Source organism: Pholcus phalangioides, unplaced genomic scaffold, assembly GCF_987345545.1.
Source record: "Pholcus phalangioides strain wild (caught in Gottingen) unplaced genomic scaffold, Ppha-v1.0 ptg000015l_1, whole genome shotgun sequence".
Taxonomy (NCBI): domain Eukaryota; kingdom Metazoa; phylum Arthropoda; class Arachnida; order Araneae; family Pholcidae; genus Pholcus; species Pholcus phalangioides.
In genome coordinates this window covers 15,778,124-15,850,212 of record NW_028301608.1, presented here as the reverse complement: position 1 = coordinate 15,850,212, position 72,089 = coordinate 15,778,124, and the positions used below count along the sequence as shown (strand labels likewise).

Below are 72,089 nucleotides of genomic sequence, written 5' to 3'. Positions count from 1 at the left end.
TTGAAAAATTCAACTTTAATCATCATTTTAATTTTCCTGAATAATCAGTGAACATGTAATTTTTTTCCCCATTTCGCACCCCCAATAATACTATCGCGCACCTCCGGTTGGGAACCACTGTTATAGAGGGATTTATCCTGTCATTTATAGTAAAGGATATCTTTGTATCGAGAGGAGTTTAACATTAGACTGTAGGCAATTACAAATGAAATTTGAAATAATATTCTCTTGTGGAGAGATTTATCGTTGTAGCGAGGTTTCACTGTACAAAATAGCATTCTTTAAAGCTGAGCGTACGCAGTCGGAAAAGGGCATGGAGCGCCCGTTTTCCCAAGAAATTAAAAATTTTCTGAAATTAAAAATATTTCTTTTTTAATAATTTTTTTGTAAAAAATTTCAATTTTTGCTGGTCCGAAAATATTTTCTCTAGTGTATTTTTTTCCGAACCGCAACTTCTTTCTACTATTTATTCATTTTTCAATTGTTGCCTTGGGCACGTTCGTTTTCCCATGCGAGAAACAGGCACTGCGCGAAAGGCGTTCCGGAATTTAAAAATATAGTGAAGGCGATTTTTAGAAAGATATAAAAAATATCGTTGTAGAGAGTTTCAGAGTAACAGGTTTCGAAATCTTCTAAACAAATATCGTTATAGGAAGATTTATCATAGCAAAGAATATCGTTGTATCGAGAGGATTTCTACATTAGATTATAGACATTTCCAAACAAGATTTGAAAAATATTTATTGTAGAGGGATTTATCGTAATACGAGTATCGTTGTAGCGAGGTTCCACTGTTTTTATTGTCTCTCTATATATTTAGCCGTCACACAGAAAGTGAGAAAATTATTTCTCCCATTTTTTGCTATAATCCGCAAATAATTTCTCCTACTTATTTTTACTCCTATTTTTTGCTGGTCCGAAAATATTTTCTCCAGTTTGTTTATTTTTCCCCGGACCGCAAATTATTTCTACTATTTATTCATTTTTTTCGCCGGTGCTCAAATGTTTTCTCTCATTAATTTTTTGCTGGTCCGCAAATTATTAATTTCATTTATTTATTTTTCGACGGTCATTTTTCAATTTAAAAAAAAAAAACCTTTTGCAAATTATTTCTAATCCATGTTTATTCGTTTTTTATGGGCTCTCAATTTTTTTTCCCCCACTTATTTTTGCCGGTCCACAAATTACTTCTGATGATTTACGTCGGTCCGCGAAATCGTTCGACTACTTCCACCAGTTCAAGACTAAAGAGCACTGTAATCTATGTGTTTTTTTATTATTATTATTGAACAAACAGCACAATGGACAAAACAGACAAAAAAAAAATTTAAACAAACACTTTTCGACCCAAAGGGATATAAATAACCTTCCATGGGTCGTATTGATACATTACATAAAGAATTTCTGGCAACATACATAAATATATTTTACTACAATTGCTGCAGGCAAGTCACACCAAATATATTACCTTAAAATGTTAAACTATAGCCTGATATGTCGAAATGCAGATATATTTTTTACACAACAAAGATATAAACAAATTTTACCCCTTATATCATTTGCAATTTCATTAACTATCGAACGAAACGAACCGCTCCATATCTGCTATTTCCAGTATACGATCTTTTATAGCCTTTTTAAACATATAAAATGATTGCTGTTGTCTAATAATATCATCAAATTCTCTACATATTCTTGGAGCAAGAAAACATATTTATTTTTTGAAAATTGTTTTTTTAGGTAATGGTATTTGATATAAATATTGTGATCTCATAGTGCTTCTTTGTATATTCACTCTGGGATACCAATCAGGATTCTTATAGATGAATACTAAAACTTTATACAGATAAAGTTGCCGTATATTAAATTGGATTAATGATACTTTATTTTGTGAAGAACTGTTAGTTTGTATAATGTCACGTCGCAAACAGTCATAAAGATTATCTATAGTATGGACTGAATTTTTATATGTTCCACCCCAAACTTGTAGTCCATATAAAATATGTGAGAACACCCATGCAAAAAACACTTCTTTCAAACTTTGGTGTGAGATGATAGCCTTTAATTTATACGTCATTGCTGTAAATGCTCGTAATTTATTAACAACTTGATCAGTATGATCTTTCCATTTTAGGTTAGATGAAATAATGATTCCAAGATATTTATAATGCTGTACTCTTTCAATGTATGAACAGCAGTTACATGTAGTATTTGAAAGTAAGTCGTTACATTCATGAAATCTGTCTGTGTGCTTAAGTTAGTTAAATTAAAAAGAACCCATTTAGTTTTGCTAGCATTTAGCCTAAGTCGAAGATTTTGAATTCTTTTATTTATTGCATGAATGTCTTTTTCCAATTTTTTTATCAGTTCTTCAGTTGTTTCAGCGGAAGAAACCAGAACTGTATCATCTGCGAATGAAACAAGTTGACCGGAAATATCGATATGAATTTCATTAATGTAAATAGAAAAAACTATGTGGCTTAACATCAAGATTTTAAAGCCTAATGATGAATTTAAGAGACTATTCTGTTCGGTAATCTGCACTGCCGAACACGTCCGTACTTTGAGTACTGTAGGATCATCTTGCGCTTGTCATATCTACAGAATAGTGAATCTAATCAACTTTCAAGAACAGAATATGGGAGTCCCTCTTTGCGCAAAAAACCAGTTTTCGCTTTTGGGGGAAGATGGGAAAGCACCACCACTAAACCTGGCAGATACTGTAGTCAGTTGTATGACACTGAGAAGATAAGACCAGCAGCTACTTGACAAGAATAAGAAACAAATACAGTAGAACCTCCCTAATCCGAACAGACCTTAAAATAAAAAAAAATTAAAAGACGTGCGTGAAAAAGAATCAACAACAGAAAAGAAACAAGAGCTCATACATTCTGCATTGCAACGTTACATTTTACACATGGACAATGAATACAAATACCTCATAATGATGAATTACATGGTTGCCTTGAAAAAACTTTCCGTTTCCATTATAAAAACGATATATACATAGCGGACGATGCAGTTCGTAGTCATTGCGTCTCGGAAAAATGATGTCTGCCGGGGTTGCATTATCGTGCTACTCCGCGGGCAGTTTCAAAACCTACCTCATCTGAATGAGTCTTTGGCCTTAGATGGTGGAGCATCGTGAGCTACCCCAGTGGTTCTCAAACTTTTGCCATCCTTTGCTATGATATTCATCCGAGACGCCCCGGAATAGACTGAGAAAGAACCACTCCAAAGCACCAAACATGCAATTATCCATATTCGCAGCTCACCACGCCTTTGAAAAAGGTTGGCGACGTCTCCAGGAAGCACGACGCACACTTTGAGAACCACTTATCTAACTGATAGCCTCTAGAATACTCCTTATACAGTCGCTCAACCTAACCCATCGCTTGACGATCAGCCATTGCCGGTTGAAACTTCGGAGACGATATATGCATCCAGAAAACTTGATTGCTTGATTCCCATCTTCAATGAAATATCGAAACATTTTTTTTGTACACTTGTTGGATGTTTTGTATTTCCCTTTTGGTCCATTGGCTGAAGCAAAGATGTAACATTGGAAAAGTAAAAAAATCACTTTAATTTTTCCCCGCAATCGTTTTGGTCATTGTTAAACGGAATTATCTAGTCTATAACTCTTATCCCACCAGTCAAAACTCATTTTTCCGCTAACCGAAAAAAGCGTTTTCTCTTCAGATGTAACACATCATTCTTTACTTGTCAAGACACAACACGCATTTGAAGTAACTTTTAACTGGAATTTAACATGCGGACAGTACAGTTTTATGGTGTTGGTGTACACCAATTTGCCCACTAAAACCTTCCCTCCCTCACTCTAATTTGCTTCCTTTACTTAAAAAAGAAGATTCCTGCTTCCTCCCTTTTCCATTTCTCTAATGAAGAACTGAAGGTCAAATCCAGGGAAGTCAAACCTTCGGATTGGGGTTTTGGGTTTACGTGAAATAAGAAAGAAAAATTAAGGACAGTTCGAAAAAAAATCGTTATATCGAAGAATTTTATTTGTTAAATAGTTGTTTCAGCTTCATTTTTCTTCAGAATTTCAGAAAAAAATTTTGTTAAATCAAGGAGTTTGCTGTATTTCATCTTTTCATAATGCAGTACTGAAAGGGTTAAATGTTTCCGCAAATGAAATATGAATTGAAGTTCATAATATAAACAAAATAAGTAATTTTTCTCATCATTTAAAAGAAAAAGGAACATTCTCAGTTATTCTTGGCACTTTACTTTCAAGAGAAAATTCTCATAACCCGCAAACAATCTCAGAATATTCTCACTTTCACATTAAAATTTGCCCCAGATGTTGTCTTTACATGGTGGGAATAGAGATATGAGGCGAGAATATTTTCCTGAAATATTCTCACGAATAATTAATCGATTATCTGTATTATTAACATTACTATCAGTTAATATTATTAATCTGCATGTAATATTTCGTATAAAAACATTTCTTCAATATAAAGTCAGGAAAATATGCCCAGTTATTAATTCATGACAAAATGAAGTATTAAGAAATACATTAAAGTATTTATTAAAAGCGGAATTTGTTTTATTATTTTTGTCACACCACGGTTATTTTCTGCATACGAGGGGTAATTAGACAGGGCAATTTATTGCCAATTCCGAAGGGCAGTTTTTTTTTAATACTCAGAGGTTGGTGCACTAACCCCTCGATGTAGGACTCCCTGCGGTAGCATTTTTTTATGCGGTCATGTCTCCATTTCTGCTGTACCTCTGTGTCAGGAAAGTTTTCTGACAAGAACGTACCGGGTATAAACTCGCGGCACCTCTAAACATCCTTTGGTACTTGAGAGTATCCTATCGACCTGGCCTACCGCGCCCAGTGGAATTTATTTAATAAATATCTGATGCTGAGAAGTCATTCAATTACAGGAGGCAGAAGAATTTCTACAGCATGTTATGAACATTTTACAGCTGTGATATTAGGCATCATATTATACAACAGCAACAATAAAAACAACATAACTATTTCAGAACTTTTATTAAACAAATTTTCCTCATAAAAAAAATATCAAAACTGTACCCTTTTTCTACTGCTGCCTTTTCCATATGCTAACTACTTTTTTTATTTCTTCTTCGCTTAAAATTTTTTCCTTCATCAACACATAAAGCAACTGATCTCTGGCATTCCCTGCAAAGGTGTTACGTAGAAACATAGGAAGACCTCTGATGCCACAATCCATTATATACAGAGGAACTCTTGCCAACCCCAAGGTCTGTGAGAAAGACAACAACATTAAATTTTATTATTTTTAGAATACCAAAATATTTTGTCCTAGTCAGCATAAAAAATTTAATTATATTAATCAAATATTCTCCTAGATCGGCGAGTTTTCTTTTAAAATGTAAATTGAGATTTCAATACATTGTCTTACTTGTTCTGCTCTAGTGCCAAACATCTCCATGGGGGAATTATTGTTTATCTAATAGTTAACTTCAGAAAAGTAACTAAACCATAATAATGATAACTTCATGCCTATATCCTTACAGCAGTCTTTGTTTTTCTTTCTACTTCTGAGATCTAGGTACTGTTGATAAAATCATAGTCGCTCAGACTCGTATCAGCAGAGGGTGGTGGTATTCAACAAAATGGGAGAACTACTGCAAAGTATCCGTTATAACTACAGAGAGGAGGTTATCTGTGCTGACATAATATCTGAGGGACATAAACACGTAGATGTGCTGATGGTGTGTCTGTTAGGCCTAGTAATTTGGCAGAATTGTAATTTTTGAGAACAAAAAATGTGTAACTATATAGTTAACTTAGTAATAACTTAACTATATAGTTATAACCTTAATGTAAAGTCATTTTTGTATTAGTAATGAGTTGGTCCTACTTTTTATTCAGATTTTATAGATCAGGACAGGCATTTTTGAGCCAATTCCACGAACAAATTTCTTTCCGTGTCACTCACAATGAGGTTAGAGATAACCCTTTAGTGTAAGGGTCATTCTTTAGTAGTTTTGATACCATTTTTGTCTTGTCTGAGGATGAAGTCACTCTCCGCTATCCATACAAAGGTTTTTAACAGCTGGCTGATGCGAAGATATATTTTTTGGAAAGAGAAAATTTAACTGTCTTTGCAGGGAATCGAACTCATGTCCTTTCACTTTCCAGGTGAACGCCCTAGACCACTAGACTACAGAGGCAACGAATATCTCAATCTTTCCTTCCTAAATATATCTTCGCATCAGCCAGCTGTTAAAAACCTTTCTATGGATAGTGGAGAGTGACGTCATCCTTGAATAAGTTGCCATATGGTGGCACCATCAGCAATTGTGAGCTTTGGCCTGAATTGTGTGTGACTGCTCATGTACAATCCCGTTCAATGCACACGAGCTCCAAGGAAAGATTGAATATTCATTGCCTCTTTAGTCTAGTGGTCCAGTGCATTCACCCGGAAAGTGAAAGTATGTGGGTTTGATTCCCCATAGAGGCAGTTGAATTTTCTCTCTTTCCTAAATATATCTTTGATTCAGCCAGCTATTAAAACCTTTGCATTTTTGTCTATGACAGAGAAGTACTTTAACTCATATATGACCTGGAAGAATAAAAAAAGTTAGAGTTACCATTTCTACATTGAACAAAATACAGCATATACCACTTATTGGAATCACGAATAATGTTATCATTTGGGTAAGGTTATCACTTTTGCAAAGTATGGAACGAACCTGTATCATAAAACGCAGAACAAATTTCGTTTAGGTCTATGGTTATCAGGATTTTGGTTTTTGTTCAGTTATGTTAAGGTTAAGACCTGTGATACACATGCCACTAAGTAGCACAAAAGCATACCACTTTCGTGCTACTACGTGTATCTCATGGACTTTATATTTTAAATTTATTTGATTAAATTCTTTCAATTAAAGTTATTTTACCTAAAGTTAGTTGATGGTTTTTAAAGTTTTTCCCCTCCTATAAGTTATTATTATCGGACTGCAGACTATGCTGGAGGTAAACCTTCCTCTCCCTAATTAACAAAGATTTCCATACTTCATTCACTCATTCCTCTTCAAGCTATAGTAGCCAATCACTATGATCCATGAATGTGTTCAGTCCACAGTGTTCGAAATGGATTTTCTATAAAGGAGGCAAATGAAGGGAAAAAAAAACCCTTCAGTTTTGAGTCAGTTTCTTTCATTTGACCAAATTCAAAGTTTTCCTAGGCCGAATGATTGAACATTTTGCAGCCATTCTGAATTTTCAGAATTATATATGCAATTCTTTTAGCCCTCGAAAGCCTTTTGTGTGAAAAATTAGACTGCTAAATTTTAAAAGTAAATTTTACATTAACTTTATGAAATTCATAATGAGAACAATCAAAGAAGAAAAAACAAACGCAGGAAGAACTCGCCTCCAGACCATATTCCTTTGCATCGAGCGTCCTCCGCTCTATTTCTATAAATTCATCGAGAGAAACAAGCAACTTGTAAAAATGAAGAACCAATTTTTTTTCTTCATATAAATGGGAACATAAATGATCCTTCTGCGTGATACGGTACTTTGAGCTGTCCAAGTTTATCTCCTCTACTAATTCCCTATTAAGACCATCCAGTATATCATTTTCCTTATTGATAAGTCCTCCAGGAAATCCAAATGATCCATCGAATCTATTTTGTATCTGAAACAGAAAATTTGACAAACCTCAGGTATGTGTGATGTCATTATAAACCACAGCTTATACAGATGAGGTAGGTTAACGTGAAAAGTGAAAAAAAAAGCTACACATTCATTTACATTAATTGTAACTTTTATAATGTGTGTATGAAAATATACAAATCTAGTAGTCTCGTTTATCAGACCTTCAGTATCATCCAACGTCCCACCACAAAAAAGGAAAAGAATCAATCAGCAACAAGAGCTGTAAGTTGGAAGCATGAGCGTTGTCTACTGCAGCTAATTAGTTACCCAGACTATACAGTGTCGCACCCGTCTGCGCTATGGCTATGATGACCAGTATCAAATAACTGACAAAGAAATTGTCAATTGTGATAACAAAATTGAAGATCAAAATCAGACACCAACTGTTGAGCCTCTCAGGATTTCACATAACAATGGAGTTGAGGCTGTAGAAACTGCTAATTATTAGGTTCGTAATGTGTAAAATTAAACATAGTTTGATGTTTAATAGTTTTTATTTTTCTTAATACCTCCCTATCATCCAACATTTCAACTTATTCAACTTTCTGCTGGCCCCTTTATGTCGGATAAGCGACACTATAGTGCAATAGAGAAGAGCAATAACTTTTTCTCAGCCCAATATATTAAGGAAACAGATATTTTCTGGATTTTATGCAAAGGTGAACTTGGAAAGAAAATTTACAGAGTTTCCATCGGGACTCGAATCCAGGCCCTCATGCAAACCAGGCAAACATGATACCATCTACACCACTGGACCAGGGTTCAAGTTACGGTCACATTTTTTGCAAAATGTGAAAGGAAATCTTAAAAAGCAAAAGTAATAGCCACTTTTGCAAAAATGCATACAGGAGGTGCGAAACGAGTACACATCTAACCATCAATCATTAGCGTTGTAGCATTTTACTGAAGTTACCCCCCACCCTCACATTTTCGCTACAGAAGTTTTTAATCTAACTTAAACCCTGCACTGGAAACACGAGCCAACCCTTCCTTATTTCGTGCACAGTGGAGGATTTTTCTGATTTGTAAAGCCCTGCTTCCGCTGTTGCTTTCGTTTTAGCAACCATAGTATAATCTCTTTTTTTTGGACGTGTTGGCAATTTGTTTTTTTATTTTCCTTCAGCAAGAACGTCTAAAAGCATGATTCAGTTTCAATTTTGGCGATTTTTTTGTCATACTTTCAGACATTTTTCTAGCCAAAAAAAAAAAAGGATTATAGTTCGGCTGTTACGGTCTGTGCTTTTTGTCGGGCCGTCGGACGTGTTTGGCGCCGGAAAACCCGCCAACCACCATTTGGCGGTTTTTAATTTAAAAAAAAAAAAAAAATTTTTTGAGCAAAATGCCCCGTGCTTGGCACCTAAAAGGAATTGGGCGTCGGACGTGTTTGGCGCCGAAAAAAATCGCAAAGTGGCGGATTAATCCCCTATGACGATAGACCGGAGTTGTGCTCGGTTTGAATGGCAATTAATGTAAAACAATTATTACATGTACGGTAAAGTAGTAGCATTAAATTGCATTACCATGACTGCGGCTTTAACTGGATATCTGCCCAAAAATTTGCCGGGATTCATCGCGTAAATACAACAGTGAGCGGCAACTTTGTATTTGTCGGTGAGTTTTCCAGCTTCCTCGAATGAAATGAATTTTATCGCTGGATCCGATTCCCACTCCTCCATTCTTCTTCTTCAATACGGCGAGCTTTACATACATACGAAATCTCAAACTTTCAAAGTTTTCTTCTTCTTCTTCTTCTTTAATTATACAGGGCTTTATGCCTTCGGGCCTGTTAGAGAAAAATATTCCACAAGAGCATGGAACATGTCATAAAAAATATACTAACGAAAGAGTTACTATCAAACACAGAACACATAGGAATTCCCACAATTTCTATTCTTCCGTCTTCTTCAGAAGGGTATGGTGAAAAGAAAAGAGAAAAAAAAACACTAACCAGACAAAACAAACGCAGATGGAGAAGTTTTATGAGATGGAGAAGAAGTCTTCAGGCTTAAGAGACGATGCTAAGCCGCTTTAAAATGATATGATGACATGGAGTCCCTGGATGAGTATGTAGTAAACAAAAATGAAACCAAACAACCAAGGCAGAAAAAGACACAAAAAACCAAACGAGAGAAAAAAAGAGGAGGGAAGAGGGGGAAAAAAAAAACTCGCGAGAAACGTTGACTGAGGGTAACAAATCTCTCAAAGCTACGGATAATGCTTTCAGGCCTGCCTGAACAGAATTCAGACCAACAACTAACTGATGGAGAAAGAGAACTGAAAGTTGAGAAACGAGCCGGGGAGAACCTAATACAAGAAAACAAAAAGTGAGAGGAAGTTTCAGGAATCTTGCATCGTAGACAGAGAGGGTTAGCCATTTTCCTAATACGATGGAGGTAATCATTCAAGGGAGCTCTATTGCAAATGAGTTTGTAAAACAAGCATTCCAACCTTCTATTCGAAAAAAAAGGGGAGAAGTTCTGGCAGCAGTTATAGAAGGAGCTAAACTCAGGAATAGATAAGAAAAGAGCATTACGGATATTTTCCTTGAAATGGCGAGAGTAAAGAGAACGAATGTCCTCCACACTGTGAAATTTTCCTAGCCAAGGATGGAGAGAGGCGACGAAAGTCCGAATCCATATGGTTGGAGTGACCCTGCGTGGGAGAGGCTGTGGCAGAAATACAAGATAACCCAATTCTGAAGAGAATAGAATCCTGAAAGGAGGGTAGGGCGAGAATGGTTCTGAGTTTATGCGGGTTGAAGTAGAAAGGCCTAAGATAGATCTCATTGAGGAGTTATAGATGGTGTTGATCTTGGTGAGAGAAGATTTGGCTGCATTAAACCAAGCCACCGCTCCCTAACCAATGGTACCTCCAATGATGCTCATTAGCGCAGGTTTGAGGAACTTGCAAGGAATATTTCTTGAAGAGTGAGAGATGGAGCGACAAATGTTTAAGTAGTTCCTCTTTGACTTAGGCTGACCATATTTCTTCGAGAGAAATACGGGATATTGAGATTCCAAATACGGCAAAATACGGGACATCGCCAATCATTCCCAAAAAATGACGCCAAAACTGAACAAAGTTGCCAAATATTGTTGAAATTACGGAAAAATCACAATGGCGGGAAATGAAGCGTTACTGCAAATTGCAGTGGATTAAAATGAATTTCACGATAAAAACGTTCACCAAGACAAAAAAAATGTGGGAGATTAATATTCTCATATATAGTTGTAATTATCATAATATAATTTATTAGTTAAAAAATAATTTCAATCTTTGACTTCAATAAAGAATAAAAATTCAAGTAGGCTACGTGTAAAATACGGGAGAAACCGGAACACTTTTGCCAAAAAGTCGGGACGGCCAAAAATACAGAAAATACCAGGACTGTCCCGGTATATACATGATCTATGGTCACTACTTTGACTTTTTCCTTGATCTTGTTCTTGTGATATATAACACCTTTCCACCAGTTGAATTGTTTATCACTAGATGGCAGCGCTGTAACGTTCACTCTGATAAGATTAAAACTGAGAAAAACAATGATTGAATTTTTTCCGAGACGATAGTTTTAAATGGAGCTGGCAACGACGCTGAGTGTGGTGGCTGATGCTGGTGATCCCCTCCGTATTGCAAATGTTTATGATTTCGGCGATTTGCGCGATTTATTGAGCGAAGTGTCCATCATTTCGAGAAAGGCAACGAGACCCGATTGTCCAAACTGCAGCGGCAGCAACACACCCTGTTGCGGAGGATGCTGTGACTTTTTCGCGTTTTACAAGGGAGTGTTGCATACCGTGGTGAAATATCCGTCTATTGTTATCAACGGCAACAACACCATGAACACGGATCAGCGAACGAGCGCCTATTCGGTGAGGCCGTCCCTACAAACGAAATCGATACCCATCACTCACGATTACACCATCACCGACAGCGTTTTGGGATTGGGAATCAACGGAAAAGTCGTTGTTTGTTACGAGAAGAAAACCAATGTCAAGTATGCGTTAAAAGTAAGCGATAGATCGGAGGGGATAAAATTCTCTTTTCTCCCTTATTTATCAACCTGTATTGATGCCTGTGAATTTTCTTTTAAACATTGTATCGACGTTAATATGTCTTCGGGCTAATTTAGGGAATCTTATCACAAAGATTGCATTGAGGTGAGAAAAACTCATATCTTATAAACGAGTGTCAATATTAATTTCAGGTTGGGGGTTCATTGGCCTAAAATTCGATATGATAAACGAGAAGAGCTGTCCAATCTCACGTGCTTCACATAAGATTCAAAACAGTGCTATATTGGCGCACCCAGTCATCTTGGCAATGTTTCTAAGCCGTGTATTTGTATTCAATCCTGATAAAATGGGTGCTAAACGATAGGTCAATTCTCAATATAAGAGAGCAATCGGCCCGTAGGATTGAGAGCAGCTTTAGTATAATGCCGTTTTGTTGATTTTTTTTCTTTGGGGAGAAAAGTGTGAAACCATGACGCTGCCAAGAGTGAAACAGTGAGGATTGTCTGACGTCTTTCTTTGCCAAAGAAAAAAAAATTGCTAAAAGAAGATGCAGCAGTTGGAAGGGGAAAAATGATAAAAATAATAACAAGTAAAACAAAGTTATAAGAAAGAGCAATATTAAAAATAAAACATCCTAGACTAGATATGGGATCTAGATTGGAAATGAAGCTATATATAAAATGAATAACATTATTTCAGAATGAATACTTGGGTAATAAACAAACCATCTCATTTAAATAAAATGTAATGGTCTCTCCTGATGTATAAATTAATAAGTATTCTATATACGATATAAAATGAAATCCCACACCCACACTCTCTTAAATAAGACTCTTTTAAATAATAAAATGCTCAGGGCATAAAAGTCTCTGGGTTCTGTCAATAAAACATGATTGCAGGCTTAAAGCTCCAGATATAATATTTGGTATGCAAGAAAATAAATATGGAAATATTGAAGGTACAACCTGAGAGACAATGATATCCAAAAAGAAAAATCAAAGGTAACGTACTCCTCATATTCATGGAAAACAGTACACCTATATACCGTAAAAAGGAACAAAAAAAAAAGCTCCAACAGTTTCAAATCATTCAGATACTGCTGCAATACAAAAGCACATAATCAGTGCCCTCTATGGTTTGACATCATTTAACAGTAAACGGCGGTAAAAAAAGGAAGGTGAATATTCCATTCACCCACAACATTACTTTTTTTTCGTGCCGAGCAATCGCTGCTTCGGCTGCGGTCAATTCAAGATGGCTGACAAAGAACACATACAATGGCACAAAAAATTCACATTGTTACATGAAATCAATCTAATATGCAGAAAAACTATGAAGAAATTATACGCAAAAATTATTAAATGAATTAACGAAATATACAGTTTAATAAAGTGTTGCCAAAACTGGCAAACATTGTATTGGCTATCAAGGTTATAAATTTTGGTGCAAAAAAATTCCATGTTGGTGCTGACCACGCTCTGGGAAAATTAATGTATCATGGCAACCTATCAGAAGAAGGAAATAATAGCCAGCTGGGGCAAAAAGCCAACGGACAGGGTATAAAAAAATCTTATTTTTTAAATTTAAATTGTATCCTAGTGGCAATACCACTTGGGCGCTGTTAATATAGGCTAAATCTTAAATAGTTTGCTTTGTCCTCATACTCCAATCAAGTTGGTACATAGTGTTACTATATATAGATGATAGATGGCACGATTTGTTCGATGGCTCTCAGAAAAATCAATCTGTTGATACCAGTTTTGGTATTGCGCAAAGGAATGTGATTGGTAAAGAGCTGGACAGAAGGTTCCGCCCATCCAGACAGTGGCACCACAAACCTGTACTATGAAATAGAAATTTGTGGAATGTTCTTTTTCTCAAAGTTTTGACCGGATTGTTTTGCAATCTTGATAGCAAATTTTAGGTACTGATGAATGATTTTTCAATTAACATGTTCATCTCCAGTCTAACGCTCTCCCAACTGAGCTATTTCGGCACCGACATGCTCAGCCGGCACTCAAGATTTGTCTAGTGCAGTGAATTTTTTCTCAGTAGTTTTGATGTCTTGGCCAACACATTAGATATTTTTCTAAAAACTATCAAATTGTGCCTGAAAATATTTGTAGCTTAGGCTATTCATCTTATTACATGCAATAGACAAGGATTTTGGATCATCTATATTGTGCTTTACTTGATATTTTATCTTGTTTACAAAAAATTTTAACAAAACTTTTTTTGTGTGTGTTATTACATGTGTCACAATAAAAAAGTCATTGTGAACATTTGAGAATTATTGACTCTGTAATTCACAGGTTTTACGAGATTCTAATAAAGCAAGAAGAGAAGTTGAATTACATTGGCGGGCTAGCAATTGTAAACATATAGTCAACATCGTAGATGTCTATGAAAATGTCTACGGCGGATATAAATGCTTACTTATCGTGATGGAGTGGTAAGCCTAAAATTACTTGTACATATTTATTCATTCATTGGTGCATATGTGTATTATGCTGTCTCAACTATTTCTGATGTCACTAAAAGTGTGATTTAACACCAATAATGGATGGGTGATGTGATTTTGCTTTTATTTTGTCAAGACGGCTTGCTCTGATGCACAGGGGCGACAACACGCCTTGCTGATCTTGCCGCTGTGGTGGTCGAGTGGTCATAGTGACGGACTTGCATCAAGAGGATCCAGGTTCAAACCCCACCGGCGCTGCAGTGGCGGTCTGCTGAAGTTGGTTTTCTGTGGTTCCCAACTTCAAGGCACGAATGCGAGCCGATCTCCCCGTTAAAAAGTCATGCCACAGAGAGAAACAGGCCTACAACGTTACAAATATTCAATCATTACACTTCATTCACAATTTGAAGTATAGATGGCAGCACTGAAATATCAGACACAACACTAGCTACACACTCAGACTGTTAGGTGCACTCATATTGTTCCAGACTCTGCCACGAAGCTGGGCTGGAAGAGATCTCGGCAATAGGATAAGTCCAGTGGCAGAGACCCTGGCGTTCATTCATGCCTTGCTGATCTGCCACCTCACGGAGCAAGTATATTATGACCATGCACCTTTCCGGGGATGTCTGGATCAGGGTTTAAGCTAGATAAAAAATTCCTTTAGCAAAAAAAGCGAAAATGAGGGGAAAAGCTTTAGCAACATGCTACAATGCTAATGATTGATGGTTGGATATCTACTCATTTTCTACATCCTGTACCCATTCTTGCGAAAGTGGCTACTACTTCTTTCGCATTCTCGTCATTGGTTTTCCAGTTTTTTCTCATATTTAAGATTTTCTTTCACATTTTGCGAAAAATACGATGTAGCTTAAACCCTGGTCTGGATGTTAACTGTTGGCTTTGAGTGCAAGTGAACCTATCCTAAACTTGGCTACATGCCATCACTTGTATTGTAAATGTAATTTAACAGTTTTGGTGTGATTTGTGCCGACTCAAAAATGGTCGGCAACATGATTCGTAAGTGCATATTTATGTATAAAGAAATTCTGATCAACTTGTGATGGTGTCATTCTTGATGTTTGTTTCTAGTATGGAAGGCGGGGAGTTATTTCAACGGATACAAGAGCGTGCTGAAGGAGCTTTTACAGAAAGGGGTGAGATATAAACTTGGTTTCATCATTTTTCTTTGGAAGGATTTTGAGTATGACATAGCTGACAACTCTCAGAGAATTTTCCAAGAGGCTTCTGAAATCCAATTCTATCTCTGGAACTCACAAAAAGTTTTAAAATCTCCAGAATGTCTATGTTAATTCTTTAAAAAAATACTTATTTTCTCCCATTTTTTATGCAATAAAAATCCTTGGGAATTTTCCTGTTAAAAATTCATTAGCCTCTGTTTTATTTCGCTCTTAAATTGATGGCACATGTATAATATCAGTTGTTTAATTCTCTGGAGTTTTAGGGTCATGGTGATGGTCAACATTTGTATTGTAGATCACCTTTGCTTGAAAAAAAAAATGTTTATTTGGTGAAGAAAAAAATATTATATTCGTGAAAGATCTATGGCTAATCTTCCTCTCAATGATTGAATTGGCAAAATGGCTTATATGTTCTGATTTTTTTTTTTCATGGCATAATTTGGGTGTGATTGCACATTGTAGTAATGACAAGTAATTTAACCCTTTCATTGATGAGATGCCAAGATCTCTCTGCTTTAAAAAGCATGTTATTTTGGCAATGACAAGCCCAAAGGTTTTATTAAACACCCTTCTCCATTTTAGCCTACATGTTTCTCCATCTAGTTGATCTTACCCTAAGTAGAGATGTGGGGTTGAGAATATTCTCCTGGATGTAGAAATTTGGGAATACTCTAGAATAATTATTTTTCTTTTAAATAATGAAACATGCTCTACTACTATTGTTTATAAACATTGTGTAAATATGAAATGTAATACCGTTTTCATTGCTTGAAGCATTTAAAACAAAAAATTTTTTGGCATAATCACCTCATAATGACAACTTTTACAGGGTTCGTACAGTCCTTGAAAATACTTGAAAGTCCTTGATAAAAAAAAAAAAGAGTTAATTTTCAAGTCTTTAAAAGTCCTTGGAAAAAATAATAATGGTTTTCAAGTGCTTGAAAAAAAATATTTTGTGTGAATTTCTTCCATAAATTTTTGTCCTCCTTCAACTCGATCCCCTCTAAACCATATTCCACTAGGGCGAAAATGTGTAGAGCAACAAGGGTACAATGATTATGTGACAATGTTCAAAGCAGGACACATGGTCACGCATACCTGTGGTATTTCTATGTTTAAAAAGATGTTGCCTAAAATATGGCAGCAAAAATTTGCATCCCTTCAAAATATTTTAAACTATTGAATGTCAGTTGAATATATGTGGGCTGACCATATTTCCTTGATAAAAATAAGGGACAATCGCCAATTGTTACCAAAAATGTTAACAAAGGTAAGGAAAGTTGCCAATTATTGCTAAAATTGCCAAAAAAAAAAAGAAGCAGAAAATGAAGCACCATTGCATTGAAGCAGAAGATTTAAATTGATTCTATATGGGGGGGGGGGACGAACATGACAATATTTAAAGTCATGATTATCATAATATAATTCATAGGATTAGGAAAACAATTTTAATACTTAATTTTAGTAAAGATTAAAAACTTCAATAGGCTTTGTAGAGAATATATGGAACATAATGGGATATTTTTTCATGAAAAAATTCAAATTGGGATGGCCAAAATTACATGAAAATAAGGAAATGTCCCAGGAAATACAGGTCATATAGTCACCCTAGATATATGATATGATGATTTTTTTTCATTGAAGGCAAAGTTCAATACTGTTTCAAGCATAAAATGATTTCTGCTTAACCCTTAACATACTAAGCTTTTTTATCAACGTTGTTTACTAAGCTGGGGTCCTTCAAGGACCCCAATTTTTTTTCTTTTATTAATCAATTTTTTTGCGGTATATTACTTAAATTTGGTTTTTTAGATTTCTGAAAGTATATTTCAGTAATACAAGCACTTTTAGAATTAAATATGTTATTTATTTCGACAGTACGTTGTAGACAGTAAAAAGTTAATATAAAACTAGTTGTATATGTCATCGTAAAGAATCATGTAGTGCTGCAGCCCTTAGCACAGGTCACAGTTGTGCAGGTCTTTCTGTGAGTTTCGCATACGAAACACTTGCATTTACTGCAGACAATATTTACTTTCCTGTCTATGTTTCTGGGGCAATAAACACATCTTCCTCTCTTCCGGATCTGATGCTGCTGTGATGTTGATGATGCGCATTTAGCTGTGGCGTTGCCTGTAACATTTACTCCCACAGCTTCAATGGCTCTGACAACAGGAAGATGGAGACCATTTCGATTGTTTGCTCTCCGATGAATGTTTGGCAGTGTAAGTTCCTCACCAATTTCCAATAGAAATCGATATCTGCGATTTTTCAAGCCTCTGTTCCAGTCTATGTTTTTCGACATCCAAATGATGAAAGCATTTAGGGCTCCAATATCAAGAATGTTCATGAAAAGTCTCAGAGGCCATCTTGAGGTACGTCTGGCACACGTATATTCTCTTATCAACTTGTCTGCATTGTCTACCCCGCCTTTGGTACGGTTATATTCAAGTATCATGTTGGGCTTCTTATGACTTTCATTGGATACTGACTCATCAATAAATTGAGTGGAAAGGACACGAACTGTTTTGTTTTTCTTTGAGACGTAGCTGACCACTGCTACTCCTTCTGAGAAGATAAATATTGATGAAAGAAGGTCTCTATATTTTGCAGTTTCCATCATTACAGGAATATCTGGCTTTTTTACTCTCAGTGTTCCTGTCATAGTAACGTTTTTCTGCAGCAAAAATTCTGCAGTTTGCACAGACGTGAAAAAATTGTCAGTAGTCGCACCTCTTCCAGATCCAAAGAATGGTTTCGTCAAGTCACGCACTACGCGGTGTGCTAAGTTTTTTTCTGGCAGGTTTCCTGGGAGCTTTCCAGTGTAGACTTGCATATTGTATAAATATGACGTCTTCACATCCGCAGCTGCCCAGACTTTGATCCCATATTTTGCTGGTCATCATTTGCCTTTCGTTGGTCACGTGTCGATTTATCGTCAAACCTGATAAACTGAAGGATGTGCACAAATCTGTCCCGTGGCATAGCAGCAGTAAAAACTGCACGACGAATTTTTTCATCTGTTGCCACATTTCAGAAATGCTTTCTTTTCGGCACCGAAGATCACCAGCAATCAGTAACACACCAAAAAACGCTCTTATTTCCACAGGATCTACATCTAACCAAACTCTCATTCTGTTCAGAGAAGCATTCACGTTGAAGTTATGAACAACACGTGACGCTTCAGCATTAGTGAAGGTGCATATAGTATCTACAATTTGGTCATCAAGGAACATGTTGAACACTTCGGACATGTTAGTTGCAAAATTAGTTGCTCTCGTTGGACCAGGACACCTTCTGACAATGTTATGTTTGCGACGACGAGTCACGGGAGGGACTGAACTTGTCCACTTTCTTCCTGATTTTGCAACTAATTCATCTCCATTAGAATCAGCATCCGAATTGCCGCTAGCAATGTCACTTTCTTCAGAATTCACTTCAACGTTGTCTTCAGATTCTGACTCATCTTCTTGTGGAATGAATTCTTCATCAGAGTCACTCAAAATGTCTTCCGGGCCACTGAGGTCACACTCTTCTAGCAAGTGAACAATATCATCATCGGAAAGTTGTCTGCGAGACATTTTTCAAAATTTCCAATCAGCTTGTTTACGTTCAGTCGGCGTGTAGGGTAACAGTGTAACAGTACACAAAATAACCATCCTCGTCGGCTTTGACTTTAGAAAACAAACACGTTGCCACTCAAACCAAATGCAATAATAATAATAATTATTATATACAGATGAAAGGGTCGCTAAAATGTTCATTTTCTATGATTTAAACAAGAATTAAATCTTTTCACATTTGTAACGTAGAATACTAAGCGGGGTCTTCCAGGGACCCCAAGCGCATTTTTAATTTTTAATTTTTTTTTTGTAGAATATTCTATAAATCTAATAAATATTTTTTATCATAAGGTGGTGCGGGACACATACAAAAATTAAGAAAACAATTGTTCTTATAGTTAAAGCAGGATCGCTAGAAATGTCACTCTGGGGTCCTTCGAAGACCCCGCTTAGTGTGTTAAGGGTTAAATGTTATTTGCATACTGAACTACAGTGGCTTTTTTCAAAAGCAAGACCTTTAAAACTTGACATTGTCTACAAGTTGAAATGAGAATTATAATTGTTTTAAAAAATTATATATAGCTTTAAATAATTGGCGTTTCAAAATTAAAAATGAGTAAATGTTGAATATGAATTAAAAAATCCAATTTAATTTTTGTAAAAAATCACTGTTTTTATTTTTTTATCAACCGCGATATGAATGTCCTTGAATTTTAAAATTTTGCCTGGAAAAGTGCTTGAATAGTCCTTGAATTTTTTTACTTTCAAGGAGTATGAGCCATGTTTTTGTTGGAGAATATTCTGTCATAGTGAGAAGTTTCAAAAGTTTTTGTTATTAAAGGTCTGTTTACACGTGTAAGTGATTTAATAGTTAACTAAATTTTAATTTGGCTTGTTCTGGAAAAAGTGTCCTCACGTTAAGTGGATTTAGTAAATACTCATTGTATAATTTTTATATGAGGCCCACTGGTGCATGAGCATAGGCCTACTTAACAGGAAAAATAGAATCAGGTTTATTTAAATCACCAAACCAAATCACTTGACAACTTAATGATGTGTAAATGGCCCTGCATACATTTTAAAGTACTTGACAACTTAAAATTCAGTTAACTACTAAATCACTTGGCTTATATAAACATTTCTTGAAACTTTGAAAACCTTTAAACATTAAAAAATTTCTTTTTAAAATCAGATAAATTCTCAGAAATAAGTTCAATAAAATCAAAGTTGATTGACAAAGGAAGCTATTCTTATATAATCACCGTCATTTTCTAAGAAGATACTGAACTGTTATTTTCTTCAATTGTACATACTTAAATTTTGCATCATTCATATTTTTTTGCAAGTTGTGCAATTCACCCATGTTAGTTTCATTTTCTTGCTTTTGAAGCTTAATCTTGTGGGTCACAAACTTCCCCCGTCTTCTTTATAGGAACAGAAAATATTCTTTGGAAGGACTACTATTATAAATTACTGGAGAATATTCTTATTCAAAATAAGCATTATTCTCAGTAGTTCTTCCAGAGAATATTCTCAAGTTATTTATAGAGATTATTTATTATAATATATATATTATTATCAATACTCTTGAGAATATTCTAAAGATTATTCTTGGGATTTTACATTCTAACCCTGAGATAAACTGGCAATAGGCGGGGACATGTTTTGTTCACATTCCATTAAAGGGGAAAAATTTATTGTCTGTAAATTGATCTTTAATTAAAGGCAAGTCTAAGACAGTGAAATAATATCTACCTGCATCACAGTGCATTAAAGGTATTTCTCTTCTGAGTTTATTGTTCTCTGAGTTGGGGGGAGGGGGACTTGTATGTTCTTAGAATCATTTCAAAGTCAAAATTCACTTGGAATTTTTTTTCATGTTTTTTTCCTTTCCTTTTCCAGAAGCAGCAGAGATTGTTCGGGACATTTGTATAGCCCTAGCTCATCTACATCACATGAACATTGCTCATAGGGACCTTAAGGTAAGTTCAGTAGGTTCTGGTGCTCTCATTGTTTTCAGTCTCGAAATGTAGTTACTGCGTGCCTCCATTTTTTATGAATGTTAATGACAATTTCATCACTTGCCATGATTTGATGTAATAAAATTATTTCTCCGTGCTTATCCAGCAAATTTGTTTTATCATAAAACTTGAAAAATTATTCAATAACACTCACATACAGTGGAACTTGGTTAATTCAAACTTTTACGAACTCCTCTTGAGTTTTCTCTCTATTTTAATATTAAAAATTCTTGTTTAATTGACGTTTTCTTTCAAGTTTTTTGGATAATTCAATGTTGGAGGAAAAAAATAATGATTTTTGTATTGAGCAAATTTAGTTTAGAGAAGTTCTACAAGACGCCAGATTTTGCTTTTATCAATTTTTTTTTTCAATCAGTTAAACAACAAATTTTTAAAAACAAAATAAAAGCTTGAAAATTCTGTTGTTTCCTCTATTTTTTTTTATAATTTTATGCTCATTTTAACATTGTTCGGCTAGAGTGCATTGAGACTGTACCACTCAATATCAATTATGTTTTTCTTATAGATCAAGGCGTATCATTCAAAATCTGATTATTTTTGTCGTAATTAAGAGTGGAAAATATCAGAAAGTTTGGATAGTAATACATTAATGAAAGTATATTTCATTGATAGCATAAGAATAATAAGAAAAATTTGGGAAACAATTTTGTAATGGATGATCATGAACTGTTTCTGTAAATCAGGCTTTGAACATGGTCAAGAAATTCTGCAGTGATGCTGATTGTAGAACAGTGGAATAATGTAGCAGCTAAGATCAATCATATAATTATAGATTTATTAAAGTTTTCGCAAAAGTTTCATAACTAAATTAGTGATAAAATTTTAATAATTGGCCATTTTACAGATCCAGGATAAATTAATTTGAACTTTCTTGCAGTGATTTTTTGGACTTCAAATCGACCAAGTTTGACTATATTTGTCTAATTGTTGATCATGATGTTCATATGTCATAATAGTTTCTTCTCAAGCTTGTCTTTTAAGGGTAAAAAATTTCAAATGTTGGGAACCCCTGTACATCATATACAGTCAAATCCCATTTTAACGAATACCGTCATAGCAAAAATCTCTTTTTAATTAAAACTTTCCTAATTTCCCAAATCAGTTTACATAGGAACAATGCTAGGTTACCTGGAATTCCTTTATAATGAAATTTCGTTATAACCAAGTGATTCTTCCGGTCTCTTGGCATTCATTATAACGGGATTCGACTCTACTGTATATCATATTGATGATTTTTACAGGACCCTCATAGTATATGTCCCCCATTTCTCATTTGATAATCCAGCAACTATATTCAAAACTGCACCATTTAATATGTATATATTTATCCATTTCATTCACCTCTACTTGCTCTACTCATTCTTTGATGTCTCTGTGTCATTGATATTAGTGCAGTGGTTCTCGACCTTTTGAGTCTGTGGCTCCTTTTGTGTGTGTTAATTTATTTTTGTAAGTGGAGGGCCTGGTCATATATACAACTTACAGGAAGTAAATGGGGGAGGGAATGGAAAATCGCTCACCATCCGATTTGACTTGTGTCAGGGCCCAGTACCATTTATCAACCTGGCAGTTGATAAATGCTGTATTAGAAGATACAGTTTATCATTGTCTCATTTTTCAGAAAATTTCATTATCAAAGAAAGATACTTTTTGGAATAAAACCCAGGTCCTCTCCTGCAAACTTAATTTTTGGTTTGATTTCTAGATTTCTGGCAGAAACAAACAACTTTTCTTTACAAAGGTAATCTCTTGGCATTAATATCCAAAAATTCTTTTTCCTTGACAAAATTGGGAACTGAGAAAATAAGAGCTCTCTCTTTAATTTCTGCGATGTTCATTTTTCAACTGATGTTCATTGAATGGAACATATGTGGCCATAGAAGAAAAACTATAAAATGGAACACGGAAAACTTAGTCATGAACTTTCTTGAGGAATATTTATTGCTCATATTAAATTCATGTAGACACTGCAATCTTTTGGTTTTCCTTAATAACCCATTTGCATCTGTGAGCATAATAATCCATACGTACAGTTACTATAACAGTATAAAAATATGATTCCTTATTACGGTGGTGTGGGACAATCAGTAAATTTGAAGTGAGGATGCGAATGGGTTAATTACCTCACAATTTGAAAGGTATTTTGCAAAGAAATTGAATGCGGTGGTGTTTGTTCTTATATTGTTAATGAATTTTCTTCCATGTTTTTCAGCCGGAAAATTTATTATATTCCAAGCCTGACCAGACAGGTGTATTGAAACTCACTGACTTTGGTTTCGCAAAAGAAACTACAAATTTTAGTTCACTCCAAACACCTTGTTATACTCCATATTATGTTGGTGAGTTGGTCTTCTTTATTATTATTTTTATTTGCAAATGAATTCATTTTTCAAGCCATTTGCTGTAGACACTGCTGCTCACTGTAGTGCATTTGAAACAATAAAATATTTTTAAAAATAATGTTAATTTATCCCCCTCTAGCTCCAGAAGTGCTTGGACCTGAGAAATACGACAAATCATGTGACATGTGGTCTTTGGGAGTGATAATGTATATTTTGTGAGTAACTTATTTAAAAAAAATTCTGTTTACAGCAGACTTTTTGTTTCATAGAGAGGAATGCAGTTTATTAAATTCTGCTTACGTTCTGTGAATTTTATCATTTGCAATAAATGCATTTTATTATCGACTTCCAAAGAATACTTTCTTTTTTGCTCGCACTGAACAATCAGATTACTGTAGTAGACTCTTGCTAATCTAGCATATATCAGACCAGGGTGTACCAGATTGCTGGAAGTTAATTGAAAAAGTCCCTTTTTAATATTAACTTTTACACACAGAGATGCAGTGATATGTTTTCTTTCAAATGCCCGAAGAAAACCTGCCTAAAACGCCAGAATATAGCACAGGGGTGGATTATCGAAGTCTACTGTATTTTAATAATGCAGAAGGAGTAAAAAGTTTTAAAAAAAAATGTTATAAATCATGGGTATTTGCTGTAATTTGGCACATTGTGTGTGTGTGCCATCACAATATTCCTATTTTTGTGAAAAATCCCTATATGATAAGAATTAATCCTAACTTATAATATTACAGAAAAATAGCTTAAAAATGGATTTTAATTTTTTAAATCTTGAATTGACCTCCTTGCTACATGGAAAAAAAATCGTATTACAATTGGTTATGTAGAATGTCATGTTTTACACGTCTTGTGGGGGTGTCTTGTATTACATGAAAGTGCACAGTGAAACCTGTCTAAGACACTGTATGAGACGGGGAACCTGCTTTAAATGAAATCAAAATATAGTCTGTTCAATGATTGGTGCTTTTATTTGCACGGAAATGGAAATTTGTCAAAAATGGAATACTACTTCAGTCTCTTAATGTTCCATTTAGTACAGGTTTTACTGTATCTTTTAAATTAATTTGTTGAGAGAAGGGATGTTCTGTTTTTCCATCACTTTGCTGGGCTCTTAAAATTGTACTGTTACTTTTCAAATAACTTTTCCATCGCAGGCCTATGCCATCAACACAGTATATACTTTTTTAATTATCAAATAAAATTTAAATATTTATTTCGTAATGGATGAAATTTTTGCTCCTGAATTAAGTCATATGTACATTTTTTACAGATTATGTGGGTTCCCCCCATTTTATAGCAATCATGGCTTGGCAATATCACCAGGCATGAAAAAAAGAATAAGGGCTGGACAATATGATTTTCCTAATCCAGAATGGGAAAATGTTTCTAATGATGGTAAGTTATAAAGTATGATATGAAACTATAATGTTTTATGTGCTTAGAAATTTATATTATTTACAAAACAATTTGAAACCTTTAAAAATGTAAATAATTTTTTGTTAATTTTGAATTATGAAAGAATGTGCCAACCTTTTTTTGCTGAAATTTTTTTATTTTGATCATAATTTTTTCTTCCAATGCTTTAATAATGGGGAGACAGAAGTATTTTAAGGCATTGTGGTAATTTCAATTGGCCATTTGTTTTTTGGGTTTTTTTTTGTAATTTTTGTGAGAGCCAAAATGATTAGACTTCTATTGGATTAAAAAATGATTGTATTCTTATCAATTTATTTTTTTGTCATATGTCAACTGCATAAAAATATTTCTGTAAAAATTCTCTACTTTATTTGAGTATGAACGTGGGTTCAAATCAATAAATATAAATAAGCAATTGCATTTTTAGATGAACATGGTTGAAGTCAACAGAAGTGATGTGACTGGTATCATGTAAAATATGGCTTGAAGAAAACTGCATATTTAATTTTGTTATGTAGAGATTTGAGTTACAATACATTAATTTGTTCTTAATATAGCAAAGGATCTTATTCGAGGATTGCTACGGATAGATCCAGCTAAACGAATGACTATTGATGAAGTAATGAACAATAAATGGATTGCTGTAAGTTAACATCATGCCTCTATTCTGTTAATCAGATTTTTCATTTTTTCAATTTAGATTTTCATTTAACAATTGCATTTATTCTATATGGTTTTTTGAATTTTACTGTAGTTTCAAGTTACTTTTTAATCAGTGTTATATAGTGCTCAAATGAGTTTTGATGTTGTGTTTAAAACTTTTTAGAAATACACTGAGGTTCCTCAGACTCCCCTGCATTCGGTAAGGGTTCTAAGAGAAGAAGAATATGCCTGGCCAGAAGTTCAGGTTAGTTTTTCTTAACAATATTTCATTGATGTATAACCATATTGTGTTGTGGTTATTTTTATTTTTTAAATGAGTTTGCTGTCTGTGGGTTTTGTAATTTACTGGTACCTTAGCTAATTTTTTTAGCTGCAACCTGAAAAAATTTAAAAAGTATTCAATGGCATAATGCTCTGCCTAAGAACTGCACCTTTACATGTGAAAAAAAAATTAAACCTTCATGTAATTTCTATTTTTGTGTATTCTATAAACATATATTTGTAGAGTGCTGTTTGTTAAATACTCAGAACTCTTTTTGTAACTGTTGAGATGCAATGTCAAACTAATCTGCATTACAATCTTACACAATAATATTCATAGTCAATTTTTGAAAGATTGTGTTTTTTTGAAATGAAGATAGATTTAACACCACAATGAATAGGCTTTCTTTCAAACCAAGCACAACTCAGGTCTATCACCATGGGCAGTTTACTACCTAGTGAGTTGTGCTGGAAGTGTAAGTACCTAATAGTCTGAGTGTGTATAGAGTGTTGTGTTAGATTTTTCAGTGCTGCCATCTATAGAAGTGATAACCACATTGTTCAGGAGTGAAGTGTAATGATTGAATATCTGTACTGCTTGAAGGCCTGTTGCTCTCTGTTGTGAGACTTTTTAACAGGGAGACGGCTCACATTCGCACCAAGTCTGGAATCACAGGAAACCAACTTCAGCCTACCACCACTGTGGCACCACTGGGGGTTCAAACCTGGGACCTCACGATGTGAGTCTGTCACTATGACTACTTGACCACCACAGAAGCACTATGTATAGGCTAAAAAATACGGAACATTTTCACTTTGCATCATATCCACTACAAATGCTATTTAATGGTACATGCAATATTTTTGTATATCATTGATGACACTGTCTGAAGTGGTCTGAGTAGTAGTATACTTAGTCTCACACACACATGTGATTCTGCCACTAGCTGTTTGAGTCACATTTCTTTATTTTTGATCTCATCATCATCATGGAAGTGTCCTGTACCATGTTTCTTCATATTGAAGAAACAAGAGGAAGTCAATGAGTGCAAGGTCTAGATGGCGTATGGTTAAAAACTTCTCCCTCGAATGAAGCATTATCTTTGATACTTCCTTAATGATTTCTTGTAATCTCTTATTGTGAGACATTGATTTGTGCAAAGTGTTTCTTCATTACTTTGAAGAGGTTCATCAAAGATTACAGAGGTTCAACATGAACATCGTTCCTGCCTTGAGAAGAATTCACAGACATATTTTTTTTACATTTTGTCAAGTTATGTGCAAATACAATAAAACTTCTATTTTTTTGGACATTGGCAAGACAGAAAAATTTGTTCGTAAAAGAGGAGTGATCATTAATCTGGGGTTTGAAATGCATACTTTTATTATACAAGGGGAAATTATTATTCAGCTGTAAAAGGAGTGACCACATCAGAAGGGGTGTCCATTAAGAGGAGTTTTACTGCATATGAAAGCAATTTCTTAGTGAGTATCAACTGTGTGCTCACTTTTTTCGTTGTTGAGAAAATGTATAATTGGCAAGATATGAATTGTACGCTATTGTAACACATTATACTTAAGCTAGACTCAGCAAAGCATGAGTGAGAGCAAAGTGAGAGGAGCATCATCAATGTCAGTGTTGCTAATCGTACGCAAAAAAACGTTAAACCTTCTGTGCTTACATGTGATGCATAGTTACTTTTTAGATAAGGAATGCATATGTTACAGCCTTTTATATATTGAGAACATGTGAATCTAGTTCACTTTTGTAAAAATTGGAGAAAACGGTCAAAATATGTATGGTTATATGCAGTATACTTTCTAGTTTTTTTGACAGATTCATTAGAAATTTTGTGGAGGAATGTGTACAAGGTGTATTGTTAAGTAGTAGTAGTAGTGTACTTTTTAATAATAATTAAGTTGAACCTTGTTAAGAAAAATTCCAAGAAACTCAGAAATATTTTGTACAACCAAATTTTTTATTAACTGATAAAACAGTGATTTTATTATGTCTAATGGGAAAAATATTTTATTCACTTAAGCACACAAGTTCTTAATAGGATTCTAATGTATACTATTGAATATAGTATATATTTTCAGAATATTGATCTAATTTTGTTTGATTTTATTAAAATGTCTGTCTGTGGATTTTATAATAATACTGAATATTGCTATGTTAATCTTCCATGTTTCTTTTTTATTCTTTTAGGACGAAATGACAAGATCCCTGGCAACAATGCGTGTTGATTATGATGCAATACATTTGAAAAATCTTGATAATACAAATAATTCACTTTTGAGCAAACGACGACGTCATACTAAGAAATGATTGAGGGGGGAAAACTGTAATATTGCACGTCCTGATTACCAGCAAGCCACAGATGCCTATCATTGTCATCAAGTGCATTACTATAAGACCAGCCATAAATTTATATACACTTATATATATATAGAGAGAAAAAGAGTATATTTTTATTAAGTATTTCACATGTTGTGTATTTGTGTAGCATATGTTCGGTAATAAATCTGCTTATTTCTGTGCTTGACTTCAGAGATACGTTACAGAGATTGACTTTGAAGTTCGACAAAAATAATTATATTTTTTTAATGTTATAGACACTGCGTTTCTTTTTGCGTGTTTTCTGTTGGATATTATTTTCTTTGGATTTTATCACATTGATCCTACTATTTGTAATGTATGCGAACATTCCTGGTGCTTTAAAATGTTTTTCAATGCATATGCAAATTTATTTTCATCATAGTTGTTGGTAGTATTTCTTTTATTGTTATTCACTTCTTCATTCTATGTATCTTTTGCATTTTTTTTTTCTGTTTGCAATTTATAACATATCAATGTAGTATTTATTTAACATTGAAAAGAGTTATTCAGTTCTGCAGTGAAACAAATCGAAGTGATGCAGCAATATACTCATGAAAAAAGATCAATTCAATGGTTTTTTTTTTCAAAAATATTATTTCATCTTGGATTTTAAGTTTGTGTAACGATTTAATTGAAAAGCAAATTGCTTTTGTTCTTTATATCCAAATTTTTACTTCATTTGTATTTGTGTGATTGAATCGGTTATGAAATTTTCTTATGAATAATTTTGATTGATTTGACGATTAGCTCAAAAGTCTTTGTTGTATTTTGTACAAAATAACGACACAATATTTGACACAAAATAAAGTGTTCCAGACTCTGCCACAAAGCTGGCCTGAAGAGATCTCGGCAATGGGATAAGTCCAGTTGGAAAGTTCTGGTGTTCATTCATTCATTCATGTATTTTGTATGATTTCAATCTTAAATGCATGATTTTATTTTACTTACAAAATTTTTTATATTTTAGTAAAATTTCATTTTTTAACACGTGAATGTGCAATTTATTAAATGCAAGTTTTCAAAAATAGGTATCATTAAGCTTTTTATGCATACAGTTGAACCGTGATTTAATTTTCTGAAGATTTTGTGTTTATACTTGTGATTATCTCAACCCTGACGTGACAATTTCTTCAATTTAATTAATTTTTTCCGTCTGTCTCAGCGGGTTCATTAAATCTGGTTTTGATCGTGTTTACATGTATGTATTGCATTGGGAATGTTATATTTTTTGATTACTCTCATGAATTTTTGTTATCAGATTGAGGTATAAATTGACTTATTTTGATTCATTCTGGTCACAGGCTATGGTCTGTTCTCTCCCTTCCTCCAATTATGCACCGTGTGAAATTCTCAGACTGTTGAAATCAAAGATTATTTTAATTTGTTGTTAGTTGTTGACAGTGTAGTTTATAAATATAATTGATATTGAGAGATCAAAATTAAGAAAAACTGTTTACTTATTTATTAAAGAAGAATTGATGAGAAGAAAAACTGGGTTATTGCCTTTGGTTATTGTACATAAGCATTTATGTAGTACAATGAATTATGTGGGCTTTATATATACAAACAGCTATTATTTTCTTTTTTGTAGTTACACAAACATTGATTCTATAATGAAATATTGAAAAAATGAGCTATGCTATTGTGATTATTGATTTGTGTGTGTGCTAGTTTCTATCTATTTTTCCAATGACTGAATTCCACTTTGGGAAATTTGTTGTTACTGACTCCCAGAGTGTAGGTTCTGGGATATATCACGAAATAGCTTATTTTCATAAATAAATCTCCAGTTTCTTTCATTACTGGCTAGTTAGTGTCATTGTACTTTTGTGGAGCAGAGTTTTCTTTTATAGTTTAAATAATAATCTGGAAACATTGTAACAAATTGTAAAGGCAATACACAATTTGATTATCAATTGTAATGCAACTGAATTGTGTGGATATTGTGTCAAAGTAGAGTATGGATTTGTTGACGTTATGTTGGGATTTGACATCACTGAATGTTGTATTGGGTATTATTATTTAATTTGTCATATATGGTGTGCACTTGTTATGGCCTTATGTTCTTATACCTGAATTAACAATGCAATTATTTCATTTGCAATTATTTTCCCTGTGAAACTAGTAATTTTGTGCATTATTAGTTCTATGAGAGTTTCATATAGAGTAGTAGCATTAGTATAGTTTCTCATACTATATCTGCAATTCTGTTTTCTGGGGAAAAAAAATTTTAGACCTGAATTTTTTAAGAAAATAAAGACAACAAAACCATTTTCAAATGAAATGCCCACTACGGCACAGGTGCTGACAAGAAAAAAATGTTGAGCAGTTTTAGGATTGTCTGCATCCTATATATATGGGATTCATAAGGGTGTGAGTGGGGGAAAGAGGGTGTGTATTGTATATTCACAATTATTTTGGTTCTTAAGCACCTCTGAACCCTCATGATCCAGGCTCCAATGACTGAGTTGCGCTAGCAGAATATGAATAGTCAGATGACTGGTTAAATGAAATACTTTTGCATTAAAAGTGAGCCAATTAATTTATTAATATTGATAAAAAAGAAAAAAGTGAAAGTTTTTAAAACTTAAAAAAAAGGTTTTTTTCATAAGGCTATGATTATGTTGTCTTGGGGGGGGGGGGGTTCCTTTCCCTTCTTGTCCTACTTTTTCTAATTTTTTGGGTGGGAACCCGGCAGAGAAAAAAAATTTAGTGGCTTCCGTCTGGCTAATTTATTTATTGGTCATGTGACATAATGGTTCTTTTGTTGATGACACAATTTTTCATGAGATTTCAGCTGAAAGATGTCTATATGAATAAACTCTTAGAAATCTTTCAAGGCGCTGCGACCATGTCAGTCTCAAGTTCTGAAAATGTACTTCTTACTTAAAAATTATTTTATTGTAGTGTTTACTGTATATTTGTAGCTGGTTTCATCAAAAATAATGTCATTTGTGATGAGTGGAATTCATTCAGTTATAAGTAGTAAAAATTTCTATCGAAAATAATATCTGTAAAAGTATTCTTCAAATTGGCTGTCTTTTGAAGATCACTTTCTAAATTCACAAACACGTCTAAGGTTATCAATCATTTTTTATTTATTTTTTAATCTTTTTTTTTTAAATTTCTTCCTTCCCATTTCTAACATTTGATAATTTAATTCTTTCTGGATAGCTATGTTGGTGAAACTGTATTAGTTGAAAAGAAGAAGAAAATTTTGCTTTTTTCCTATTTACATGGAAAATGCAAAGAGCAGTATTCATACCCGAATTGAGTAGAAGTTTCTACTGTGAATAGTAATAGATAGAGTTAACCAACAAATAGATAAGTGGTGTATTTTTTTCTGTACAAAATCTGTTAATTTCTGAAGTCTTTATTTAACTATCAATTTCAAAAGCATGGTTTATCAAGCAATTGTTTCACATGCTTATGCTGTTGGTCAAACGAGTTTACATAAATCGATGTAGATTTGAATCAGTCAGAGCAAGTCTTAGTTGAAGCACTGAAAGATAAATTAATTTCAATTAACCTAAACTGTTTTCCTAAGAGCAGTTTTTTAGCAGTGCGTGAACCAAATAAGACTATTTTGCATTGACAGAAACATGTAACTTTTTCACATTATGCATTTGTGTTTTCTTGTCATGGGGCATCAGCTGTTGTGTCATCTGCATATCTCTGTTCAAGCGTTTGATTTCTGTGAGAACATAAAAATGCAAAGAAGATTGGTGGAACACGTGGTATACAATGCCTTTGACTCCTCCAGAACCAGTCACAATCATGCCAGACATAAAGCCCTGGTGTGAGGCTTCTTGCCACTCCGCAAGAAAACATTCATACTGCTTTTCCTATTGGTCAGTGAATGACATGTCACGCTGTGTGATTCATGTTGTATGCAGCCTAAGAAACTGCTTTTAGGAAAACAGCTTTTCACTTTAGTTATTTCTAATAGAATCAAAAAAGTCAAAGCACCGAATTAAACATGAAGCCCAGTCTTTTGATAGTTTGATCCTCAATCTTTACTGATTGTAGCTATATTTACATTGTCATTTTATATGAATGTATAAGTTCACAAACAACCATTACACAATTTTTTCTGTAGTTTCAATTTAAAAATGATCTAATTTTTTGTACTGAGTCTAAGAGACATTATTCAATTTAGGAGTAGTAAATACTACTATTACTGCTGTTAGGTTTAGTTCTGATTAGAAGGAAAATTGCAGTCAAACGTTAACCACAACTATTACAGTGGGAAGTTTGAAGAGCATGTGCGGGTTTCAAAATAATATATTGTATGTTTTATTAACTCCAAGAATAAGTCTTCAAACTATAATCAGACTATTAATTTTTTATAACAAATTTATATTTTGTTGGGCAAAAATTCTTATTAAAGTAAAAAAAGAATCAAGATTGGATATACAATAAAAGTTCATTATAACAGCATTCTCAATATAACAAATGATTTGGAGGTGATTATCAAAGAGTAATATTACAAAAAAACATCCGCTTATAATGAGAAGTTCATTATAACGACAATATTTCCAGTGATTGTGAGCTGTTATAAAAGACTTTTAATGTACTTCAGTTTTGTAGAGTAAAAAAAAATATATTTTTTTTTTGTGTGCTAAATGTGAAGAGCAATGAATCTGCTTAACTACCTCACCTAGAACTATCGATTACTGGCAATAATTTTTCTTAAGCATTCGAGAGCTTTGTTATCGTAGTGATGACCATGTGTTTGTATGTTAATTGTTAAGTAACGAGGGCGTGTGTGTGCAATGTTTCTCATGTGTGGATAACCTTGATATGCACTTGTTTACTCAGCACTGTTACAAGATCCTCTCTTCATAAATATATACGTATATTTTTTAGGTAATTGAACAAAATGTGTTCTTCCTGTACATGTATATTGCATTTTTTAGAATGCTTCTAAATCAGTATGCTGTGTGTGCACATGAAAAATATGTCTGCAAGTTACAGTCAAATAGTAAAATATCATGACTGAATATTTGTGTAAAGCACAAAATTTTTATGCTCGCTGCCATGATTTATTGCTTTTTTTAAAATTACAAACTGCCAAAAATTACCTTCAAATATAAGTAATTATAGTTGTCCTTCTTTAAAAATTTTGAAAATATGTTCCGAAGCTGTATACTTATACTCTCAGAGCTCATTAAATCGTGCCATTTCTATTTGAAATTTCATGCACTGGACGACTATTTAGAAATAGTCTTTGAATTAAATTCAATTATCACAATGTATCTGATAATAACCATGATCTACTTAATTGCACAAATGAATACCTGTTATTCAATATAGTCCTTATAGATGAAGAAATATTTCAATGGCATATTAATGGTAAATAAAAAATCAAAATATATTGAAGACACATATTTCTTACATTTTATTTTTCTGTGTTTACAGTTCAGTAAACTTTTGTTTTTCTTAATTTAAAATTTTGTTTATGTTATTAAAAGTGCCATGGTATCGATGAGAATGAAGCTGGTATGTTGTTCGATTGTTTTTGTTGCAACCCTGTAGTTTATGAACATGAGGGCTAGTTAGATGATAACCTATCATCTTAAACAGGGCCTGTTTCTTGCATGGACAAATGGGGCACGTGCCCAGGGCCCACAAAATTTCAGAGCCTCAAATTTGGCAACTTTGTGTATTTTTTATGCACAGCTCACGTGTCCCTTTCCCCGCCTCAAAGAAGACATGAGGGGCCCAAAAATTCATGTTTGCCTAGAGCCCGAGCTTATAAGACACAGGTCCTGATCTTAAGATGATCTGGAACCACTCAACCATTGGCCCGTTGAACCGGAGGTTGATGCTCTGATAACTCAACTGTGCCTGTTGATTTGATGATGAAACAAAAAATTTATAGGCAATATTATTTTTTAAGGAACATCAAACTGGAATTCAATCAAATGAAAAGAATTCTATACCAATCTTTCTAGATAGATGATAAACCGATGTAGTGAATTTCTGTGTAAAATATTTTATATTTTGATTCACTATTTTGTTATATAACAGTGGTTCTTTAACTTTTGCTATTCATCTCTCCTCAGCAAAATTTATTTGCAGTTGCCACATTTTCTTTCATATCCTCAAAGCAGAATATGACAAAAACTGTGATGTATGACATGGAATAACCAGCACTACTGCTGAACAATCTAAAAGAATAAAACACACATTATTCACTATTGTGGGAATTTTTACAGCAGAACGTTTCCAGTTGCACGAGGCACTGTTGCAGAACAAAGCAAAACATTCTGCTTTGAGGTGGCATATAATCAGTAGATTATACATTAGCAAAAAAAATTTATTGCAGATTACATCATATCACTGCTTATTATCTGCAGTTTTTTTCTGAAAGGTTGGAAGAAAAATAGCTTTAAAATTAATTTGTAAAAAACAATTTTTTTTAGATGGTGTATATACAAAAGGAGAAAAATAGACCTTTTTCCTACAAAAGTGTGGCCAACAACCCCTTTCATTCTTTAAGATTCTATTATCTATGTGAATGAAATTTTTTCATATGCATATTATACAAAAAAAATCTGTTCTTGAAGTAGTGAAGTTTGCATCTTGTGATTATATATACCATCGTGGTAGTTTGAAAAATAGATGCCAGAACTTTTTGAACGCATATCTAACTGCATGCACTTGTTTACTTGAAAAAAAAAAACAATTCCACAACCATTTAAATAAATAAATATATATATATAATACCAGAATATTCAAATGATTTTCTTTGGAGCTGTGACGAGTTCTTTGAAAATCACTGTTATACAATCTTTGTATTGTTGAAAATATTGAACTTATCTAGAGTTTTTTTTTGTTTATGCATTGCTTGATTTTTCTTTCCCAGTCTTTTATGGTTGTTCTATAATCATTTGATCTCAGTTTTTTGTGAATAATTCTTCAATTCTCCCTGTGAATTGATTTTTGCAATATTAGCCATTTAAATCTTCTTATTCAGATCTATTTTTTTTTCGAAATATATTTATTCAGTCTTTGTAATCAAATTTTTGGAAAAAAATTGAAGTGTTTTTTTTTTTTTGTAGCATATAATTGTGGTGTTTTTTTTAAATTCTTATTATTCATGTATGATATTTGTTGTTGTCAGAAATATAATACCTGTATATTAATTTTTATTTGTATTGTACGTCTTTTAGTTTCATTCAAATATGTCTGTATCGTGCAGAATTAGCTTATTTTTTTCCTTATCCAACATACCTATGTACAAAGTATGTGAATGGGAAGTATTGTAATATTTATGCTTCAGGTGTTTTTAGTTGCTCGGTCTGATTTGATCAATGCCTTTTTTTGAGCGAAAACTTCCTGGTCAGGACGTGTAAATGTCACAGGTAATGTTTAGAGTGGGGATTGAAAGTAGTAAGAAAATAAGAGATAAACTGCCAAAACGTTTAATCAGATGTTTTCTGATTATAGCTCTGAATGTGATGTGTGATACACGGGGATGGGGGGCAGTCTTAAAACATGGGCACATCTGGGCAGCGTTATAGGGATGCATCTCGAATTGCAATTAAAATTGATTGGTAGGAGACCTTGATACATTATATGTGTATATATATATATGCCCAGGGGTCCTCAAAGTTAAGATGTTCCCGAATGCACATGCTCTGCAATAATGAATCTGCCTTACATGTAAATAATTTTAGTTTTCATAATTTTACATGCATTTCGAGTGCTATACTTTTGTGCAATTTATGTTAATATCAGCAGAATAATAAAATGATAAGTTTCTTTCTTTGTGCTTTATCTAATTTTTTTGATCAAGTCTGAGGTATTGACTGTGTAATGTGAATGAAACATTTTCTCCGCATTCGGCCATTACAAATAATTTAAATGTATCACTAGATCTTATTAAATGGTATACATTGATCAGCTTATAGCAAAAATCCTATGAATTACTTTTCCCCTTGACCATATATATATTTTTATGCTGAATATACATTTTCAGGAGTTCTCAAACTTTTTTCACCCGCAGCACCCCTTTCCCTAATCAACACTTATCCGCAGCTTCCCAGAGCAGTTTAACAAAGAGTCTCTTCGATGAAACCTTTGTCAGGGGCATCACGGTGAGGGTTAGTGGCACACAGTTTGAGAACCCCTACATTTAAGTCATTTTTCCATTAAAAAACAAGTTTGTCATTGGATATTTGTAATGTTTTGTGAAGTTTCCCCCCCCCTGTAATTATATATTAATTAAAATTAATATAATATTTTCGCTCAATATTTACAGTTGAGTCCCTCACATAATGAAGTTTCTTCATATGGCATACTTGTCAACTTCTACAGAATGTCTGTAGTTTCTACCAATTGCTGTAAACTATGACAGTCTATTTTTTTTTGAAAATATATGTTTTTCTCGGAATTCTATTATCCTGTCGAGTACAAAATGATGTCATGCAAAGACTACATCTTCAAAAAAAGAATGAATATCGAGATGAATTTGAAATGAAGTGAAGCAACCGTGTTGTTAATAGTCATAAAGTTTTGTTGTCTGCAAGTTTAATTTTTTCCAGTGGACTTTTATATCCACTTTTATCATATCTCTATTGACACAGTAGGGATGCGATATATCCCTGCCAGTTTATCAAGATACCTCTGGGTGCCAGCAAAGAGCTAAAAAATCTGTCTTGGAGAGCTTGGGAATCCCTTGTTCAGGCAGTATGAATAGGAAATTATTAAGTTGTCACTGAAATTTGTGACTTTACTGATTTTTATAGCAGCATTTCACTGAGTACATGTGAAATTGATGTTTATATTGTTCATCATTCATAAGTTATTGCAGTCAATACCCCTCAACTTTGTAAGCAAGCTTTCACTTAGATCAGCGGTTCTCAACCTGTGTTCTGCGAGGCCCTTGGAGCTCTGTGTACACTTCCTAGGGACTCTGCAGCCACTCTAAGAAAATAAAATCAGTAATTTTGATAAATAATGTGTGAGAGAGGCCTAAAGGGTTCCGCCATCTAAATTAGACACTGAAAAGGGCTGCAAGTCAGAAAAGGTTGAGTACTGCTGACTTAGATTATGAGGCTGTTGGTCACACTCAAAAATGTCCCCCTTCTTCATTTTCAATTACCACTCAATTCTGTGATTTGTTCTTCTACATTGCTTTTTTTCTTAAATTTTATTGTACAGATGAGCGATGCTTTTGTCGCAGCCTCCATAACAGTTGATTACGTGTTGTGAATCAACTGTAACACGTAGTTAAGTTACATTTAGATTAGTAAATTCATTCATGAATGTATACGTTGAAATATGAATGATCTATATTTTGGTATGTAATTTCGGTACATATTTATAAGGTTGTTTCTTGACTATGTTAAATGGATTTTTCAAATACTTTTAGTAATAGAGGTAGTTTTTGACTTGTTCAGTTTTTTTTTTCTCTCATTAGTCCATGCCGAAATCGGTGGTTTTTTGTGTGTGTGTGTGTGTGCGCTCACGACTGTTTCAATGAAAATATGAGCCATGTAATTTTATTACAAACACGGTGAATAAATTTTGAAAAAAGAAACTTTTTTTCTGAAAAAAATCAGTGTTTTGTTTTATTGCAGGCAAATCCTGTCATGACAAACTCCAAGGGACTGAAAAAAAAATTTTGTTGTAAAGGAATTTCCGATTTTACAAATTTTAACATTTTTCTTGTTAAAAAATATTGTAGCAGAATTTGATTCTAGGGTTTTTTGTTTCTATTTCATTCTAACTTGATTCTGAAATTACTAATTTACGTTTCAGATAATAAAAAGAATGTGAAGTTATATATATATAAATATAAAAAAAATAACTCAAACCAACTTAAGTATCAATTAGGAATCAAATTTTTTAGATAAGTTTTACTTAACATATTTCAGGCAAAATCTATAATTTTATTTTTTTAGTTTTTTTCTGTAGACGTATTGTGGAAGCTGAGAAAACAACAACTTCCTCTGAAGTAAACGTTAGAAATATGCTTGGAAGATTTCGCATATAAAAGCATGTGCAAATTCCAAAGTCTTTTGTCATATGAGGAGACTGGTAACTGGCACATTTTGGGAATGAATGTCCTGAAACTATGTATGTTTCTGGAAAATGTTTTGAATGAATGTGATGTAGAGACAGCTTCTCTCACTCTCATCTTGAAAATGTCTTTTTTTCTATGGGATTCTATAACCGTATGAATATAATAATCCAACTTGATCCTGATTTTTCAAAAATGTTTTGGAGTTAATTGAGAAAGATAAGTCATATTTTAATGCCACACATTATTTTTATTTACTCCAGAATCAACTCAGAAATGAAAAAGTTTTGCTTTAATGGAAAATTGTTTCCTTTCAGGGCCACTCATTTTGAAACAGAAGAAATATGAAACATTCCTAATGCCTAGCACTGACTTGCCACAGATTCTATTTCTTTTTCATGCACCGTATTGGTTAAAAGTTTCTTACACACAAACCATAGAACAACCCTTCTTCCCCAACAATTCAGCTAGTTCTCTGAAACTGATTTTACAGCATAGTTTTTGGTCGTGCTGTTGATTTTCATAATCTTGTTTTTGAATTTGTTATAACACATTTTTCATTTCGTAATATCAGAATTTGCAATACAGTCAAATCCTGTTATAACGAACTCCAAGAGACCGGAGAAATCACTTCTTTATATCGAAATTTCGTTATTCACTTCTTTATAACGAATTCCTTTTTTTGGAATTCCTTTATAACGAAATTTCGTTATAAAGGAATTCCAAAAAAAGGTCTCTGAATTTTTCCTATGTAAACTTATTTGGAGGATTAGAAAAGTGTTTATTATATATATAAAATGGGATTCGACTGTATATCGCTTCTGTGTAAACTTATTAAAGGATTAAGAAAGTTTTTATTATAAAACTGTATTCGTTAAAATAGGATTCAACTGTATACAGGATGAAAACTTAGTTTGGTTTCAATTCAAATAACTCATGAACCATTGGTTATATGATTAGTATGGAAAAATTCTATGTTATGGTGTCGCAGGGAATTTTTCTCTAATAGGGTTGTTAATAAATGGAATAGTTTACCCTCGAAGGTAGTAAATTCTAACAATTGACACGTTTAACAAGAAATACGATAAACATGTTGGGGTAAATCAAGAAGCTATCCATACTTAGAATTCGACAATCAAAGTATTCTTTATAAGGCATTGTATAATATTTCATCATGTATATATATTGTTTGTGATTGCATTTTCAATTGGGTTGCTGTATTTTTGAAATATATGCCATCCATATTTGTCATGGGCATCTTTTTCTCAGCTACCTCGTTGGGGCATTTTGCCTGTTGTGGCGTTGTATTTGTATTTATAGGAACATACTTTCAGTAAGTAAAAGTGTTCAAGTAACGTGCCATTATTTTATAGGGAGTAGTATATGACTAAGATACAAAATCAAAATTTTATGTACAGTTCTGTGCTATAATTTCTAGTTAGAAAGTTTCTGTGCTGTCTCTCGTGAGCTCAATAAAAAAGTTTCATGTTTCTAAGTGTAATATCGTCTAAGATATATTCAAGTTCAAAATCGCTGTAAATAAGGGGGGGGGGGAAATAGCATATCCTATAATATATAGAGACAAGCTTGTTATATGCTTCATATATTGTTGTTCTTCCCCTCCCCCTTTTTTTTCAGTGATCTTCGAATACCTCAGCAAATATAGCACTTAAATTTTTTTGTTGGGCTCAGGAGAGAGATAATGCAAAACGTTTTGCTTGGAAATTAAGGGGCCGCAAAACTGTATAAAAAATTCAATTTCGTATCTCAGTATATGCAGGATGCATAGCAAATAGGGAGTAGGGCATTTTACTGGCGGACCATTGATCCTAGAGGTATACTTCCGGTTAGAAAAAGTTTCCAAATAACATGTAGTACTCAGCTATATCATGTTTCAAAGAGTTGTACAGTTATTAAAATAAAAAAAATTAACTTTTTATACCGTCCCTGTGTGCCCTGAATCCCAATTAAAAAGTTGTTGCACTCTCTCTCTCCTGAAGCAAAAAAAAAAAAACATTTCTAAGTGCAGTATTCACTGTGATATTCAAATTTGAAAACAAGAGGAAAAAACAGTAAATGAGGGTAAAATTAAATCTCAAATTTTTTTATACTTTATTCATTAACTTTTTCTTTGAATAAATAAATTACTCATAAACCATGTTAGTAAATGTGTGCCATTCTATGCTGAGATGGTTGAAATTTGCATTTATCTTGCTTGGATCTTCAGTTACTGTAGGAAACTTCCTGCAAGATAACGTTGTAACCATTGCCATCATTTTGCTCGTACCTATATTACTATAGCATTATATTACATTCATGATTATGTGTGCATTATTTTAAAAGTTATTCAAGTTTATGTGGGATTCACAATGTTCTAAATTTTTTCTGAATATTCATCTTTCTTGCTCTCAGGCATCCTAAATGTGTTGCAAGAGGTAGAAAATTATAGTAAGAGGCTGCAACACGTTATATAATATGGGCAATGGTAGAGTGTTTGTAACTCGTGAACAAATAAAAATTGAGCGATGAAATAAAGTTCCAGGTGTACTAAATAGGACGTGCTATAAGATGATAGCAACAATAGTCAAACTCCAGATGACGCTTTCACAAAATTTTTTTTACACCATCTTGAAATATGAGCAAACTTTGAATAAAGCTTAGAAGTTCATGAAATATGGAGGTTTATTTAGTTATACTGTAAGGATTACTTAAACTGTGTACACTCACTGTAAAAAAATAACTATTTTCAATATTCTAGTATAATTCATAATAAATCAACAGTATACTAAGCACTTTTCAACAATGCAGAAACATATTTATCCTTTCACAATCATTCACTTATATTCGATCTTAAAGAAATCTGGGCAGCCAAATTTGTCTTGTATTTCCATTTGTTCCAATTTGTCTTGTTTGTCCATCAATCTGAATGTAAAAAAAATACTTTTCTGTCTGTTCTCAATGCAAATCTACACCCCCCCCCCCAATGAATTTTGCATATGAAATACAAATATAATTTCAAGGGCCCCAACAGACAGATGAATTTTCCAACAAGATGGCTGAGAAAAGAAAAAAAAAAGCACCCATAAAAAATATGGATGTAAAATATCAGCAACACAAAACTCCCTCCCCACAAAAACATGCTTAACAAAAAAATTAAAAACTATAATAAAAGTAAAATACACTAACCACATAAAAAAATATGGCTGTCTTCATTTAAATGTATGGATAGCATCTCAATATGTGAGAACTACCATATTTTTTTCAAATGTATCAATTGACCATAAAAAATAATGTAAATTTTAAAATACTTGTAGAGGGCTCTATTATATGATTCGGCTGTTAAGGGAGCCTTGTCAAAGACCTATATGCTTCATACATTCCACGTACTCAACATTTCACTGAATGATTCTTTAAGACGCACCAAGTACACCCACAGGAGGAGCCAGAGTAGTCTAGGATAGATATGATCCACATGCTGGCTTACTGAAAAGCTGATTACAGGTAGCAATTGTTGAGTCTGACAAATATCTTTCAGTCTGAATTGAAATATGCGGTGCAGCGATTGTGTCAGCTCAGCTGCAGAGTGATTCAGTTACTATCAACCAATGAAAATCCCTGAACAAAATCTGATCAAATTTTATTAAGAATTATTCTCGATTATGTGATTTATTTACCTCTATCATCATTTTTTGATCATAAACTTTATACTTGTTTACTGGTGAAGTGCATAATGGCACCTGTCTATGTTTATGTCTTGTTCAAGCTTAATGGGTAGGTTCCCGGAGGCACCCGAGTTCCCTGGGACAATGTACTTATATTACTGTGTGACAAAGCCTGGGTGTCTGATGATTCTTGGAATGATTCTTGATTTATGAGGTAATTATGCATTCAGTGTAGTATAATGCACCTAAATCATTACATGTTATTGTAACATGTTACAATACAGGTTTTATGTGGGTTTTCATCTTTTCTGTAGGTGATCCTTCACCTTTCTCACTGTTTTGGAATTAACAAGTTTTTTAGGTTAACAGGAACTCCAGAACTATACCATATCCATGGCTATCTTGACATATGGCAAGAGAACATTGAGTGCATAGGAGGTCCCCTCCTCATGATATAATAAGGCACTATAATTTTTGAAAGTATAACTGCCAACCAGGTAGCCCCCTCCCTCATAACATGACTTTGCCAGAGAAGGAAGACATGAAAATGTTAATGCAGCTGTACAGATGATGATGAAAAAATATTCATAAAATTAATTCATGAAAAATTCACTGCCAAGGAGTTCACTGGAAGGAAAATTCACTGACAACAGTTCACCTCAGAGCGTTCAAGTGAGTAAACGAGTGAGTCAGTAAGCAAGTGTCAGTCAGAGCAGAAGAGTGAGTGAGCAAGCAAACAAACGAGTGATTTTCCCACTCACTTTTTAACTTACAGGGACACTTGCTCATCCTTTTCCAGTCATTGACTTCCTCACTTGCTTGCACAATCAGTTGCTCACTGACTAGCTTCTTTATTTGCTCACTCAGTCACTCACATACGCAGTCACTCTTACATACTGCGTATGTAAGAGTGCAATACACAGCAATACACAGTCACTGCTTAATCATTCTCTCACTTGCACACTGACTTGACTTCTCAGCGGTGAAGTGTTGTCTGATAATTTCCCACACTGATCTTTAACTGTTTCACATAAGTAATATAAAAAGAATGTTTATTGCATTAAAGTTCACATAGTTTCTCTTCAGAATCTATATTTGTATTTTTTTTAATAATAAATATATTTGTAATACAAATTCAAATGAATGTACATGACCCTATTACGCACAAAGTTTCTATCATCAAAGTATCAGTGGAGAGAGAATTTCGGTAACAGTATAGCATTTACACTTAAATTTTAAAATCCAGTATCCCAGTCAGTCCTTTGTGGAACGTATTTTTCCTTTATACAAACTATATTATCACCTACAATAAAATCAATATTTGAATTATCAATTCGCACACCACATTCCACATTTTTCTTTATGGTTTCAACATCTGATTTCTCATGCTTCAGAGATGTCAGTGTGCCTGACGGAAAAGAGAAGTTTCTATTACATATAACAAATGTAATTTGATTTTAAACTTTTTTCACCATTTAAAACCATCAAATAATAAAACGTTTGCTTCAATGATTTTCTGAAAAACAAATACCTTCGTAAATTACTTCATCAGATCGTATTATTTGGCATAAACTTCCTTTCTGTAGTGTCCCTTTTGTGCATCTGCATCCTGCTACCGGAATTTTTGCTTTCCCTTCATTTATAGTGAAAACTTGGAGCACAGCGGCTTCACCTGAAACATAAATCATTTTATATTATTTGTCATATTTTACATTATGTACTTTTCACACATTAAATTTTTTTAAATGTACAGTCAGGCCTGCTTATAACAAGGAGCTCATTTTCAGTGAAAATAGTTATTAAATCCAGTTACTTTCTAAATATCTTTTCAAGTAAAAAAAAATCTGTCAGTTTTGAAAATTAAGCGATTATAGCGAGTATATATATGAAATTATATTGATATTTTACAAATAATTTTTTTTTCTCCTTTTCTTACCAACTTCAAGATTTCTATTTAACTTTAACTGATGAAAACTTTTCTTTTGAAGATATTTTCCCCCTTCCCCACATAAAATAAAGAATACAACAGATGGGTGATTGATTAAATTCTTATCTTCACTTTTCATGTCTGTTCCTTCCTTCTAAATGAAATGTTGCTATTCCTATACATTGACAACAAACTTAAGTGGGTGATAAGCCTTTGGTAGAACCATTTGATTGTCAGTCAACCAATGTCAAGTGCATTATCTCCATATTATGCAAGCAGTGGAAGAAACTCAAATGGCTTTGTGGTTTTAATTTTTATTTTCTCCCATTTTTGTATTCATTTTTTTGAAGTTTTCCTTTTGAATTCCCTTGTTAAATATGAGCTACCATGAAAAATCTGCTTGCTAAAAGTGGCTCATTATAAGTGGATCCAACTGTATATCATGACGGTAATGCAACAACCAAACCTGTGATATCCACTTCTCTTGAATTCGGTAGTCGAATTGACAATTCTTGCTTGATGTCATCAATCAAATGGTATATAACATTGAAACTTTTAATAGTGACACCTTTCGCTTCTGCGAGCTGTTTCATTTTCGGAGACACTCCAACATTAAAAGCATATATCAATCCTGTGTATTAAAAAAAAAAAAAAAAAAAAATATATATATATATATATATATATATATATATATATATATATATATATATATATATATATATATATATATATATGTGATTATGTGATATATATTATAATAAGATACTATATATTATGTGATTTTATATATATATAATCATTTGAAGCTATGAAAAATGTTGAAACAAAATATAAATATGCAGAGGGGCCTAAAACAAGCTATGCACAATTTATTTGTCAATATTTTTGAAATAGACTGAAATTAGATTTCTAGTACAGAGCAAAATGTAATTAATAACAATTCAAACTGAATGATACGTAAACCAAGTGCGCACAACCTCCACCCCATGTGTGAAATTCGACCCACTAAGGTGTTCCTAAAAAAATGTATCAATACCCCCCATAACTATAGCCACATCAGTTTCTGACCAGTGAGCGGTAGCCATATCATATTTCTGATCTGCAGACTGAAACGGTTTGTACACCGCTGCTGTAATTTGACACAATAGGTGTGAACTATTTTGCTTCTGCGAGCTGTTTCATTTTCGTTGACATTTCAACATTAACAGCTAGTTATCGTGTGTCCAGAAAGTGTGGTACAGTCAAACCTCGTTAATGAGTCACTCTTGGGAGAGCAAAAATATGACTTCGTAAGCGGAGTGACTCGTTAAACGGAGTAAGCCATAGCTTGCCAATTCCTGCCTGAGGACAATTGGGACTTCCAAAAAGTGATTTGGTAAGCGGAGTGACGTGTTAACCGGGTGACGTAGTAACAAGGTTTGACTGTACTGCACATTGTATACTGGACCTTGGAGACTTAACACATTCATATGGAAAAAGATATTAATTTATCGGGTGTAACCATGTGGGATAAACTATCTAATCTAAATTAAAAGATAAACTATCTAAACTAAAAGATAAACTAATCTAAACTATCTAACATAATCCCATAGTTTGATTGGGTCCTTCTTTCTTTAAGACATTACCAGTGCACTGTATCTTGATATGTGCTTCGGACAACTATTTTATACCTCTACCTGCGACCTATACTCATATGAGACTAGATATTTTATCTACAACAAGATCGATGGATAAGTTGTAAATATGCTGTTGATTTTCCATCCCAAGCCTAACATATTCAACTTCTACCCATGGGAATGTGAGAATGAAGGACGAACAGAGGTGATTGAGGAAAGCCAGCTAGACCGCTAAATTACACGCACACACCTCTTAAACATTCCTCTGAGGAATTTGTAATGAATTGTCGCATGTCTAAATGTGCCCTGTTTATCAGTTGTATATCTTATGTGAAGTTTCTTTCTGAAGTATGCTTGTTATGCATTATGTCTTCCAAAAATTCAAAAACAACAATACAGCAAATAAGTCAGATAGTTTGGATGTACTCCATGAAAACATTGAAATGTAAGCAGCTACAATGTATTGGACAAATAACAGAACACAGTTGATGTGTGGCAATTCTGAGATTTCAACAGTATTTAGATGCCTGAGCATTGTTAATGTGAATTTTCATATATTTCAGTAATTAAATAAACTATAATAATATTAACCTTCAAAGGATTCAGCTAATATGACATCATTTTCAGAGATATCACCTAAACCATAATGAACAAGCTCTAGACGACACTTATCATGTGATTGATAAGTAGCCAAAACATCGAGTAAAGCTTCCACAGATCCATGGACATCACCTGTGAATGCAAAAAGGTTAACAATGGTTATATTAAAAAAAAAAATTATATGCTATTATTTGAGAAATTTTTGATTTATTTAGTTTCAATCAATAGTGCCATACTGGTAAAATGTCTAGTAAGGATACATAAAATTTTGAATGCAATCATACAATATGTTACTAAATTCATGGCTAGAGCTCAAAGTGATAACAGTGAAAACAAATCTACAAATATTCATTACAATATGTGGTTACAGGTGCTCATCTCCCACCATGAAGGTTACCATCAGGGTCCACCGGTTTGATCTGGGGAAGAATATAGAAAACAAGTTCTTCAGAACTTGTGGCTATCGAGCCTGGGGCAACCACCACTAGACGGCATCTTCATTTCCAACTATAGGAAATTGTCGTATGGCAACATGACCAGAGTTGGTGTGCAGTAGAGTAGTGGGAGGTGCAGAGGAGGCAAAAGTCGCTTCAACCATAAATAACTTGAAAATTGAGAGGTTACTTCTGGAAACAGCCATCTTTGAAACATCTTGGTGTGTGGGGCACTCAGGGTAGAGTAACGTACTGAGACAAGTGTCTATTCTCTAGAAGAGTGCCACTCTTCTAGTTTAGTAGTGTAAGCTATAATAATAGTGGCCTTAGTTTTTTCCAACTGCATTATACCGTAAATCAGAAAAAAATATTTTTCAAAGATATATATATAAAAAAAATATATATATTATTTGAGAAAGTATTGTGAGCTTTTATTATGACAGACCATTACTGCATTTTTACTTTATTCATGAGAAACAAATGCATTTAGATTCAAATTTATATATATATGCACCATAATTCTGTCAAATATAATCAGCTTCGTTGCAAGCCTTATAAATAAGCCAAATCCAGAAAAGTTACTAGTAAATAGATACGGCTTTTTACACTGCAGCTTAATATAAGCTGCATGTAATTTTCATTCAAGAACTGAAAAATACAAAAATTATAATAAACTTAATTTTGCATTTAAAAAATAAATTCATTTACTGTTTTCTTTGAGGATTTTATAACATTACTAATTAAACATTAAAAAAAAAGCAACTATTGGATACACTGTGACTTTGAATCAGCTGCAAGAGCTAAAATTTAACTTCAAAAGCTATATGAGTCGTGACTTTATTACAGTATTTTATGTCATCCAAAATGAAAGTAGTAATTGTAACCAAAAATATGAATGTTTAGATTACCTTTCAGAACAAATTCTAATGCAGGTGATGTGTCTATGACATACTCCTTTTCTTTGGCAACACCTCTACCTTTACGGTAACGACCCCTGAGCAGGCGGTCATATCTTTCACTTCTATATTTTTCTAAATGCTCATCCAGCTTCTTTTTGATGATTAGACTTTCAGCAGCCATCTTCTCTTCCGTCTCAAATGCTTTACGATACTCTATAACTTTCTGAGCATGTTTCTAGAATTTTTTTTTATCAAACAGAACTTTTAGCATCATTTGCTAATTGAAATGAATTTGCTAGTAGCAGTGAACTTTTTTTGGACATGAAAAATACAATGATCTAATCGAAGTGAACTGTAACATACTTTCCACAATTTTCTTTTCAACAAATTTTGCTGCATGGGGGGAAAAAAGTTGGTATATTAAGGGATCCTCAACCTTTTAACATAGTAAAAAAACTTTCTTATGTAGAAATATTAAAAATAGTATTTATCCATTGATTCATTTAAAATTTTTACCACATATATTTCCTTGTGCATGCTATCCTATATATATATCAGTACAAAATTTTACACATCTCTAATACTTAATTTTATACAAATTTAAAAAAACATGCATAAAAAACAGCTTGCGCCCATGATAAAATAACTTGACATCAATGAAATTGAATAAAAATTGATTGAAAATAAAGAAAATATTTGATATCCATCATAAGTTAACCCTTTATGCGGCATTGATAAGATATCTTGTCTTCATAAAAGCCTCTTATTTTATCACTGACTGACAAGCCCAGATATTTTGTAAAGTTGATTTCTCAATGGAAAAATTTTCCTTATACCCTTTAGTTTGCACCGGCTGAAAATCGGAAGAAAGCCTACTTCATTAGAAGAAACATGCATTTTGAAGGCAGGTTCAGTAATTTCTGATTGCCGCTTAAAGAGTTAAAATTTAATTTTGAATAAAATTAATCTGATAAAATCTCTATTTTTCACCATTTTATGAATACAATAAACAGTTTTCTTTATTTTGGATCATTTTTATTCAATTGCATTGATTTCATGTAATTTTATCATGTGTCCAAGTTTTTTTTTAATAAATTTTTTTGAAAATTTGTAAAAAATTAAGAGTTGGAAATATGTAAATTTTTTTACTGGCATAAGATAGCAAACACAATGAAATGTGTGGTAAAAATTTGAAATAAATAAATGGATAAATGATATTTTTAATAATATTTCTACATAAGAAAGTTTTTTCTCACATTAAAAGGTAGGAGACCCTCCACCGCCCAAACAGAATATGCCAAAATCTGCACCATACGTTACAGAAAAATCTGAATATATATATATTTTTAATGTAGAAAACTTTTCATGGGATTTTTTACTGCAGAACATTTTTAGTTGGCCGACGGTTCTTAACAGAGTTCACATTGCAGAATAATGCAAAACATTCTGCTTTGGGGCAAGACCCCTTACAGTTTCAGTGAATGAAGCCCCTCAACTGAATGCTTATTTCCAGTCTAAGATCTTTATACACAATGTTGTTTGGAAAGTAAAGATACATCGTGCATAAGGCAAACGTACATTATAAGGTATGTACATACATAAGGCATTACGTACATTGGCGAATGCCGATGTTTACCATGGTTTTTTAGTTTTCTCCTAATGATTTTCTGTCACCATTATGCTGAGTCAGGGTAGAGTAGCAAGTGTGTTTAGAATTGTGGCAGCAATTCAGAATCCTGCCAATTATGAAGTGACTTTATTCCAAGTTTCCTTGAATGAAAACACGCAATAGATACAGTAGACTCTGCACTATCCCTCCTAGTTACATAATAACAATTCCCCGTGATAAAATGAGAAATAACTTACTTTGCTAAGGCGTTCCAAGTGTTATGGATTTATATAATCATTTTTATATATATTCATGAACAGTATAATAAATTTGAATAACTTTTGTAAGATTTAAGTATACATTAATATTTTGTTTCTTTTAAAAGTTTACGCATTCATACTGTAAAGTTTACATGATTTTATATACCCCGCAATTAAGTTGGACATTATGAAATTTATCTTAAAATGTGTACAATATTTTTATTCTTGGACTTATTTTCTGTAGTCAAGTTTAAAAAGTACAATACCATAGGTGCATGCCAGGAGAAGGGGAGGGGGTAGCGATGGTGTATTTTTACAGTAAAAAAATGAAACTGGGTAACAATAAAAAAAACATGAATCAACCCCCTCCCAAGAAAATCCAGTACATAACATTTATAAAATACTGGCCTGTACTGGGAGGTTATGAAAACATGAATAAGAGTGGGTTTTACTACAAGGTGTTTTCTCAATGGTATGGGTGGGGTAGGAAGTGAACATTTATAGAATTCTGGTTTATCCAGCTTTTTTTGTAATCTGGCCTGGCCCTTCCACCACATTAGGCCAGATAGTCCGGAGTCTGCTGTATCCACAAATAATAATTTTTTTTTCCTGTTTATTGGAATTAAATCAAAATATGTAACCAAGTGGTTCTTCAAACATTCGTTTATGTAAATTCTATGTAGGTGGGACTGATGTCCATGCATCCAAGCAACAATAATATCAGTAATGGTGCCATACACATTCCCAAAAAGCAAAGAAATTAAAAATCTCTGGGTATTTTCTGCCTGATTCTTCCTTCTGATTAATTTCAAACTTATCACAATTACAATTAATTCTGCGGCATATTGCCAAACCTTCAAACGTCTTTGACGGACTATTCATAGTAAAAATTAACAAGTAAAAAGCTATACTTGCATGATTTTTTAATTGAGTGCATTACAAAAAAAATTAATGAGGAATAATTAATTCAGTGAAGATTGTTTCACTGTATTTTATGTTTCTTAATTGATGGACATTGTGCTTTTTCGGTTTCAAAGGTATCATTTAGGAACTATTTAGATACAAGGGATGGAACAGCAAATTAGTTATTATAAACTAATTATTGGTATTCAGTAGATGTAAAAAAAAATTTACTTCAGATTCTGCTTGCAACACTATCTGACCAGCTTCTGGTAATATTTTCCATCCACTAATCTGTACAGGCAACCCTGGTGAAACCTCTGTCAAAGTTTCACCATGCTCATCATACATTGCACGGACCTTTTAAAATAAAAAACAAGTCACGTAGCGATATAACAATTTGGCACAGACTTCAATCATGTTCAGTCTTGGTTATTCAAAAATTGTAATTCTACCAAAATTATATTAAGCAATTGTTAATTTTTCTCGCTAAAAATATGTATAAATTCATAAAAATACATACGTAAATTTATATAAAATACAAGATATACTGAAGACTGGATGTTGTGAAGATATTTATTATTTGAAATGTTAATTTTTTAAGGAAGGAAAAAACTCATCTCTGCCTCTACCGGGAGTCGAACCCGGGTCCCTCGATTGCCGGACGAGTGCTCTGACCACTAAGCTACAGAGGAGATAGAGATTTTCCTTCGCTAGAGCGTATATATGCCGAACGGAACCGTGCAATGGACGGTGAAACCGATCAGCTAATAGCTCATGGACGACGAGCCACCAGAGGGCTATATATATGACATGAATCATATCTTGTATTAACAAGTGGAGAGCGACATTCATGTCTTATATAAAATAGTATTTTTGAAGTTTAATACTTGATAAACATTTAAATGTCATCTGTGTAAAAGGGCTACTCCCTATAACGCAATTTCTTTTCTGGCCTAGAATTTTATCCATAGTAAATTAACTTGATTTGGGTGGGTCATTTCTAAGGATTTTCTAGAAATGAAGGGTTACTCTTTACTCTCTAAGACAGGAGTGTGTAACCTTTTCAGTTTTCTGGGCTGCATTGGAAGAAAGAAAAAAAACCTGTTTTTGGTTTCACTCAAAATGCCAATGATAGCTTGCAACATTTTGAAGCCAAATTTACCATTCTAAAAAATGAGAAGAGTTTTTTCCCCTTCTTGGTCACAAAATACACTTGAATTATACCAGAAAGAGTATTAATAGTTTAGTTGGGCTACATTAATTCTGGCCACACTCTATTGCAAATTCTTAGTAATGATAAAACAGTAGTAGTATATTTAAATATAGTTAAGTTTTAGTTTTGATATATGCAAACACATTTCATTTGATCAATAAATTTAATTAGAAATCAATAAATTCCCCATAACTTTTTGAAGACTAGGACTTGACAAAGTCCAAATGCCAAGTCACTCTGGTGAGTAAAGAATTGAGGCATTAACATTCTCTACTGAGTATTTGTGATTGGGGTCTGAAAACAATGTACTATATTACTATGTATTTTTAAATTTATGACACCCTGTCTATATCGACATGCAATCTCAAAGCAATGAATAATCACAAAATTAAAGGTCACAAAAAATCAAGAAAAAATCATAAAATGAGAGAAACTGCAATGGATTCCTACAAATTGATAATGATTAACCCTTACAGCTGCAATCCAGAGCTATCTTGGGATCTTGAAACCCTCTCAAAATGGCAATCCTAAAATATCTCGGATTCTTATATCTCTCTCAAAATGCTTTCTTCTCCTGATAAAATATTTTTGTTCCCCTCCCCCACACTGTCCTATCAATCAAATACCAGTGGGCGGAGTCAATTTTTCTTCAAAGTCTAATAACAGAAGGGGAGAGAGACAATGTTTTCCTTTTAACCCATTTGCATCATAAGTGCATATATGTGCGGAATTTTTCCAGCCATTATCAGCAAAGCGCAGATAGTTTATAATGCATAAGAACAAACTACTAGAGTACTATCATACTGTATAAAACTATAAATTTAATTTTTCAAATTATTTTCAATGTATATCTTCATTGAACTAAGCAAAATTATAAATTCTTTGTATACGTCATTTTGTTTTTCGTTTTTTTTTTCATTTTGAAATATTTCTAACTTTATACAGTAAAAATATTTTGGTGATATGGGCCAATTTCCCACTTTTTCGAATGATGCAAATGAGTTAAAGTAGTATTGTTGCATGAAGTATAAATAACAGAAAACAATAGTTTTTCCCCCTTCCTTGTTTATTATTATTATTTCGTGTTGGGTTTCCAATGTGGTGGTTATAATGTGAATCAGGAAAAATTTTAAAACCACTTAAAGGGTTAATTCTTATTAAGTCATGGACGAAAATGTGGTATCGATTTTTTCCCCAATATCTTTAGAAGAATGAATTTAATAAGCATTCAACTCATAAATAGGGATCACTATTATTCTCTCATTTGGGTATATTATTTTATGAATGCATTTATACTATCTGAACTGAAATATGAATTCATACATAGAAAATTACATCAAATTCTTGAATTACGTAAACTTATACACAAGATTTATGAATTAAGTATCAATCAACAATTTATCAGAAATCAACATTTTATGTAGAAAATATTCAATATGAATTCGTATTACCAAAAGCTTTTAGTAGATTGAAACATATAATTATACTCATACCTTTGCCCAAGCAGTTCCAGCAACAATGAAAAGACCCTTTTTCAGCACACCCCTTTGAATGAGCACTGTAGCCAGTTTTCTTCAAGAAGAAAAAAAAAACCAGGTCAATAGGGAAGAAATGCCATTTTTAAAGCAAAACTATTCAGCTAATTAATTCTGGGGGCAGGAAATAAAAAGCCCTACTAACAATGGGGAAAAAAGAATAATCCCATTTCCTGCAAAATAAATTATTCAAAAAAGTTCTTCCCCCAAAGAAAAGAGTCGTTCAAACAAGCTGATTGGCTTCATTGGAACAGAACTGAGAAAGTTGCATCAATTTACTGTAATAACTAAAAAAAACCAGGAAAGGTCATTCCAAGTATGACTCATTTTCTGCACTGTCATGGATTCCTTGCACTAGTGAAAAACAAGAATCATACATAGTAAAACGAGGAATATCTGATGCAAATGAGCCTATGTCTCAGTAAATCAATATTTCTGAATAATCGAATGCACATCGATTTAAAAGTATGCTATTTTCTAAACCAGTACTTTCCAACGTTTTATGTGCTTAAGGACACATGCATAATTTTCATAGTGGAAAATGACTACTTTAATGCTCAAAACAGCTTGCAACAACTTGTCAGTTGTTGCCAACTATGTGGTTAATGTTACAAGCAAGATCTACAACTTAACCATACATACACCTTGTAAGCATTCCTCAGGGGAATTTTTAACGAATTAATACATGCCGGAATGTGTGTTCTAAGTGTATGCCAGGGCTGGACAAATCTATTGCCTTCTCGACATGCCCAGAACATGAAAAATTCCGCTCTGGTATGTATGCCAAAAAATAGGGGGAAATTTTTTTTAGGGTTCATGGGAAATTGTGAGAGTTCAAATGCATGAGAAATGCAAATATATGTATCACTAGCTATAATATCCGATGCTGCCTAGGTTTGCTTTAATTACTGGGAGAACTGCCATCTGACATTCTTGACTGCACTTCAATATTTGTATTAAAAAAACGTCTCAAACAATATTTGCTCTCTATAAATGATATTGAAAGTTATTTTTAATATGCAATATATTTTTTCCCTATTGAGCTCTCGCAAAAAAAAGGATAAAACACTACCCCATCACTCAAAAAATTTCTGAATCGCACCTTCCGTTGTTGCCATTATTTATCTTAATACTAATTATTTGCTTCATTTATAATTTATTTTATATTAATAAAACAAATCAATAATCTTAATTCAAATCAATGTAATATTTTGTGTCTGCGTATATGTGTGTGTATGTATGTCATATTCATTAGATGATTTCTCTGTCTTGCGTTTTTTCATTGTTTTTTTTTAAATTATTAGTTTATTATTAATATTTACTATTCGTGTTTGAAAATTAACTTAATAATAATCGTGTCCACCAATATGGATCGACAACGACCCCTTGGATGGATTTTTTCTTCGTTTTGCCAATGTAAGTTTTATGATGTGATGAATGAAATTGAAATTGAAGAAGTGACAAACCATTATAAAGGAATAAACTATTATATACAGGTCAATACTGGCAGCATTAAAGAAATGACAAACCATTGTAAAGGCATACGCATGTCCGAAACGCATTGCTAGGGATCCACGATAACCAAAGTAAACATCCCAAAAGTCATTGTTGAGGCCCAAGAAACAATGTTGCCCGATGGTTCTTTGCCCTTTTTGGGCATTTGCCCCACTCTGACAAACTTTTGAAGAAGCCTATCGTTCAAGTTGGGTCCAGTTTGGTATAAATGTGAAATTTTGTGTATATATATATATTTAAATTATATATATATATATTTCTCATTATTTAAATTCTTGAGTAAGCATTTTCATCAACAGATGGCAACACATTTGTTTTGAATGTGTGGGGAAAATGTTATGAAAAGGGAAATTTTTTAAGGCCACACTATAAAAATTGTATGAATTCTTTTTTACAAAACTTGACAAATGTAACCAATGAGTTTGTATTCGCTCGAATGTAACCGATATGCTCATCGATTGATCAAAACTTTGGAGGGGGGGGGGGAGGAATTCTCCAAAATTAGCCTGTATGGAAAATTTCTCAGTGTTGTAGAAAATTTTGAAATTTTATCAAAGGAATAATTTGAAATTTTTTTTAATGTAGTGTAATAATATTTTCTACATTATCTATATTTTATCAATAGATAGCAGCAAATTGATTTTTAATGCATGAGAAAAATTTGCCTAAAACAGAAAATTAAGCAATGTTTTTTGGGCGTGTAAAATATTGATTTGATGTATTATTTTATGTTACATTTGTCCAGCTCTGGTTTATGCATGGCCCTAACATATCTATGTTGTGAATGCTTGTTTCAAGTGATGTTGATATGCTGCTATCTTTCTTACTTATTTTGAAGCAAAAATGGCAAATGCTTGAATTTTCATGTTATTCTTAGTATCGTGTTGAAGGTCTGCATGCTCTCTGTGATTTAGATCTATTGTGCGATGACTGAACATGCATCTCATGAACATTTCTCTGAGAGACTTAAAAACTATTTAGAAGTGCTGCCTTCTATTTCGTTAAACCGTTGATTCACCAACAAGACTTAGTATGCTTAATCTGTTATATTAATATAATTTACGCTCCAACAGTTCATTGCATTGTTAATGAAAATCAATAACCACAGGCTCGTGTAAAATGACAAGTCCAAGGAGACAAAGTTAAGACTATAATTACCTCTAATTAATAAGCTACTCGGATAAATGACATATTTAATGCAATACACATTAAAAGTTAATATGTGCATTACATATTTCTATTGTATATGGAGAGTGATCATTTAACAATGGTTCGTAAAGGCAGAAGTGTGACTTACCCAATTCCGGTCATGTATGCCTTATCTTGAATTTTTCTGTCTACTCCCATATCAGACTTTTTCGGCAAAACCTTCCCAAATTTACTAATTTCTGTCTTCACTCTATCTTACTTCCTCCTCTTTAACTCTCCTCTCAACCCTTTTTTATCTTCTTTTTTTCCCTCAGCTATTCGCCGACTTCTCCTTATGTTCAATAAAGTTCATGTCATTTGCTAATTCAGATTTTCTTCTTTCCTAAATTTCTTTACCAAACTTTTCACTTTTCATTATTGGATAAAATTTTCATATAGACGTGCATTTCATTGGCTACTGCTACCCTTTTGGTTCAGTTAACGTTCCTGTGGGAACTATTCCCAGAATTCACAAGTTTCCTTTAACCTATACCATTTATTCTGACCCCGAACTTTCTCACGCTTTAACGTGTATACAAAATTCTGACCAGCTGCAAATATTATTGAAATATGAGCTGCTGAATTCTATTACTATATTAACCTTATACCCATTTCTTTCATAGTGTCCTGCACCCTTTTTATGATTATTTTCGGTCCCCATATTTATAGCTACTTTTATACTTCTTTGGTTCTGTATTCCTTATGTGCTTCGCGCCAAATTTATAGGTTTTTTTCATGATCTATATTCTTTGGGACTCTAAATTTTAACTAACATCTGGATAACACCTGGCTGGTATAGCTTTTAAATACAAAATTCCAAAGTCCTATCCTTTCATACCACTATCCCTTGTACGTTTCTATTTTTAAATTTTGCTAATTCTTTTACAATTTAACAATTTTACAAATTGGAAAAATTAGTGGGTTTTTTTTAATGTAGAGTAATTTTCAGTCTTATGAGTCTATTGCTCTTTATGGAGAAACCACAGATCACTGTGAGACAGAAGTTATGCATACATTAAGAAATAAATAAAAAAATTAAGATAATTTAAGGATTTGTTTTTCGAATTGTCAAGATGAACTTTGGCAAGATGATCGCTGATCTAAAAAATAACTCACCCTTTACCATGGTCCAATAATGTTTCAAGAATCACACCTTCTACAGGGCAATTCAGATCACTTGCTATCTCCATAACTTCAGCTTGAACTAATATTGCATCAGTCAGCACGTCCAAATTCATATTCTAAATGGTATCAAAAAATAAAAAATAAAAAAATAAAATAAAAATAACCAGGTGTGTGTTTGTCTGTTTTACGCAACTAACAAAATCAGTACATTCCTGAAAGTTACTCATATTATGAGAAATCCTGTTTCCAGAATTAAACTTTTACATATAAAATCATCCATATAAAATAAAAGAGATCCGGTTAATTATTCCACATGCTCCCAAAACATTATCCACAAAAAATCAATTGAAATGGAGGAGTAGAAGAATAAAAGTCATTTTGTTTATAAGATAAATACAGCAGCAGCATACAATAAAGTTGCTGCTGTATTTATTTTAGCATTTGTATACTGCAGCATACAAATGCTGCTGTTTTGAATTGTTTAAAACACCAGAGATTTTAAGGAAACAGTTCTTTTCCGGATATTATGCTGAGGTAAAGAAAAGTCATCACGTCTCCGCCGGAACTCGAACCCAGGCTCTCTTGGATACCGGGCAAGCATGCTACCATCTACACCACTGGAGACATGACCCTGTCTTCCTTATTTCACGCAGTGTGGCGTAAGGTGCTGAAGTAGAGGCATTAGTATCCTCTTTTAACTTCAGGAAATGTCCCTCGGGTGGGACGGTTTAGAAATAGAGATAGATGGCTTTTTCTCAGTCGAGACGTGATGAATTTTCTTTCCAAGTTCACCTCAGTATAATATACAGAAAACAACTGTTTCTTTGATATCTCGAGCTGAGAAAAAGCCATCTCTCTCTCTCTCTAAACAGTCCCACCCGGGGGCCATTTCCTTGAAGTTAAGAGAGGCTACTAATGCCTCTACTTCAGCGCCTCAAACCACAATGCTTGAAATAAGGAAGGCAGGGTCATTTCTCCAGTGGTGTAGATGGTAGCATGCTTGCCCAGTATGAAAGAGGGCCTGGGTTCGAGTCTCAGCAGAGACGTGATGACTTTTCTTTCAGAGTTCACCTCAGCATAATATCCGGAAAATAACTGTTTCCTTGATATCTCGAGCTAGAGATTTTATTTGCTGAATGATTTTATTATGAGTTTTTTGTACATTTCATGCTCATTAGAATATTTGCTAACAAGATAGATAATAGCTAATATTTTTCTCTCCTTACTAGAGATGGGATGAATATTGGGCTGCTATTCAGTTTTTGGCCCCTTTGCCAAATATTTAGTTCAGCGGAATATTTGTGTAAATCTGCATACAACAAATCAATTTTTAAAAAAATTATATAAATTAGAATTTTTCCCATAAATTAAAAATCTACTAATTATATTTCATTGTGCGGTGTATATCCCTTTCTGTGAAAGAGGTCAGGGCGAATTTCAAGGATAAGGAAAACATGAAACTGAAAATATAATCCTACTGAAATGAGGTGGAAGTGAACATGAATTACACAAGTTCACTAAATGAAGAGCATACCTAGATGAGAGGTATTGAGCTACTGAAAGTGGCAAACGGGGACAAAGAACATCTAAAGAGGAAAATTAAGTCATAAATCTTATGATGCATTGCTAGTTGAGAGTAAATAATAGTTAGCATTTTCTTAATTAGATGTAAAATTGGTAACAAATGTTTTAAGAAAAATTTTGATTCTGCAAAAATATAAAAATACAAGTACAATATATATATCATCATTAAATTTAATTGTCAGCACAATATGGCAGTAAAGATCTTTCAATTACCAGTTTTAGAATCGAAATGAGTTAGCAATTGCACAGATGACATTCATTATAATGACATCCCCCTCCCCCGTTCCACAGAGAACAGAAGTTGTACTGAGAAGACATTGTATCAAACATATGAAAAAAAATCAGAGATCTTCCCTGGAAGGATGGAAAAAGATGAGAGATCAAACAGTGGAGATCACATCGTCTCCTCAACTACCATCATTTACACTGATGATGTCTGCAGCAGTAAGTTTGCTAGAAAAACGACTCAAACACCGCATAATGCACAGAAAGTTTGGATAATTCTGTAGTTGACGTCGTAGTCTAGTGGATCTCCTAACTGGCATAGGTGGCTCTCTATCTGGTTCTGGCTCCGGGACTGTAGTTCTGATATCTTCAGGGTGCTGCTCTAGAAAGCGGACCAGTTTACGTATTTTACTTTTCGAATCTTCTCGCTTCAGGATGCACTCAAGCCAAGGTATTCGCAGATGTTCAGCTGGCTCTCCGAAGTGGAAAGCCGTTGTCTTGGGGCATAGAGTTGCGTAGTGAAGAGGCATGCCTATGGCCAAACATGAGCATTTATCACTGGGGATTGATTTGAACCTATAAAGGTTAGCCGGAAATGGACCATGGCCCGTTACGAACATAATCATCTCACGTGACCATTTATGGTTCCGAGGCATTACATGTCGCAGGATGCTATGAGTTGATCGACCGGGCTCAATCTGGCAGTGAAAAAGCCTACCTTCTCTCTTCAGTGAAGAAAAGGTTCATTCTGCATATATTGAACAGAATATTTTAGTTCTATTTTTCTTCACAGTGAGGGAAACTCAAAGCAAAATAATCATGCAGACAATTTTGCCAGAAAAACATTTGTGATGAATTGGAAAAAGAAAAAAGAAAACATTTTTAAAGCAATATGTGTGAGAAAGCAACTGAGGAGCTTAATTTTTAAAAGTGAACATTTCCACTTTTGCTAAATTTACAGTAGAAATAAAAAAACATTCCAGATGAATACATTTGCTTTACAAAAGTAGAAAAGAGCCTAACAGATAGCATATAAGAATGGTAGAAAAATATTTAAATACTATGTTTCTTGTTGAACATTCAAGAGAGTTTTTCTTGATCAACATCCACATTTGAATTTTGTACATGTTCTGCTTTGAAAGAAAATTAGTGGAAATGTTACATTTTGATAAAAATTTGAGCTGGTCAAAGCCTGAAAAATTGGAAATCTCTACGCCACTTGTGGATTCCAGAATGTTTTGACTAGCCCAGGAAGGTACCCTCACTGTCCTCCCATCATTAACATGAGAAAACCCTTTCATTCTACAGTGGAACTTCCCATAACGGACACTCCTGTTAGTGGGCACTTTCACTGACAAACAAGATTTTGAATTAAATTGACAGGACTCAATATATCTTACTATCCATTAATGGACACTTTATTAGCAGAAAAAATTTTCGGTCTCATGGTTGTCCGTTATTGAAAGGTCTATTATCAAGAGATGAAAAATAGCAAAATGTATGAAAAAGGTTGGTATGTTCCGTTTTGGTAGAAAGGACTAACTTTACATTGCAATTTCTCCCAAAAATATTCCCGTTTGAATAATCCTGGTTGCAAAATCTGACCGAGCTCATCCCAAAGATTCATGAATCGTTAAAAAGTGCATTTTGGGAGAAAAAAAACCAAAAGTGTTCTCTTTTTTGAAAATAAGCTCCTCAACTGCCCCTTAATAAATGGCCTACTTAACCATACATGCACCTCATAAGCATTTCTCTGAAGAATTTTTAATTCCTGAGTTACATGCGGGGATATGTGGTATGAATGTATATGTGGCCCTAACACATTTTGTAGTCAGAGTTATGAGTGTTTCATGTTCTACTGCTGCTATTACTCATCTTCTATATAGACACTACTACTACAGTCTTACAGTCTTAATTGTATTGGTTAATGATGATGGCTCAATGACAACAATAACAAACAAAAATTTTGTTTTTTTACAATATACCATGCCACAACATATTAAAAAAATCAATTTTTGTGAAGTGGTAAAATTAATGCAGAAGAAAACTTTACTTTCAGCGCAGATATACACACAGACTGAATATCACCACCATATTCTTCCAGCTGTATGCCATAACCCAGCAGATCTTTTTTTACTCTTTCCTAACAAAAGAAGAAGAAAAAAATATAGTTTTAACACGTTCGGTACATGATGACATAGTTTGAGTAGAAAAAACAGAAATAAATTACATCATACTTACAACATCAGCTACGGGCTTATCAATTTTATTGATGGCGATAATCATAGGAACTGCAAAAAAAGTTATTAAAGCATTAAGACTGATATAGTGGTTATCAAGAATCTCAAACACAAATTAATGAAATTTTCTTAAAAAAAGAAAATACCATTAGCCTCATTAGCAAAGCGAATAGACTCGAGCGTCTGTTCCATAACACTGTCATCAGCAGCAACAACCAGAACTACTATGTCAGTTGCATGAGCTCCTCGAGCTCGCATCGCATGAAATGCAGCATGTCCTGGAGTGTCCAGGAATGTTATTTGTCCTTTTGGAAGTTTCACTGTAATATATAAAATAAATATTTGATATAAACTTTTACAGAAGATACTAAATTATATGATTCTGCACGGGCTACAATGATATGATATTGAAACGTTAATTTGAAATTACCAAAGACAATGAAAAAAATTTCAGTCTGCAAGTCACTTATGAGCTTGTTTACAGTAGTATTTCAATTTAAAAAAAAATGCACTTCAGTCATTTTCTGTACATGAGGGCTTTAGGTCAGGACCTACAATTTATTGCCAATTCCGAATGGCAGCCTTTTTTTACACTCACCAACAGGTTGGTGCCCTAATCCTTCGGTGTGGGACTCCTTGAGGTAGCATTTCTTTTTTCTGAGGTCATGTCACCATTTCTGTTGTACCGCTGTGATAGGAAAATTTCTGACAAGAACAAACTGGGTATAAAACTCGCGACACCTCTATACATACTTTGGTACTTTAGGGGAGTATCTTATCGACCTGGGCTATAGCACCCTCAGAAAGTTCAGCCTTGACTTCAACAATAGCACACACATAATCCTTACAGTCAGGACTGAACTCCCTCAGGTAAAAAATGAATATCTAAGGTGAGAGAAAGCAACCCCCCTCCTCCGTTTGTATGTACAGGATTTGAGAGTGTTATATATATAGCAACAACTGGTATGGGAATCAATAGATCAACTTAAAGAACTTAAGAAACACAAAACATTGACATCGTTTAATATAGGCATCTCTCACTTTACGTGATTAATTGGTTGTACGAAAGTCATTTAAGGTGAGTTGAATTTAACATTCGAAGATAGGGATCAGGGTTTTCTTCAGAATGATTTAAAAAAACCCAACTTCCAGCAACAATTTTTTTTTGAATGAATTGAATTTAAAACTTTTAAATAAATCCAGTAAATTTAAGCTGTATGAAAAAAAATTAATTAATACTTTTGACTTGTCTCTTCAGTAGGTACTTCTAATTGATTCTAGTGCAAGTATAGATGTTCGCTCTCCTGAAGAACCTGGTATGATAGGCTGATAACTTTTTTTAATGAAAAATTGGAGATTCAGATGACGTTACGTTCTTTATCTCTTTATGAGAACTTCAGTACTAAAAGAGTTCTCAGAGAATTCTGAATATTCCTTGCAAATACGAAAATTCTAGTTTTATTAGGACTTTTTTCTTTCATTGAAATTCTGATAGCACTGTCAATGTTATAAAAAGATGTTGATTAGTGAGATCTGGTGAATTGGATTTCAGCATTTGTTTTGTCTAAACCAGAAAATCCAACGGAAATTTGTCATTTTAACTACATTATATCTTCAATTCTGCAAGCCCATTTTCAAGATTGACATCAAACTCCAGGCCGAATTTCACAAGTTATGATTTCTAAAATCAACTTTTTAAAATCATGTTATAGCAAAATCACCTAAAGTGAGACTGTGTTTAAAGCAAGGGATACCTGTATCTGTTCGTGATAACTACCACTGGTATTGAAGAAACATTGAGTCAATACTCAACCTCATTATGGTCTTTTAACCAGAGAGATTATTATTCATTCAAATCCTTTGATTGTATTAATGATCACATGATTTATAACATTAAGTTTATTATTAAGTACAAGCATTTCAGAGCCATCCATTATATTACAAAAGTTATTGGAGCTTTTAGGCCAATACAATATGTTTCACTCACTCAAGTAATGCCAAGTCTACTATGATTTAGCCTACTATTTTTTATTTCTCAAGTCATTACAGTTTTTTTCCTCACAATAATTGGTAAAAATAAATAAAGCTACAAATAAATTACTCCAATAAAAACTTAATCACAAAAGTGACAATTTTACCATTGACTAATAACCAGAAATGCTTTAGTCATGAGTTTTCACTTTAAGTTTAATATAGAAAAAAGTTTGATTTCTGAATTAATTCAAAGGGTGCTTAGTCCTACATTACAAAGTACCGACGACGCTTGAGCTCATGCATCACCTTTAGATTTGATGCTACAACTAATAACCAAGTCATTTTAAAGAGTGCTAATGGAAACTGAAAATTAAATTATGCATCATATATGATATCAAAGGATACAATCATCATTGTAGCAATAGAATATGAATGGGAAAAGAAAAAAATATCCCATTGAATTTACTGACAAAATTTTGATATCATTACTTATTATTTAGAACAACTTTGACAGAAATATGAATGGAAAATTGATATGACAGAAGCAGTTCCTCCAGACCTGTGAAAGCACCGATGTGTTGCGTTATTCCTCCATGTTCTTGAGACACAATTGATGAATGACGAAGTGTATCCAACAACGTAGTTTTTCCATGATCAACATGGCCCATTATAGCAACAACTGGTGGTCGTTTAACAAGATCTTTTGGATCCGCTGGTGGTCTAAGCAAAATTAAAATAAGTTAAATATTTATCAATTGCAAGGGATATTATTAAACATATCAATAAAGATGAACTAGGATAGAAAACTTTCACTGTAATTCATATCACAGGTAATAATAAAGAAGCTACACTGGCACAGTAGGGCCTTGCTATTTGAAGCTTGAATTCTTATGGACAGTGAATACATGAAATCGCCAGATAGACATATATGGAAAATATTGTTTTACAATTCAAACTTTTGCAATTTGACATTGTTTCAGCTAGTGTTTAATCATGATACATCTCTATACAGTTATGAAGTTAACTGAAATGTGCCAAACTATATATCAAAATCATACACTCAATGCATTTAACTTAATTAGATTTCTTCATAAATGAGTTCAACATTCAAAATATGCACCACATAAAAGTTATTTAACATATTGAAAAAGTTCTAAATCCTCCTTAGAGCAGACAATACTAGAATGCTGAGTATTATCTGCAGATTCTTTTTTTTACTAAGAGATATTGAAGTTAAAATAAATATTTTTAAACATAGTCCACAAGAAATATTTTTTTAATAATTGATAACAGATGGTGTATAGATGTGCGTAGAAGAATCCACATTTTTTTCCCCAAAGAACCTGTTCAACAACTTTTTTTTATTCTTTAAGATTTCATTAACAGTGATGCAGAAAATCTTCAGAAATTTGTATACGTTGATAAATGGCACCATGATCATATGATGACTACCAAGCTTTCTCAAAGATAAAAAATTTGCATACATGGATTATATGACATATTATAGGCAGGATATTCAGTAATTAAATATAACTGGGTGTTTTAATAATAAGTGTTGGACATTAAAAATGCACAACTGTATAATTTGTATTACAGCCCATTTTAAACTTGAAAATTAGAATAGGTTAGAGCCTTAATTTAATAATTTTTTTGATTTTAATAATGGTTTTGAAGATTTTCATTTTTTTTCTGTGGTTCGGACGATTGTTGATCACTTAATTCAATGAATGAAACTGCCAGTATTTTTCACCACATTAAATCAGGGTTTGAATTTGTTTTCAAAATAAAATAATATTTTAAATCAAAGTAATTTACTGGCTACAAAAGATTGACATTGAAAACAGAACCAACTTAGTAAATAGAACATTCATAATTTCATTTTACTTTTCATTTATATTTTTTACTTCTTGCCTTTTATTATCAATTATTTATTTTTTTATTTTGTTTGGATTCCTAACTCTTTACTTATTTACATATTTGGAATTTAAAAATCCTGTCTAACCTCCTACATAAGTCTTCTGTTTTTTGCTGATCGTCTGGTTGAGTGATGCCAGGCCTTTTTCCAAAATACATACGATATCCTAATTTCTTTGCAATTTCTTCCAAAACTACTCTGTCATAGATAGCTATATTAAAAAATAAAATAAAATGTTATTTTAAATTTAATAAATAAATAGAATAAATTTTATATTAAAATATTTATAATAAATTTTTTATAAAATTTGTTATAATTTTTTTTCTTAAGCTAAAAATTATATGATATAGGAGACTATAATTCCTAAATTTATGTTTCATTAAGTTTATTACATTTGAGAGAGAGATTGTGTTTTTTCTCAGCCAAATGCATCAAGGAAATAAATAAAGTCTCTGGATATTATGCTGAGGCAAACTTATAAAGAAAATGCATCTCTATTCTCCACTGGGAATCGAATCCAGGTCCTTGCACCCCTCCCCCCCAGCGTCAAAGGTGGAGTCGACTGATCTAATGTATATATGAGATGACATCATCATCATCATCATGCCCCCCCCCCTCCAGACTTCCAAGTCAATCTCCGCCTATGCCTGGCTTCCATATTTCATGCCCAGTAATTTAATGATAGTAATTCAATGAACTAAAATACATTGGGTTCATTGCCTCTTCTGGAAATAGGTTGGGGTTGTGCATGGCTAGTAAAGTAATTCATTGAGTTCATATAAAAGAAGCAATTTTTGAGATTGCAACCAATGTACAAAAAACGACAAATTGACATAGCAAGACACACAATTTATGCTACAAGAAACAGAACTCAAATGACATTTGAGACGCGAAGAGAGGGGGGGGAAGGGGTATTGACAGTAGTGAAAACTTCACTGAATAATGGCTATAGACCAGTGACATCGAAACAGCGTTCTACAACTCCCTATTGTATCATGAGATAGCTTAGCGAGGATGCTGCCAAATATTCAAGATGTAAATTATATTGTACATAGTATCAGGGCTGTGATTCTCAACAGGTGTGTCTGAATAGTAAAAAAAAATCATGTTTATTACATACACTTGTCTTCATATCAGTCCATTAAATTAGTGGTTTACTGCAGAGCGTGACACATCCCGGGTGGCAGGTTTCCATGGCAACTTGGAAAATTGACATTGGCGCCTAATTTTTTTCATGTATGACAGCATGACAATTCAAATCTGAGCATAAAATTATCAGAAATTGTGTCAGCATGTATGCTAGTATGGGGGGGGGGGGAATCACTAAGTCCCAGACAAGTCCAAAAATGTACTGTTCTGGACATATTTTGTTGGTAACAAATGCTTGATGTCTAAATTTCATTTGATTTGCCAAGCCATAGTTTACTGTATAGTAATAATGTTTTTCACTGAGTGTTTACTTACCCGATGAGCTTTTCCTATACTGATCACAATTTTCTATGTAGGTCATTGCTTCAAATACCTGTCCTAATAAGAGAAATAATGTTTAATAGAGTGAGACTACTAATCAACAACAAATGATTAAGAAAAATTAAGATTGCTGTCATAGGAAAAAAATAATGGGGGAAAATAAATTTAACGATCTAAGAAAATTAATAAGTTGTGAGAATGCTCTTAACAAATGCAATAAAATTGATATTAAAAAAAGTTCAACTTTCTTGGCTATCTCTACTACTATGATGTAAGTATTCCTTTTTTTTTTGCCATTATAAGTGAGTGGATTAATTCAGAGTTCTGCCTGCAGAAGTGGCAAGCGCCAAAAAGAATCTGTGATCAGGTGAGAATATGGAAAATGAAAGTACACACTTATTGTAATCTCGCTAGACCAGGACTTGACAAATCCCAGGTGCCAGATAGCCATGATGACTGGAAAATTGATATTAGGGCCTATAAAATTTTTTGTAATTAATTGCTAAATTGGTGTCTAAGGCCAGGATTATACAATAAAAGTCTGACATAAGATCTTTTATAAAACTTGAAGAAAACAAACCCAACCAACAAGCCTGTGAATGTAACCAATATGCTTATTGATGTATTTTTCAAGTTTTATAAAAGAATTTTATCAAATTCTTATAGCATAATCCCGGCCTAAGGATGACATGAAATTTTTCAACCTTGTGATAGTGCATTTTTACAACATGGGCAGGAGATATTAAGTTCCAGAAAGTTAAAAAAAAAACAACATTATTTAGAAGAGTTTTTCTTGAGCAAAATCCATGTTCGGCTTCTGATAAATTTGGCTGTTGCCTAATATTTTTTTCTCCAATTTCTCAAGCCCTACACTAGACCACTGGCTAATGAAGGTTTTCATCTCTCATGCAGGCAAAACACCGACTTTATTTGCTCCTTCATGATGGCAAAATGACAAAAAATCGTTTCATCATAAATGTGAATAGAAAATGTTAAGTTTACATGCAACAGAGTTTATATGAAACTTCATAATAAATAAAATCATATAACGAATTTTGAATTGAATGCAAACATTTCTGTGTGTGTGTGAGAGAACTAAATTCTGTTAATTTGATCCAAAATGTATCAATTATCTATATGTATAAAAAATAATGGAACAAAGAGCCTTTTAAGAATTTAAAACACATTAAAATACTTCTCAGTACTTCTAAGCATTCAGGAGCACTTATACACTTACCAATCATTCTGTTGGCAGTTTTAGCCAGTTCAGATACAGTAATACCAGGCCAAACATGTATAACAGGGAGTTTTGGCTTCGGCTTAAACTGAATAATGTTTTTGAATGCCTGGAAGAAAAATATTTTACTAGAGGTTTCAAAAATTTAAAAAAAACTTTCTTCTCATTATATTTTTAGAGATGGACCATATAGAGCAGTGATTCCCAACGTGGGCGTTAACGCTCCCTGGGGGCAATGGAATGTTCCAGGGGACGGTAGAAGCTACGAGTATAACATAGGATTCTATGGGCTAGATTGCGTTTGGGGGCGATGGGAGAAAAAAATTTCTGAAGAAGGGGGCGATGGGATGAAAAAGGTTGGGAAACTATGCTCTATATCATAGTTTCCCAACCTTTTTCGTCCCATCGCCCCCTTCTTCAGAAATTATTTTCTCCCATTGCCCCCAAACGCAATCTAGCCCATAGAATCCTATGTTATACTCGTAGCTTCTACCACCCCCTGGAACATTCCATCGTTCCCCCAGGGGTGTTAATGTCCACGTTGGAAATCACTGATATAGAGAGTGAAAAAAAATTAAGTAATAAGTATCATAATTTTCTATCCATAATCCACAGATAACATAGTTAAAAAAAACCGAATTTCTTAGATAGCCTAGATTATAAAAAAGCTTCCTTTTTTTTTTTAAGAGAACACAAACAATTTCTGAAAAATGAAAAAAAAACAAGTTAATAGAAGGACTAAAATTTTCGCTAAAATAAATCGTAACCAACAACCTTAACCTTTTGTATTGCTCATGATTTCCCAACTAATGACGTTGAAAACAAACATTAATTGCTCACTGCAGAAAATAAATATAGCATTTGCGGTGCATACTTTTTCTTCTCTTGTCTTTCTTTTCTTCTGTAAGGGAACTGATGAATGAAACGATGATACAGAGTGAAGCCAGAGGAATGGAGATGATCTAAACTCGAAGTTTCCAGATTTTGAATAAATACGTAATGTACTGATGGAGCGCATGCTGACATTTTTCTGTGAGCTGTTTGTGAAACGACCATAGTGATAATGTTCCTCTCTCAGCTTTCTTTGCAAGCATCTAAAAAACCTGAGGAAAGTGAAAACAAATAATGAGCGTTAATCAAATCAAATTTTCAGCTTTATGAAATCATTAATAGTTTGAATTTCATACTTGTATACAGAGCTTAACAAATGAAAAAAAAATTAAAATCCAAATTTGAGGAGCAAAGCATTTTTTTTTCAAGGAAAAAAAAAACAGTCCAAAGAATAAAGAAAATTTTTTCTTAGACTGCACACAAGCGATAGGAACCTGGGGGCGTTCGAAACTGGTAGTTCCACTAATTTGTGTAAATACTTTAGAGAAGGTGAACAAATTCTGGTTCAGGCAAGTCTTTCCATTTATATTCCTGCATATACAGTGAAACCTTGATATAATATAACAATACTTTGTGGACAAAAAAAAATTGTTGTAGGGAGGTTATTGCTCTATCGAGGGTTTTTTTTTTTCCCAAGTGACACATTAACGGGGTTAGACTGTAGCAACAAATATTCAACGAAAGCACATGTATATAATTCTATCTTACCGATATTCAACATGATACATCACAGTATTGTTATGCGCCTATAACATTTTTTTTTGTAACGACAGAGAAGAGTGAATTTTCGTTTTCGCCGATGAAACAATCTTATCTTGCCTTTGAATTATTATTACTGAGTGGAGGACAAGATCCAGGAAGAAATATCAACATTGAACGTCAACTGTATGTGGATTCGTAGACTTTGTTAATTTCACCATGTGACCGCTGTGTTTGTTGTTTTTCAAAGTCGGGACGGTCGTGACCCCTTCGCTTATGTTGTAAACAAACTCGAAATCATCTCAAGTATTCAAAGTAAAACGTAGATGGCATTACAAATACAGGACCACAACAAGCACGGCCGCAACTAGTTGCTTGGTCACCCGGGGCAAGTGCGCATTTTGGCGCCTCCTTGTAATGTTGAATGAGAGGTTTGAGAATAAAATTTGCGCCCCCTATGGTCCAGCACCAGGGGCACGTGACCCTCCTGCTCCACACTTAGTTGCGGCCCTTACAACAGGTAAAATTGGTGGGTGAGAAAAAGATACCCATCTTTGACCTTGATTGGTGCGAGCCATGGACGGAGATACGGAGGGGGGGGGGGGGTCCAGCGTGGAAGGTAAAATGCGGACTGATATAATGTATACAAAGGTTTTTTTAACAGCTGGCTGATGCGAAGATATATTTTTGGAGAGAGAAAATTCAACTGTCCCTGCGGGGAATCGAACCCATGTCCTTTCACTTTCCGGGTAAACGCACTAGACTACAGAGGAAACGAGCATCTATATCTTTCCTTGGAGCTCGTGTGCACTGAACGGGTTCGTACATGGACGGTCGGACACAATTCTTTCATCAGATCCTGATTTCCGTTATCTTTGGAATTCTGCGATTGACAACTTTCATTGACGTCATCAAATCCAATCATCATTTTAACAATCCAATTATAAGGTGACTTGATAAGGGTGACTTCTTATTCTAGTGGCTATATTCAATTAGATTGCAATTCAACGCATTAAACTCAATTCCTATCTTCCCGCATGCGTGATTAAAAATTATTTATCACAAAAATGAGAAACTTTGCCTGGTTTTAATTTATACAAAAATTGCCACGTTTTTAAGACAAATAAATTCAATTGGTCGACCAATTGAATTTATTTGTCTTAAAAACGTGGCAATTTTTGTATAAATTAAAAACTATTTGCTTAAAATGCTGATATCTCATCGAATATTTCACTGTTTCATTTCAAACTTCATAATAGTATATCTCATGTATATTGTATAACTTTCTGTAAGTTTCATAAAAATTTATTGTAAACTCCATACGTTCTAAGCAAAAGACATGAGATGCAAATAGAATTTTGGAAGAAACATTCATATCTTCGTGAATGTACATGATGTTCTCACGAACATACATACGAAATACGAATATTGCAAAAAACAAATACAATGCTTGGTGAAAATTACAAAGCTTTTTGTTTGCAGCTTTTTATGACAAAGGGTTGATCAAAAACATTCTTTTTTCTATTTTAATTTTTTTGTCGGTCCCTTGAAAATACTCGTCACAAAGTCTCCACATTATTTAATGGAGATGCACGAGTTTAAGCATCATGTTTACATTCCCGAAAATACAAAACGATTCATTTGGTATTTTTCCAGAGATTAGAAAAAATGTCTAAACTGCAAAGTGTCTACTAACTTATAACTACTGTATATGGTTTAGTTCCATAATATACAGGGTGTTCCGTAAACTTCACGAAACTTCAATTCGGACTTTCAGCACGGAAAGTTTTTTTTTTCCCAAAAAATTAATCGACTTTTACAGCTTTTAAGACTTATACGGTAATGTCCCGTAGATACTGCTCATATGGTCACCATAATGATTTTAGGATAAAAGGAAAGATAATATTCATGACGTCTTACCTTCGCATGGAGTTGGGACTTCAGAGGAGGATTAGAAGCTTATCTCTACCTCCTGTAAGGTTGGGACCAGAATCAGAAACAGGATCAAAAGTGTTACGCCGGGGACATCGGCCGCCTTAAATTATTTGGAGTTGGAACCAGCTTCTTGTTCAAGAATTTAATATTAAAAAATAATTCAAAATTCAACAATTTTCAACATAGCACAAAAAGAATGATTTGGGAAGGGGGGAATTGCAGTGCAATGTATTTGTTTGATTCTTTCCATAATTAAAACATCCGCAGTTTGTGACCGAGAAAATAAACTAACTATTGGAATTGCAGTTTTCTCTTTATATAGTCAACCAAATGGAGCGAATTTGTTTAAACATCACTTTTCCGTCTGAATTCGAAATAAAGAACAGCGTCAGTCAGAATTTCTTTCCATTTATACGCTGCCAGTGCTCCGAGATTTTTAAAGGTTCCGTGTTATTTGATACCACTGCTACTAAATCATACATGCACCTCGTCCACATTCCTCTGAGGAAATTCTCGAATTGGTACATGTTGGAATGTGCGTGTCCGTATTGTTAACCTACCGTAAACTTTTTTTCTGTATAATGCTTGTTATATGTAGTGCTGCCACCTGATATCAACTTTTCTAACTATGAGTGAAGTGTAATGATTGAACATTTGTAGCGTTGTAAGGCTGTTGCTCTCTGTGGACTTTTAAGTCTCTCTATGAGACTTTTTAACGGGGAAAACGGTTCGCATTCACACCTCGAAGTTGGGAACCGAACCACAGAAAACCAACTTCAGCCGACCACCACTGTGGTGACGGTGGACTTTGGACCCGGATCCTCGCGATGCAAGTTCGTCACTGTGACCACTCGACCACCACAGCGGCGATATTTGATACCGCAGAACCCCAGGGTTCCGCGATAAACCTGTTGGAAATCTGCCATAAAAATCCTGCTGCCATCTGTTGCAGCATTTCCAGTTTCGTGTTTGTTCGTCATTTCGTCGGTGATGGTACGGTTAGATAATTTCGTTCTCACCTGCAAAAAAAGAAACGCGCGACTTTCGAAAGTAATGCAGGGAGTAGTTATATAAAACAGCTATATTAACATAAAATACCGCTCGGTCCTTAACTACTCGTTAGAACATTCCTATGAGGAACTTCTAATTGAATGTACAGTGAAACTCCCCTAGGGGGCCACCCCTTTTCGCGGCCAGTTTTCCTCGGAGCGGACAATAGGCTCCATAGACATAATACAAAAATTACCCCCATTCCGTGGCCACCTCTGTATGCGGTCAGCAGCCAACCTGTCCGCGGCCACTTACTTGTGGATAAGAGTTTAAAAAAACAAGTTTTTGTGGGTTTTTTC

The 72,089-nt window shown here is 33.5% G+C and overlaps 3 protein-coding genes across 4 annotated transcripts; 1 reads left to right on the top strand and 2 right to left on the bottom strand.

Moving 5' to 3' along the window:
• Positions 1-1,287: 1,287 nt before the first annotated feature.
• On the bottom strand, positions 1,288-9,445 carry LOC149075537 (U8 snoRNA-decapping enzyme-like). 2 transcript variants are annotated; one of them, XM_089242921.1, is made up of 4 exons: positions 9,208-9,445; positions 7,401-7,667; positions 5,069-5,261; positions 1,288-2,816 (listed from the first exon to the last, which is right to left on the bottom strand). In XM_089242921.1, exons 1-3 carry the CDS (start codon positions 9,361-9,363, stop codon positions 5,076-5,078), a joined length of 609 nt encoding a protein of 202 aa, XP_089099047.1. In that variant the 5' UTR covers positions 9,364-9,445; the 3' UTR covers positions 1,288-2,816; positions 5,069-5,075. The 2 variants fall into 2 exon arrangements, with proteins under 2 accessions (XP_089099047.1, XP_089099046.1); XM_089242920.1 differs by lacking the exon at positions 1,288-2,816 and having other exon boundaries at positions 5,010-5,261; positions 9,208-9,442.
• A 1,809-nt stretch (positions 9,446-11,254) lies between these two features.
• Positions 11,255-28,718, top strand: MAPk-Ak2 (MAP kinase-activated protein kinase 2). The gene is made up of 10 exons (XM_089242918.1): positions 11,255-11,697; positions 14,016-14,155; positions 15,257-15,321; positions 20,832-20,911; positions 23,184-23,310; positions 23,453-23,528; positions 24,602-24,726; positions 25,305-25,390; positions 25,574-25,654; positions 27,881-28,718. Exons 1-10 carry the CDS (start codon positions 11,263-11,265, stop codon positions 27,998-28,000), a joined length of 1,335 nt encoding a protein of 444 aa, XP_089099044.1. The 5' UTR covers positions 11,255-11,262; the 3' UTR covers positions 28,001-28,718.
• A 14,063-nt stretch (positions 28,719-42,781) lies between these two features.
• Positions 42,782-69,088, bottom strand: mIF2 (mitochondrial translation initiation factor 2). Its single transcript, XM_089242917.1, has 17 exons — positions 68,815-69,088; positions 68,090-68,318; positions 67,216-67,324; positions 65,973-66,035; positions 64,596-64,719; positions 63,153-63,313; positions 60,766-60,939; positions 60,621-60,670; positions 60,433-60,522; positions 56,562-56,686; positions 52,701-52,779; positions 50,226-50,351; positions 47,232-47,457; positions 45,881-46,021; positions 44,140-44,304; positions 43,278-43,418; positions 42,782-43,154 (listed from the first exon to the last, which is right to left on the bottom strand). Exons 1-17 carry the CDS (start codon positions 68,832-68,834, stop codon positions 42,982-42,984), a joined length of 2,196 nt encoding a protein of 731 aa, XP_089099043.1. The 5' UTR covers positions 68,835-69,088; the 3' UTR covers positions 42,782-42,981.
• Between the last annotated feature and the right edge of the window lie 3,001 nt (positions 69,089-72,089).

What these genes read in the sequence shown, in the direction of transcription:
- MAPk-Ak2 (XM_089242918.1), top strand. Translation starts at nt 11,263, where the DNA reads ATGGAGCTGGCAACGACGCTGAGTGTGGTGGCTGATGCTGGTGATCCC. An exon ending in ATGTCAAGTATGCGTTAAAA is followed by an intron (nt 11,698 to 14,015) that starts GTAAGCGATAGA and finishes TGTAATTCACAG; the next exon opens with GTTTTACGAGATTCTAATAA. An exon ending in ATGCCTGGCCAGAAGTTCAG is followed by an intron (nt 25,655 to 27,880) that starts GTTAGTTTTTCT and finishes TTATTCTTTTAG; the next exon opens with GACGAAATGACAAGATCCCT.
- mIF2 (XM_089242917.1), bottom strand. Translation starts at nt 68,834, where the DNA reads ATGTATCATGTTGAATATCG. An exon ending in ATGTATCATGTTGAATATCG is followed by an intron (nt 68,319 to 68,814) that starts GTAAGATAGAAT and finishes CACTTTCCTCAG; the next exon opens with GTTTTTTAGATGCTTGCAAA. An exon ending in CTGGAACTGCTTGGGCAAAG is followed by an intron (nt 50,352 to 52,700) that starts GTATGAGTATAA and finishes TTATTTTAAAAG; the next exon opens with GTCCGTGCAATGTATGATGA.
- LOC149075537 (XM_089242921.1), bottom strand. Translation starts at nt 9,363, where the DNA reads ATGGAGGAGTGGGAATCGGATCCAGCGATAAAATTCATTTCATTCGAG. An exon ending in CAGTTAAAGCCGCAGTCATG is followed by an intron (nt 7,668 to 9,207) that starts GTAATGCAATTT and finishes TTTCTGTTTCAG; the next exon opens with ATACAAAATAGATTCGATGG. An exon ending in CAAAGGAATATGGTCTGGAG is followed by an intron (nt 5,262 to 7,400) that starts GCGAGTTCTTCC and finishes TCTTTCTCACAG; the next exon opens with ACCTTGGGGTTGGCAAGAGT.